Genomic DNA, 72,089 nt, shown 5'->3' with positions numbered 1-72,089 from the left:
CACTGGTCCTTTCTGCTTGGTCTTTTCTAGCACTGGTGTTTGCTGGAGTCTGCTCTACTTGCTGGCTGGTCCCAACAGTAATCCTTGCTGGGGGTTGTTCTTCAAGTGTTGCTGAAGCCTGACCTCCTAAAAGTTTTGCAGTAGGTAAAGACTTACCTTGACTTTCTAATTGCTTCAAGAAAGCACTGCTCTTGGCCAATGTAGTTTTTGGTCTCTTTGAACTACCAGCTTCCACCTGCATGGCCTTCCTCTTCTGTCCAATGAGAGCCAACTGAGTACTTGGGGCTTCTTCATCTGAAGATAAGTCAACATTGTTAGATTTTGGAATGGATTTCTGACTCCAAGCCATCTGTACCTGGTCATGAGCATCAGGAGAAGTTGCCCAGTAAAGAAATTTCCAGACATACAAGGCTTTAAAGAAATTGCCCAGTACCTGGTCATGAGCATCAGGAGAAGTTGCCCAGTAAAGAAATTGCCAGACATACAAGGCTTTAAAAACAGTCTGAGACTTTAACTTGGCAGTCTGCTGAAGCACATTAAGAGATAAAATCTGACATAAGTTGATTGAAGTTGTGGCATCTAGTCTCTTTGCAAGCAACATAGCAAACAGTTTTTATGAGATATATGTGGGATTATTTTTCAGACTAACAGCTTCAGCCACAAACCGGTAAGCAGCGGGTACGTCCAAACCTGCTCTACTGCAGCCCCTTGTGCAGTGGTGTTGCGTTTTTTCTTGGCTGTGTCATCTTCCTTAAGAGCTACACTTATCTGTTCTGCAGTTGTAATGGTCGACTTCGGCTCATTTGGCACCTTGAAAGCATAAGCAACGTAGTCCGAAGTTGCTGACACTTTCCTATCATATACTACAGTGCTGCCTTCATCAACATTGAAGGAATCAAGAACCTGCTTGATTATAGCTATGTCAAACTCGATTCTTGTGGCTTGCACTACCACATGCAAATCCCACAATCGTAGCAATGCTTTTTCTTGCTCGGTAAACACATACCATTGTATCTTACTATGGGGAATAAGTGGTAGAGAAGCTTTGATAGAGGTGATAAGTGCCGAAGTTTCGTCTATAGTGCCCTGCATCTTCTCCGACATTTTTCTTCTGCCCATACACTGTGAAGACGATGAATCTGTAGAAAAAGAAGACTTACTTGAATATTCAAATCCGTATCCAGGTGTGTTTGGTAAAGACAAGACAGCAATCGACAGATGCTTTGGATGAAGAAGTTTGTCGTTGTAGTGAAGAAGCTTCAGAGCTTGGCGATGGTGAATGTGTAACAGCAGGCACACATTGCGCAGGAGATTTATGAGGAAAAATGCCCACTCGCCTTACTGTTATACGCGTTTGCACCATAAAAGCTCCACTACTTACCGTTCCTAGAGTTTTGTGCACCGCCAATGATGTGGCATACATGCATTGGCTAATACTCTCCATGTTCCTTGAAATGATTATCACAAACAATCTCACTCGCCCTTTTCCCCATAAAAACTAATACTGGCTCTGACACTTTACTGATTCTGCTACTGACATGATTTTGTCGTGCTGAGACTTTTTTGACCCTTTGACTGGCTCTGGTACTGGTTGTACATGGAAAAGGCTTAAAATAGCTGATTCTGAATTTTCCTTGCCTTGAGTTCTCAGAATACTAGTATCATCTTCCTTGGAAGTCTCTTTGTCATTCGAATAATATAGCTTGATTTTGGCCCCATTATAAACACCTGGCAGCAATGATCTAGATAAATCTTTCAACCTTACTGTGCCATTGAAAAACACCCAATCAACTTCATATGGACCAACCCAAGCTATCTTTAAGTTTGGTTTCTTAGGACCCAATTTAGATTGATAGAGCAGAACCAATTCTCCTTTCTGAAATCCCTAACTTTGATTCGTCTATCATGCCAGTGTTTCCTTCTTTGCTGAACAATTTCCTGTTCCAGCATAGCCCTCTGTCTTAACTCATCCAACTGTGTTAATTCCTCCAATCTCTGTTTAAGATTGTGATTAAAATTCAACCCATACTCCACTGCCATCCTGAGACTGGAAATTACAAATTCATAGGCACGACAACTTCAATGGCATACACCATTCTAAATGGTGTTAGTCCATTGGTGATCTTATAAGCTATTTTATATGCCCAGAGAGCAGTCTCGAGCTTCAGATCCCACTGGTGTGGCTCCTTCTACACAATCTTAGTGAGAATAGTCTTGACAATTTTGTTATTGCTCTCTGCTTGCCAATTGCATCTAGGATAATATGGTGTTGATTTCCGATGCTTTACTAAGAGCATTTCCATTAGAATGTCCATAATATCATTTATATAGTGTGTTCCTTGATCAGACACAATCTCCATAGGACATCCATATCGGCAGATAATATTTTCAAATAGGAAAACAGCAATGGACTTCGCGGTATTGTCGAGAAGAACCTTGGCCTCCACCCATTCGGTAACATAACAAGTGGCCATCAATATATGCCGATTCTTCATCGGACTAATTTCTTAAATGGACCTATGAAATCTAGACCCCATTTCATAAATACTCCCAGTGTGGCTAAACTAGAGTTAGAGGAGTCATATTTGTTGTTGTGGGTCTACCCATCCTCTGGCATATATCACATGTTATCAGATATTAAAGTTTGTCACCACAATCCAGCATGCAAAATCTTCTTGTAAGTAATATAAGTGGAGAAATGTCCTCTAGAATCCCCATCATGTGCCTCTAAAATAACTTGCATTCTCCCTTCCATAGGCACACATCTACTCCCAGTTTGTAAAGTGATCCACCAATGATGGTGAGCTTCAGACTCTTAATAATCAGAGCCTTCTTCTAATTCTGAGTCCAATTTTCTAAATATCCTCCCTTAGAAAGGAACTGATATACATCGTACAACTCTGGATAAGTTTTGTCCTCAGCTGTCAACTGAAACAGTTCTGCATCCACTGGCTCATCTCTCAAGGATGTCTCAGAGTAGCCATCCGTACTCCTGGACAGGAAATCAACACCACAATGGGTTTTACCGGGCTTATGAAAAATGCAAAATTCAAACTCCATCAGGAACATCATCCATCTTATCAGTCTACCTTGAATAATGAATTTGTTAATAAAAAATAATAATACCTGATGATCCACATAAAAATGAAATAGCTTGCCCAGTAAATAGTATCAAAATTTAGTAGCACTAAAAACCATTCCGAGGGCGTCTCTTTCAGTAGTCATATATCCTTATTCAGCCTGACTGAATCTCCGACTGGCAAAATACACTGGATAATCAGTCCTTCCTTCTGGCTGAGCTAATATTGCTCCCATCACCAGTCTTGAAGCGTGTACATGTACATGAAAAATAACATCCCAATTCAGTTGTCGAAGTACTGGCTTACTAATAATAGCATTCTTCAAACTTTGAAAGCTCTCCTCACATTCAGCAGTCCAAATGAACTTGCTGTTCTTCTTTGTGAGCTCATACAAAGGTAATGCCTGGGAAGAAAACTTGTGCACAAATCTTCTATAGAAATTGATATATCCCAAGAAAGAACATAGTCTGATGCTTTGTGGGGCGCCTTGGCCTATTGGAATCTTATCGTTGGCCATTTCTATACCATTTCTGGACACTATATGTCCCAATAGTTGTCCTTTCCAGACCAAGCAAATAGAATTGAATGGATTTAAACAGATCTGCTTTTCCTGATAACGTTGGAAACCCATTTCCAAAAAAAGTAAATGCTTATGCCCTCAGCTGAATATACAATGAAGTCGTCCATAAATATGGCAAGGAATAGGTGGAGAAATTCAATGAATATTTCCATCATACATCGTTGGAAAGTCGCTAGAGCATTACAAAGACCAAATGGCATAAAGATACATGAATGCTCTCACTCAGTAATCAAAGTAGTTTCACTCCGATCACATGAGCAATCTGTAACTGGTTATAACCAACTATAACCATCCATAAAGCTATACATCTCATAACCAGCAATTTCATCAAGCAGCATGTCCGTAAAGGGTAATGGAAAGGGGTCCTTGACGGTCTGAGCATTCACCTTCCGATAATCCACATAGACTCTAAGCTTTCCATTCTTCTTGGGTACCACCACAATGGAAAATAACCAGTCACTACTGGCTACTTCAGTAATGAACCCAGCCTTCAGAAGGTTATCGATCTCTTCCTTGACCTTCTTAGCATAATTTGGATTCGTTCTGTACCGTTGCAGCCACACTGGTCTGGCATCCGGTTTCAATGGTATTCGATGTTGACATACCTCTGGATCTACTCCCTTGAGATCAGTATGTTCCCTTGCGAACACATCTTTGTACTGCTGGAACATGTGTCGGGCCTTCTCTTTCATTACTGGATTCAGATGTTTGTTTACTTTGATCAATCTAAGATTTTTGTTAGAACCCAGATTCCATTCCTCTATTTTAATCATCTGGAAGCAACCAGTTAGGCCCACCACCCTTTCTTTTGGTTGACTCCTCAACATAATCCCAAGACGGACCTATGAGCTTTGAACTGCTATTCTGATTTTCAGTAACTTCTCCAAAGTGTGCTTGTTCAGAGGCCGCTGGGATACTGGAATCAGCTGGTTCTTTTGGCCTTCCAGTTAGCTGAACTGGTCGTTCTGCAGAATTCAGTTCAATGAACTGACTTGGGAATTGCTTCCTTTGCTTTTCAGCATGATCTTTGTCAGTTAATACAACATTTAGGTCTATTTCTGCCAATGGAAAGATATTCATTGCTGCCAACATCCTCTCAATTTTCTTTAACCCCCCATACTTCTGGCAAAGCTCTTCTGGTCTCGTAGTACTTTTCTCTAGCTCCTCCTGTTGTTCGTCTAAATATGAATTCTTCTATTGGCGCCTTGTATTGTCAGAGTCTAATTGGCATAGTCGTGAACAGCCTGTGCCATTCGCAACCATGTGCGCCCCAGTAGCATCCCATATGCACCTTGTACATCTAGTACTAAGAAGCTGGTTTTAAACTTTTATTTGTCTACCCTTATCTACATACTCGATCATCATCCCAGTTGCGAGCACAACTCGATGATACACCATTCGAACTTTGAAAGGTGCTCGTTTCAGGTTTGTGATACCCATTCTTTGCTGAAGATGTGACCCCAGGATGTTTACTCCTGCCCCTCCATCCAGTATGACACCGGATAGTGGCTCCCACTGTTTTCTAACCTTATAGTCTACCTGGATCACCGACACTTCATCATCTCTGACAGCAGCCAAGTCAACTGCTCTGGCTTCCGCTTTAACCTTCCTTCGCTGTTTGATGAATTTCGCTACTTCAGGCAAAGTTTTTCTAATGTCATCTAGTTCAACTGTGAGTTTCTGAATTCTGTCACAAATCTTGACATGAATTCTTCTCTCTCTTTATCAGAGTTATTATCAAAACTTGAAGAGTCGGGACTATCTGCACAGTGTCATTCCTCTGTTTTGGTACCTACGGTGCCTCTTTCAATGACTCCTAGTGCAGTTGTATTTGATTTAACGTTCCCTAGTTCCTCCACCAGTCCCTGAACTGCAGCCAACATAGTCTCAAGAATCCCAGACCCTGACTGACCTGGTTGTGCTTTCTCAAAAGACTAGGATGATATCTTCTGAATGACCCGCACATCAGAACTTTTTGGATACTCTAGCAGCTTCTTGGCTAAATCTTATGTGATCTTAGCCGCCAATTCTCTCTGCTCCTACCATTCATCGACTACCTTTTTTTTACCCTTTGCCTTCCACACCTCTCTCTACTGATCCCATTTGCTACCTTCAGAACTGACTGATTTTACCGGCTCTTCTGGGATTTCCTCAATGACTACCCCTTTGCTACGTGTAACTGCTCATACAGGAACTGTCTCTGGGGCCTTCGCCTCAATAGCCGCAATAGTAGGTGTTTATGAACACTAAGCCGCAAAATGCCTATACTTGCCACAAGTATAACAGTTTAGGCTTCGGTTCTAAAAATTACCACGGCCCCGGCCCCGGCCCTGGCCAATACCTCCCTGGTCTATTCACACCCAGTACCAGTGCCAATGGTACCCGATTTCTCCTCTTGGGGTACACTTGTTGTCTCCACTCTGGCTGGTTCAGCATTGGTAAATGCCACTACAGATAAATATTTTCCCTTCTTGAAGTGATGAATGCGAAAGCCACAATTGTTCCATAAATGACCATCTGCTTTGCAATAGATACACTATGGACACTCATTGGAAACATGATCTTTAGATTTACACTTTGAACACCAGGTTTCCATTCTCCTAACTGCTTGTTTTGTATGGCTGATTTCAACAATCTGTCGGGCCATCTCATCGATCTTTCTAGACTAGGACCCCTTCTTGGCCTTGTCTTTGCTTTTTCCATCTGAACTGCTCTTAAAGGTGCTAGAGGTCTCACTAGAATCAGAATTTTTAGTGGACAAACTGCTGCTGCTTGACTTCCTCTTCTTGTGACTTCTCTCCTTCTTAGCCTGTTGTTCAAGCTTCAGGGCTCGCTGCACCAAATCAATGAATTTCTTTGTTGGTGCGGGCACCTCCTGTTCCGTAAGCTTTTTACTACGAAACCCATTTAAAAACCATGCTCGCAACCTTTTTTCTGATGGTGGCTCCTGCAGCTGCCTGGTTAGCTCCTTTATTTTCTCAACATAACTTCTGATTGATAATTTCCCTTGCTTTATCTTATCCAGTTTGCAAAGGATGTCTTCATCACCTTTGTTGTCTGAATATTCCAATCTGAAAGCCTTGAACAATTTGTTGTATGATCTGATTTGACAAGCTGGGTAATGGTAGTACCATTTCCTTGCTGCATACTTTAGTGTCTGAGGAAAGTATTCACCCCATTAATCTTCATCAATATTCTTCAACTCAGCATACTATTCAAAAGCTTGGACATGAACATCTGGATCATCTTTCTTCCCACCTTTGAACACTGGGAAATAAATTTTCAATGAAGAGGTATAATCATGCCGGTCAGCATCGTCTCTGCCTCTTCTGACCTTAGGAACCTGAGTCCGTCTTGAAGACTTCTTGTAGTGGTATGTATCAGCATCCCAATCAATTTCTTCGTCAGTCTCAGTTTCTATCTCTTCTCTGGCTTTTCTACTAGAACTTTGACGACTACCCTTGCTGCCTTTGGCCCCAACATACCTATGTGTGGTGCGAGAACTCCTGGCCTTGCGTTCTTCCCACTCAGCCCTTCTCCTTCTAGACTGACTAGAGTGCTGAGAGTCCTTGGCCTCATCATCATGAATGTGCTCCTCCTGAGCCTCAGTCTCAATCATTGGGTCCTTCTTAGGATCAAAGGCTCTTCCTGATTCCTCAGGAACAGGTCGACACGGTGTGATGGTTTACGACCACGACTGGTTTTGGGGTGCCATCACTACTACAACAGAAAGTTCTAACTAGGAGATAAGAGTTTTTCTAGTCAATGAGCAAACAGTTCTAACCACCGTGATTGCCAACATGGAATTGGAGCTGATCTCTTCAAATAGTTGATTCGAGTGTTGAAATTTAAAGCTATTGGTAAGTCGTCAGTTCGGTTAGTGAAATTGGAATAGAGAACTGAGACTCGACTGAAATAATTATCTGAATTGAAATAGTATACTAAAATGAGAGACATACTGGACAACTGGAAAAGTGTTTGCAGTTTCAAATTCATAGTTCATGGATAAACAGTACAAGGTGTAACGGATTGAAGCTCAAATGAATTGAATTTCTTTGTTGGTGCGGGCACCTCTTGTTCCCTAAGCTTTTTACTGGGGAACCCGTTTAAAAACCATGCTCGCAACCTCTTTTCTGATGGTGGCTCTTGCAGCTCCCTGGTTAGCTCCTTGATTTTCTCAACATAACTTCTAACTGATAATTTCCCTTGCTTTATCTTATCCAGTTCGCAGAGGATGTCCTCATCACCTCTGTTGTCTCAATATTCCAGTCTGAAAGCCTTGAGCAATGTGTTGTATGATCTGAGTTGACAAGTTGGGTAATGGTAGTACCATTTCCTTGCTGCATCCTTTAGTGTCTAAGGAAAGTATTCACCCCAGTCATCTTCATCAATATTCTTCAACTCATCATATTGTTCAAAAGATTGGATATGAACGTCTGGATCATCTTTCTTTCCACCTTTGAACACTGGGAAAGAAATTTTCAATGAAGAGGTATAATCATGTCGGTCAACATCGTCTATGCCTCTTCTGACCTTAGGAACCTGACTCCGTCTTGAAGACTTCTTGTAGTGGTCTGTATCAGCATGCCAATCAATTTCTTCGTCAATCTCAGTTTCTGTCTCTTCTTAGGCTTTTCTACTGGAACTTTGACGACTACCCTTGCTGCCTTTGGCCCCAACATCCCTATGTGTGGTCTGAGAACTCATGGCCTAGCATTCTTCCCGCTCAATCCTTCTCCTTCTGGACTGACTGTAGTGCTGAGAGTCCTTGGCCTCATCAGCATGATTGTGCTCCTCCTGAGCCTCAGTCTCAGTCATCGGGTCCTTCCTAGGATCAGAGTCTCTTCCTGATTCCTCAGGAACAGGGTCGACACGGTGTGACAGTTTATGACCACGACTGGTTTTGGGCGCCATCACTACAACAAAAAATTCTAACTGTGAGATAAGAGTTTTCTGGTCAACGAGCAAACAACTCTAACCACCATGATCGCCAAAATGGAATTGGAGATGATCTCTTCAGATAGCTGATTGCAGTGTTAGAATTTAAAGCTACTACTAGTAAGTCGTCAGTTCAGTTTGTGAAACTGGAATAGAGAACTGAGGCTGGACTAAAATAGTTATCTGAACTAAAATAGTATACTGAAATGAGAGACATACTCGACAACTGAAAAAGTGTTTGCAGTTTTAGATTCATTGTTCAGGGATAACCAGTACAAGGTGTGACGGATTGAAGCTCAAATGATTACAACAGTAATGATTACAAGGTAAAGTTAAAGGCGAAGAGATTGTAACTCGAAAATACTTGGAAGCTAAAGCCAAAAAGACAAGTGCTAAGCCAAGAGAACTAAGAAGCAAGAATCCTGATCACAATGTAATGGGTCCTATTTCTAGCTCTCGGCTCTGCAGTAACTACCCATGGTAATTACTGCTGGTGTTACTGACCCATTGTTCCGTCCTTCTAAGGGACAATTCCTACCAGTTGAGACTGTCCTCGCCTTCTACAGAGTGTAATATGTTCAAACAAGAGATTGAGAACCTCTTGGCATGCCTCGATGCCTAAGTCGAGTCACTTGCTTCCCATGATTGACATTTTAGTCTTGGTTCAGTCTCTCTCTATGTGATAGGTGTTGACCATTTGGTCAACACCTATCACGAGACCATTTAGTCTCGTGATAGTCTGCACACCAATTGTCCTTGCCTTTCTGCACAAACTCTTCAAGCTACTGCATACAAATCTACTCATCAAGATCACCATGCCAAGTACTCTGTAGCAACTAATTCAAGCAACAATCTCATTTTTGCCATTTTGACCACTGGAGAAAAGATTTCATCAAAATCTATGCCATATTCTTGCTTGAATCCCATAGCTACTAATTGAACTTCCTTGAGTTTGCCATACGACAACTTATGTCCTGACGATAACTCCTTAGGCACACAAAATTGCAATGATGCATGTGGTGATCTATTGCACTTCTACCCAAAACCTTGTGTTAGACTTGCTTGTGATAGCATAGATATGAATTTGTCTTGAATTGTCATGTTCATTCTCTCAGAAACACCATTTTTAGCTAGGGTATAAGAAGCAGTGAACTCACATTTAATTCCCCTTCCTTTGCAAAAAATAGAAAATTCTTTGGAGATGTATTCTCCACCATTATCTAAACATAAAGCCTTTAACTTCTTACCAGAATGAGTTTCAACACTTGACAAGAATCTCTTAAAGCAGAAGAATGTCTCATCCTTCGACTTCAATGCATAAGCTCAAAATTTGTGTGTTGCATCATCTATGAACGTCAAAGATAAGATGCGCCACCAAGAGACTGAGTGGGCATGGGGCTGCATAGATCACTATGTACAAGCTCTAATGGCAGTTTCTCTTTCTCAAACAGAGCATTATGAGAAGCACGTGTTTGCTTCCCATGATTACAATGCTCATAGAAGGGAAATTTAGAAAAAAGATAAAGCAGACAAATAACCCAAACGAGGGATATTTTCCATTCCTATCTTGGACACATATCACAATCGGCTATGCCACAAAGCCATAGGATAAAAGAGCCAACTTTAGAACCATTAACAAGCAACAAGTTGCCTTTGGATATATATTTTCCATTCCTATCTGGGACACATATCACAATCGGCTATGCCACAAATCCATAGGATAAAAAGAGCCAACTTTAGAACCATTAACAAGCAACAAGTTGCCTTTGGATATATACCACAATTGTTGATAGAGAGTGACTTTATAACCCAACTCACCAAGTCTACCAACTAGAATCAAATTGTGAGTCAAACATGGCATGTGATGAAACATTGTGAATGAAAAATCTGACGCCATTCAACAAAACCACAATAATGTCCCCAATGCCAACTATGTCACAAGCATAATTGTCACCCAATGTGATGGAGACAATAGTATCCTCATAATGTGTAAACCACTCCTTGTGTGGGATCATACACTTGAATCTAGGATACACGTATGTGACACTTCACCATTGACTAGCAATTTGGATGGCAATGAACTCTATAAACATAGAGTCTCTTGTGCATCATAGACCACATCCATGTACTTTGTCAGCAAATTAATGTTCATGCTCATCATCATAATCAATGAGTGTATTGTCTCTTAGATCTTCATTGGAATTTTACTCATTTCTACTTTCACATTATTGTTAGTGCTTTTGATTTTGTCTTTCTTACGTCTCCATGCATGACACTCTTTCTTTATATGCCCATACTTCTCACAAAAATGACAATGAATGCCCTTTTTGATGCGAGACTTTGATCTATCACGAGATGTATCTCTCTTGACATCTTTGTCAAATTTACGTTGTCAGGAATGACCCTTTCCTTTGTTTGCTTTCTTTCTACACATAGTGAGCTTCACCATGATGTGAGCTACCCCATATTCTTATGCCGCGCTTCTTTTGAAAGAACATAATTAGTGGTTTTATTGTATACTAGCATACCATTTGGTGCAAAAGTGTTAACAACAGTACAAAAATGTATCCTATGATGGTGGCAATGAGCAAAGCAAGTGAATAGATTTCATCTCATCATCTAGTTTCATTTACTGAGCACGAATGTGAGCAAACAAAGAGTTGAACTCATTGATATGGCTAGCAACACTACCTGACCCTTTCATATAACGATTATACAACTTTCACATCAAGAACACCTTCTTGCTAGCAGGGTTTCTCTCATACATGCTACATAACTTTGGGCATACTTGATGCACTGTACCACACTCCGATACAATGAAATAAATAAAGTCTTCAGGATGCAATCTAATTATAGATTTGCAAAGCTCATCCAACTCCTCCCATTGAAACTGAGTCATGTCCATTTCCTAAGTCCTTCTAGCATATAAAATGGGAAGTTTTTGCTTCTTTTGCACTAAGACATCCTAAATGTGCTCTTTCCAAAGCGTAAAGCTTGTCCCATTAAACTTCTTGATGTCATAAACATGGATGTCCTTAGAATATACCATACGACAAGATTTCTAGCACAAAAAATTGTGTGTTTTTTTTTGCAGAGTCCTATTTGAATTTGGGAGAAGTGGGTGTCAAACTGCAATACGCATAGACCAAAATCGCATAGAAATGCTCTCTGAGCAATACACATAAATTGGAGAGTAGCAAATTTTATGTGTACACTGTCAAAATGACAAATGCGTGCATACACGTGTCAAAGCACCTAGTCCCCTCTATACATGGCCTACGATGAGTATTCGATAGTGGGGATCTCCAACAATCTAATCCACCTTGCACTGGGTAACCCAGTCCGTAGTGTTCAACTTCAAAAAACCTCATGCACGACCTCATAAAAGGCTAAGCAATGACATGACTATAGTCAAGTTTCAAAAATGACTATCTTCTGGACCAAGTCTCAGAAATGGCCATGACTATCGGACTAGCCAAGATGGCTCCACAAATGCATACAAAGGCAATATTTGCAACAAACGTACATATGATAATCTTTGCAATAAGCAAAATATGCGCTAAAACAAGCCCCAATCAGAGTGCAAGCAATAATTGCAATTCCCACCAAAAATGCAATCCAGGACTAGGCCAAAAGCTGGTCAACACATGTCGATCAACGATAGAGCTAACCACAGTGCCAAACATAGATGCCAAATGTATATGGCATATCACAACTAGATTTCGAGGAAAATGAGCGAGTAGCACCTGTATATGTAACCTGCTATGTCTTAGTCTACAACCACACCACTCTCACATAGAGCATGTATAACCCACATAAGCAAACATTGAGCCAATGCTAAAAAACACTTGTGTTCTATCTCGATCTGTGTGCACAAAACCTGTGTCAATGTGTGAGGATGCTGATGCCGTGTACGTTGCTATAAAAAATTCTTCAGAATTAGGTCAATGGACATCACCATTGTCTTTAAAATGTGCTAAAACCCCTTGAAAAGACTCCTGGGTTGCACAAATCTGAGTCTGTATGAGGGAGTTATGGCCAAAAAATGCACCAACAAAAACATGCTTCTGCTAATTTGTCACACTGTCGATTGATTAATAACAGTAAAATTGTCCTAAATCTCAAAAAAATTAGCTCCTAAATGAGCTAAACACAAGTTGAAGATCTCAGCTCCACAATCCCATACATGGCTACAATTTTATTGCTCCAAATCTTGTTGCAAGCACACCCCAATGCACTTCAATGTGTGATCAAAGGATAACACTCTGGCTGAATAATCTCCTCTGTAAGCACTCAAGAGGGGCTACAAATAAGCTTTGAGTAGTGCACAAAGCACTCATGACAATGAATCTCTCTCGTCGACAACTAATCGGCTCTAATATCAAAATGAAGGGAAGCGAAAGAGAAGAGTTGGATACGTGCAAGCCAGAGAGAGAGAGAGAGAGAGAGAGAGAGAGAGAGAGAGAGAGAGAGAGAGAGAGAGAGAGAGAGAGAGAGAGAGAGAGCACACGATACACATATATGGTGAGAGAGAGCCAACCCTCTTCTTCATAGTAGCACATGACAGTGCATTAGTTCGTAGATGACTCATGACTTGTATATCTATATAATTAAAAGTCAACGGACATAAGTTAGTGATGGATGACAGGCACCCAACATACATGGTCAACAACCCAACAACATTTACACAAAGAAATTCATTGAGTATTTTCATGCATGACAATATGAGAGAGATATAAAATTTAATCATCTTGACTATATCTTTGTATTAAAGACATCCCAAAACCTTAAAAGTAAATATCCATACATCTCATTATGAGCTTATAGACGAAGTTTTGGATTCAAAATGAAGTGAAAAGCTTTAGATAAGTTTTCAATTTGTCTAAACTTTTATAGATTTTTTTAAAAAAAATCACATCATGGCATCTGAAACGGCCAACAACCTTAGAAACGGCTACCCATATTGACACCTAGAGACGCGATTTTGGACCAAAAAAGGTTTCGAGGAATTTCATGATTTTGACCATACGATCGCGTAAAGGAATGGCCTAAAACTTTTCAAACAATTATCCATATGCAAAGATGGTCAACATTGTCGAATTCTAACAACTATAAAAAATTTCAATGGTCCAAAGCCTTTTTGAAGCTTTTCACTTCATAATATATTTACTTTCAAGGTTTTTAGGATATCTCAATGCAATGCCCACCATGGTCAATTCAAGATTTATGAGCATTTCAAAAGCAACGATGGATCAAATTATCAATATTTTTCTCTTACATAGTATCATGATAATGGAGACTCTATGATTTTACACAAAATACCTTGCGAGGTTTTAAGTCAAGTTCACATTTCTTTCATTAAATGTTAGAACCAAGTGTATCCATGGAGTGTAACAGTGAGATCAATGTCGTAGTTTTGAAATGTTCACTTATATTTCACAAAAAAATTGAATTAGAACATTTTTAAAACATACTTTATTATAAAATAAATTTTATATCAAATGTATTTATTGCAGTTTTTATTGTCTTTAGAAAGACAGCTTCCAAGTCATTATGCAAGGGATTCTCTTCAATATTAGCATGTACATTAGTTAGTACGAGTAGGTTTTACTCTCCTCAAAGCAAGTTAGATAATTGGGTTTCATGTCATGAACCTGCCACATCTTTTCAATGGCAGTATGAACATCTTTTCATTGATTAAATGGCTCACTCGGTATTTTGTTTGCGTGAAAAAGTTCGCTCAAAGTTTGATGAAACTCTCTACATGGTAGATAGTATCCTATGCGACTATAAGTAAATAAGAAGATAGGCTTAAAATGACACTTCCAGCTGTTACCTTAATAATTTCACTTATGGAGAAGATAATTTCAATTCGAGGCGCCTCAGCATGTTGTGAATACACAAAGAGGGCAGCAATTGAAGCTTCCTCCATTTCCCTCCACCGCGTCTGAACCCGCCCTGAGAATTGACCAAGGTTCAGTGCTACCCACTTTGAATCTTCCTCCATTTCCCTCCACCGCGTCTGAACCCGCCCAAGGTTCAGTGCTACCCACTTTGTGTGTGGCGAAAAGTGCACAACAAGTATATGACGGTGGAGCGCACCACCTCCCGAGAGTTGGTGAGGTAGTGGACTGTGGAGGCAATCACTTGCAGATGCGCTTTCATTCCGCTCGCTTCGCTGCCATAGCGAAGGGAGAACAACAGGGTTTCGCAGTGGGCAGGTTGCATTGCGTTTACCTGTTAAGCTGAGTGCCCGTCCGTCCGTGTGCGGTGATTTGGGGTTTATGGACCTTCGAGCTAGCAAGTGCTCCCCTCTGGTTCGCTCATCCGACTTGGGCTCAAATCATTCCTTACCTTTGAAAGACAGGTTTCGTTGCGACTGGAGGAGCTCTCAGCTCAAGGATTGCGCTGTTCAGTGCTGTTTGCGTTCATACAGCAGATCTAAAGGGAGCAAGGCAGCCTCCGGCCTGAGCGCCTCATTTGGAACGTCACAGATTGAAGAGATTTCATGGAAAGAGAGACCCATCAGAACCCTCTTGATCGACAATTATGACAGCTACACTTACAACCTCTATCAGCTTCTTTGTGTAATCAACCAAGGTACAACTGTACCCTACACTTTCCAAACATGTGTGTGTCATGTAAATTGCATGTTGGCATGATCTAGGTTAGAATCTAGGGGGGAAAGGACTGATCGTGCATGCGAGAGGAGCTTCTTGGCCGAGTTTTAAAGGCTTTATATTTTTTATGTTGGCAGAAACAAACCTGTTGCCTATCAAGGCTCCACCACTTAACAATACCTAGTTAAAACTCTTAGAGGAAAGGACTGATCTTGCATGGGAGGAGCTCCTTGGCTGAGTTTGAAAGGCTTTAGATTGTTTATGTAGGCTAGAAACAAGTCACTTGCCCCTCAAGGCTCCACTTCATGGCGTTCAGAGTTTAGTTCTTGCACTGATGAGTTGCAGAACACTAGACAATGTTGTTGATGTGTTTTGTTCCAAGGGTGCATTGCAGCATTCAACAATTTTATGGGAGGATTAACTCAGATCAAAGAGCATGTGTTTTTTTTGAACTTAGAAGAGGCCTCGTAGGTGGCTGCAAATGTGATAAAAGAGTAATGGATTCTAAAAATTGACATTGCATTTACAAATTGCTGCTAGCTTTTATGCCCCATGCTTGCAATTTTTACTAAGTTGTGCCTACTTTCTTGAAAGGAACGAGGCTAGCGGAAGGTCTTGGGATCTTATAATTTGCTCAGTAGCAAGTGTCCAATACTCCCAGTGATGGTTTTTAGGGTTAGGACTTTTGTTTCTAGGTCAAAGATGCAGCCGATTCTTGCGCAGGGTGTTTGTCTGACCAATCACAAACACTCTGTCCCTAGGAAGGTGGTCCATGCTAATCTCTGAGACATAGCAAGAATCCTTTTAGCCATGCATTGACTTTATGTCTCTAGATTTTTCCTTCTCTCTCTAGTGTTGAAGTAGATCTTTGTGTGTCAATCCTTCAACCCAATCAGAATCACTCTATCCAACAAGATTTTTACCCCGAGAGTAGAGGATACCGTAGTTAGTATTGTTGCGAAGATACCAAGGTACCCGATCAGCTCTTTGCCAAGAAGAGAGATGAGTCTGAAAGGAAAACCTGTAAGCTGTTTATAGTCTCGAGCATTCATCAAAGGATTGTTATCATCCTTGAACAATTTAGAATTTGGATCCATAGGAGTGTTTACCCCTATCGAGGACTTAATGTGGGTTGTTGTGGAATTTCAACTTAGCTTTGTATTTTATTGTCAGATGTCGAGTTTTGGCCCAATTTTGTACTCTCAGAAGGCTGTAAGGAGGGGTAGCAAGTTGACGACTTTGCTACGCCTTTGTACTTGGTTGCGGATTTTGGCGACGGAGGGGATTCCCTTCCTTCTAGAGCAGAGGATGGGAATGAATTTGTTTTGTTTTCCATTTGAGGACGGAGGCTCTTAGTTTAGGCTTTAGCTGCTCCTGTCTATGATCTATCCCACATTAAGTCTAGTACATCTGTTCGAGTGGGCTTTGGACGACAGAGGGGGATTCTTATCTCTCAGATAGCACTTTTTGTACGTATTCAATTCCAAAGGATGAGGTCCATGGGTGGAGCATTTTGTGGTGGTTGATTAGCTGATTATGGCAACAATTTGATGAGGTATTGTTAGTATCAGTTGGGAGACAAATTGTAATTTTGGGTGGTACTCTTGTTGTGTGAAACATTGTTGGTAGTTGGTAGGGACATCTAGTTCTTGCTTACGCCGCTAGCAATACATGGAGGCTTCCCCTCCCGGGCATCTCTTTGGAGAGTTTCTACCTTTGGGTAGTCCAATTTAATTTTTGTGGACATGATGCAGTTGCCCATAGGCAATTCCTTTACTCTCAATCAAGTACTGACATTACTTTGTGAATTGGATGCTGATTTGTCACGGTTGTTTTGGTGTATTTTTGAAGCACAAGTGTATAGGCCAAGATTTAAACTGAGGTTACATGGAAGCAGGTTACCTTAGGGGGACGCTGTGTGTTTTTCCAAGTTGTATTGGATTGTACATACAGGTTTGATCTTGACAAAGGTCGAGGAGTGGATGATAGATGGTTTGATCTTAGAGTGTTCAATGACCCGATGGCTGCTTGGCAAACATGATCCTTAGGTGAAGACCTTGGTAGTCTTTAAACAATGTATAATGATCATATATGGGTCTTTTGTGCCATGGGACTCATATTATACTAGTCAATTATGAAGGAAGCATTTTTACTCCAAGTTGTCTCTAATTTCTGTTTGAGTTGAGCGAAAGCAAGAAGGAGAAGGGGGGAGAGAGAGAGACACGGAGATGAAAGAAGGAGATCTACAAGGACACGAAGGCTGAAGTCTGTCCATAGACCATAGATCTCCCCCCGCTACAGATACAGACCGAGAGAGGGAGGTGCGTTGTCAAGAGCGGAATTGAAATGGTTGACAAGATCTAGACTTTACACTTCCACAAATCTTTACTTCTTTTCTTGCTTGAATGTGTGCTCCTTAGCACCAATGATGGTTCCTTTTAGAGAATGAGTGTCATGTCCACATCTAACCCTATGTGCATGTGGACAAGCTGTTCCTACTTCTAGGGTTTAGGTACCCCATAAGTGTTCTGGCACCCTTGTAAGCCTGTACCTAGGCTATGCATGCCCAGGCACTTAGAGTAGCTGCATATCCTTTGATTGCACAACCCAGGATCATTAGCATCAGTACCCAGCATCATGCATGAGCACCTTTCCACCGCATGACCCGATTTTGCAACAGCATGTGAACCACCTCTTATAAAGTCATTTAATCAATAAGTGACTTTATTATTTCAAGAATCGTGTGTCATAGACTTGGGCACCCCAAGTTGGGAATGTGGCACGACAAACGAGAGAATTACTTAAAAATACTCAACAACTTTAAAATTTTGACATGGCTCGGCGTAGATCCGTGCCCAAAGGTATTGGCTCCAAAATTTGGCGCCCCTTTCGGTATTTATTTTTATATTAATGCTTGAGCAGTACAACACCCATGGGACCTCTGCTTTCAGACTCTACGTCTAGATGCTCTCCATAGTGAGGCCCCAAAGGGTCTATTTATTCTTACAAGGGATGCCCCAAAAGCAGAGCCCCAAAAGTAGCAAACTCAAAAGAAACTTGTTCCAATAGCATCTGGTTTCAAAAACTGCCAAAAAACAGCCAACGCAAGTTACGGAATTCTGTACAGCCTGCCACGTCATCAGCTGTCAGTGCATAACGTGGAAATCCTTATTGTTTGCCACGTCAGCCTGTCAGCACAAATCTCGGGCCTGTCCGTACAGCCTGCTGCCGTGTTAGCTTTCTTTTCTCCCGAATAGTACTGCCTTGTCATCATTTTGTGACATACCTCCCTCTTGAAAGAATTGTAATCGCCCTCGAATACGCCTGCAAAATCAGACGCAAGCCATAACCCAGTTCAGTAGACATTGACTCTAAGTATTGACCCACTAGACGACACAAATCCAGCACTTGTACAAAGACGATAGTCACATCACAGGGCCTTGTGCGTAGATTCCTACAAAATAGAGACTTTTAAGATTGTGACCAACGTACCTAGTGATCCGAAGCCTGAACGTTTGATCCACACCGGACCGCACTAATGTCAAATTAACTAATCCCATATTGTGATCATGTATGTCACAAGGACGTGGCAATTGCTAACTCGAGTTATTGGTTTCTTTCCGATGATTTTTGTTTAATTTTTGGAACCCTCTTTTTGAAGTTGTAAATGGTCGGACATTGTATGGCTAGTGTGAAATAATAGTTTTACCCGCATATAGGAAGTTGGTCGGCACTAGAATTCCAGTAGTAAAAGGGTGTCTAGGCTCAGTTCAAAGTCATCTAGGTCCCCTTGCCGCACTTAATAAGTTCGTGGATACTAGGAAATTAACTCCATAGAGGCACAGTGACAAGGTGGGGTTACCTAGAGAAAATTACCCGAGAATTGGGTTACATTGCATTTTTGGACGTGGTCCCAGTGGTGAAAGATGGTCAGATGACTAGTGAGAGTCCAATGGAAGCATTTCCTAAAATTAGGGAACTGCTATTTTGGGCCACGAAATCTGTTCGCGTCATTAGCTTTAGAATGACAAGGGAACATTTTATTACTCTGTTGCAAAGTCAACTGATGCACCAGTTGAGAGATTTTTAAGCGTGAAGCCCAATGCGGGGAAATTGCATGCATGAGTGCCAAGTGGCACTTTTTGGCCAATTTACCAAGTCTGGGAGAACAGAACTCGTAACTAACTTTTTGGAGCAGTTTGGGAGGCTGATAACTATGATTTTCAGCCATTTCTGTGCATTTTTGAGCTTCCCATGATTTTACCTAGGACCAAGGAGCTCATTTTCAGCATTGGAAGACATCAGACGCATGTTTACAGGGTTGTTTTGCTGTGTTTTCAACGATACGCAGGTCATGGTAGCCATGGAACTCTTCCCCTTTTGCATCGTTTTGTTCACAGATGCATTATAGGTCAAGCACAGAAGAGGGGGCGTTCGATTTGTGTTGGGAGGATGCTTCATTGAGAACCTCTCAATTGTGTGCAAGCTTTCCCTCTCATGTACAGTGTAGTGCAAGAAGTGGTCCTGCACACTCTACATTGCTCTGTAAGGTGCAACGGAATGAATGTTTGAACTTTGCTCAAGATGAGTGCTCTGAACTGTGCTCAAGGGAGAGCCTTCCGTTCTTAATGAGAGTGCAATGATCACTAACAAAGTGAATGGACACTGTGCGTGAAAGTGTATGAGACTGAGAGATAGAGAGAGAAGAGAAATACGACACCAGAGATGTAAAACCCTCCTCCGAAAGTCCCATTCTTGTCGGCGAGAGTGGTCTACTATTGATTGCACAAACTGGTACAAGGTGGATGCATGTGACTGATGCAAGTCTAGGGCTAGATCGGTGACGACGACGGGGATGGCGAGACCGATGCTATGGCTGAAATCTGCTACTCCTTATCTGCTGTCCAAAAACGCTAGTGGCTGAATTCTGCTGCGGCTGAAAAACGCTAGGAAAAACGCTGGTATTTGCTGATCTTTGTCGCTGAAAATCTTCTGCTATGAGGGCTGAAAACAGCAGGTCTTTAGGGTTGAAACTGATGGTCTTTTAGGGCTGAAACTGCAGGTCTTCATCTGCTGAAAATTGCAGGTCTTAGGGCTGAAAATCGCCATGCACAAGGGAGGGCGATCTGGCTCCAAAAACGCTAGGGTTGCGATCTTTGCTTTAAGGAAAAACGCTAGGGGTGTTGATCTGCTTGCGGTGGAGACTTGCTGAAAAACGCGAAGTACTTTGAGTTATGGCGATGATGAAGAAAACGCCCAAGGTGGGAAGTCTTGCTTGAGAAGTTGCCTGTTGAGCGGTGGAGCTCGTGCTACTTCTTCTGCCTGCCTGTTAGTGCTAGTCTAGGTTTGCTTATATACAAACTTACTCGATTTGCCCTACCTACTTTCCAATAAAAGTCACTTAAAAATAATAAGTGAAAAATGTCAAAAATAGGTAAAATAAGCTAAATGCATTGGAAAATTCCCCTGAAGGATTCTGATGGGAATGCTTATGATCATGCTGTGTGCAACCAGAGGATATGCATCTACACTAAGTGACTGGTCATGCACGGTCTGCGAGACTCACGAAAGTGCTAGATCACTTCTACTCTAGACTGATTGGATTGTCTGAACCCTTGTCGTGCTGTAGCTTGTCCATGGACACATAGGGTTGGATGTGTCCCGTGACATCCCCTCCTTTTTAAAATGAGGTACTGGTACCGAACTGTATGGTGTCGAGGGAGATCGCCAATAGCATCTGAAGTCTTGGAAGGGACTCTTCGCCAGCTCACTCTGATGTGTGGGTCGTGCGATACTTGAACTTCATAAAGGTCTGCAACGCTCGCTTCTTTGGGCCGCGTCGAAAGCGACACAAAGTCTTCTGTGGCTCCTTCAATGCTTCAACTTCGTTTAGAGTCACGCGTCTTTCTTCTTCAAGAATCTTCATGGTTGAAAATTCTTGAAACCATTTCCAACACAAAACCATGAACATACCTATTCCATGTAAAGTGACTGGAAAAAATCTTGTCTTCCTAAAAGACTGTGCATGCAATGTAGATGAACAAACACACGGAGTGCTAAACCGTTCACCACATACACGCAAACAATGAGATCGAATCTCTCTTATGATGTGAAGCATTCAACTTTGGCAATTTACAACGGAAATGCCCATGCTTGGTGCTCGTACTTTCATGTGCTCGTTCTACGAATGTGTCATGCCAAGGAAGAGACATGGAATGTGACTTCCTTACATACATAGTTTTCAGCTTTTTATGAAAAATCCGCATACATTTGTGCTCATTTATGAGTGAAATGTGCTCAACGTACAATATGGCATGCCTAGGAAAAGGGATCACGTAAAGACGCTGACTAAAATACAGGAAACAATCACGAATGAAACACTCGTACAATGCGTACGTATGAATCATGCGAACACATAATACTTCCTGTGAGGGTTCTTTGGACCGAGGCTCGAGAGCCAAGATCGGTTCTTCTTGAAGGGGATCTTTGGACCTAAGCTCGAGAGCCAAGATCGTTACTTCGACTGATCGAACCTACAATGAGGTTAGCTTCACTAGAGAAAGTATCAACTAACACATCATCCTTGTGACCAATCACATCATCTTCATGCAACATCATGCTTGTGAGAAATCACATCTTGATCATGCAAATCATCATGGTCATCATTATCATCCAAATCATCATGCTTATCATTATCATTCAATTCATCATGTTTCTCATAATCATACAAATCGTGTGTCATGCTTTGGAGAAGAAGAGACTAAGAGAGTCTCCTTCTCCTGAATCCGTTCAATCTTGTCCTGCACATTAGCAATGAGAGAGGAAGAATGAACAACTTCCTCTCCACGAATGACAATGGGAGAGTCACTCTTGGCATTGAGAGTGAAAGTGTTAGCCTCCCAATCAATGAGAGGGTTAAGCTCACGAAACCATCGAATGCCCAAAATAATATTACATCCTGAGAGAGGAGAGAAAAAATTTTCTATGGAAAGCAATTTGTTGAATTGTAAACAACACACCAAGACACTCTTGCGTGATGAGAGAGTCCATACCGGGAACAAAGCCAGAGACCTCGAGAAGAGATTTTTGACTAACCTCTAGGCGGGCTCTCTCAACAAAAGAGGGACTGATCACATCATGCATACTACTTGGGTCAAACAATATGACAAAACGGTGCCCCATCATATGACCATAACTTTTAATGAGAGAATCATCAATGGGAGGGTCAGGAGAAACTTGGGGCACACTCGTGTTGTCAGTGATTGCATTGACAGAGGAAGTGGGTTCTTTAGATTCATTAGAGTCAAGCTTAGGACATGTTCTTTTTATGTGACCCTTAATGTGACAATGAAAACAACGACCTTCCTTAGAATAAGTGCTTTGCTCTTCCGACGTGATGTATCCTCCTAAAATTCCTTGTGCTACCTTTTCATCTGGAGTGAGCTTAGGTTTAGCAATTGTGTTAGCCTTACCCTTAGGTTCATTGGAAGAATACTTTTCTGAGAGACTATTGGAAGATTGGTTAGAAGAGTTACCGTTCTTACCATTCTTACTGGTCTGAGAAGTCTGCGAGGTCTTGTTCTCCTTAGGCTTTCCCTTGTTGTGCTTCATCTCCTGTGCGAGAGCAATCGTTACTGCCTTGTTGAGATCGATTGGATCGAGTACCTCAACATCGTACTTGATATACTCGTCCAATCCATAAAGGAATGCCTCCTTGCGCTCATCATCCGACTTGCGTAATTGGATACCTAGCTGCAAGACACGATTAGAAAAATACATAACTGGCATACCATTTTGCTTGAGAGCGCGCCAATTGTCCTTTAATCGTGTGAGGTACTGAGGTGACATGAATCGTGCCTTGAGCTTGTCTTGGAAATCAGCCCAATTGAAGGAAAGGGGCGTGAATTCGTCGGCTTCCTCTAGGTGCGCGGCTAACTGTGCCTCTTGCCATCCGTGGTACCAATTGATGGCATCACCGGCAAGGTACATAGTTGTCGTCAAGACCTTGCTATTTCCTGTCTTCTTAGTTGTCGCAAAATATGCAACCAAGAATGAATAACCGTAGCATCCATCTTACCATCATACTTACTGAAAGTCAACTTCTTTGTGACTGGGTTGTTGGAATCCGCATCGTGGCTTGCGCCACTTGAGGAACTCTCACGATCTTTGGTTGGTTCGGACTTCGAGGCAAGTACTTGTCGAACCAATTCTTGAGTGCGGAGGTCTCTTTGAGCCTCACGCTCGGCCTCCAAGGCCGCTCTTTGAGCCTCCCGTTCCTCCTTTCTTTGTGCTTTTCTTTCGTTTCGTTCATCGCGCTCGCGTTCTAAAGCAATGCGAGCCGCTTCTTGTTGTATTGCATTTCTTTCATTCCGTTCTTCGCGCTCATGTTCCAAAGCAATGCGAGTCGCTTCTTGTTGTGCCAACGCAATTCGATTCGCTTCTTGCTGTGCAAGCGCAAGGCGAGTCGCTTCTTGTTGTTGGGCCATCATGTCCAACATCGACTTGACCATCGCCTCCATAGGATTTGGTACAATTTGTGGCGTAGATGGCGAAGGGGGAGGGTCGGAAAAAAATCTCTTGTTGGGGAGAACTCGTCGTCGCCTCTCTCATGCTCATCACCTGTATGCGAAGTATCCATTCCGCTTCGGGTGATGACCATGCACTATGATCTTTGGTTCTTAAGTTCACGAGGAACTTGGGTTCTTGAGGGTCTTGAGGTTCTTGAGGGTTTTCTTTCTCTTGCAATCTGTGTTTGAGAAGGATCTTCTCTTCACCCGAGTTCTACTCTTTTCCGCGAGTGCACCCCTTGGGGGCCTTGCGCTCACACCAAGGTTGCTTTTTCCCACCTCACGTCGATTGGTTGGCCTCTAAGTGCACGGTCCGCTCTCAATGAGTGAAAAGAGGCACAAGGGGAGGTTGGACAAGCCCTTCTTTCTTGGATTCCCGTCACTCTTCAAAAACACGATTAGGAATTGACACGCCCAAGCGAACTTGGGTTCGTGCGACCGCAACAAGCAAAATTTTTTTCTTGTGATTCTTGTGGTTCTTTCCTTGAGTGATACAGAACACTGCCAAAGCTCTGTTACCAATGTAAGGTGGTGCGGAATGAATGTTTGAACTTTGCTCAAGATGAGTGCTTCGAATTGTGCCAAGGTTCCTTTTATTCTTATGGAAGGGAGAGCCTTCCGTTCTTAATGAGAGAGTGCAATGATCACTAACAAAGTGAATGGACACTGTGCGTGAAAGTGTATGAGACTGAGAGATAGAGAGAGAAGAGAAATACGACACCAGAGATGTTGTAAAACCCTCCTCCGAAGGCCGCACTCTCGTCGGCGAGAGTGGTCTACTATTGATTGCACAAACTGGTACAAGGTGGATGCATGTGATTGATGCAAGTCTAGGGCTAGATCGGTGACGATGTCGGTGATGGCGAGACCGATGCTATGGCTGAAATCTGCTACTCCTTATCTGCTGTCCAAAAACGCTAGTGGCTGAATTGTGTTGCGGCTGAAAAAAGCTAGGAAAAACGCTGGTATCTATTGATCTTTGTCGCTGAAAATCTGCTGCTATGAGGGCTGAAAATAACAGGTCTTTAGGGCGTCGTCGTCGTCGCATCGTCGTCATTTAGCCTATTTTCGCTATTTTTGACATTTTTCACTTATTATTTTTAAATGACTTTCGTTGGAAAGTAGGTAGGGCAAATTGAGTAAGTTTGTATATAAGCAAACCTAGGCTAGCACTATTTGGCAGAAGAGGCAGCAGGAGCACCTTGCTCAACAGGCAACTTCTCAGCAAGACCAACCCTCGTGACTACTTTGGTGTTTTCTCCACAGAAGACCTAGCAATTTTGCATCAGATCAGCCTTGGCGATTTGTGCACAGCAGATCAGCCCCGGCGTCAACACGACACAACAGATCAGCCTAGTGTTTTGCATTTGCAGAACCACCGGCGACAGTAGGACAAATCTCAGACCTAGCGTTTTTGGTTTGTAGCCCAACCTCAACGTTTTTGCAGATCATCGCGACAGAACATCAAGAACCATCAGCGTTTTCAGTTTTCAGCCCTTAAGACACCGCAGATCAACCCCCGAACCTCGCAGATCTCACCTTCCCGCAACAGTTCCTCGCTGCACGGTCAGTTTTCGCAAGGTTTACAGTTTCAGTCCGGAAAACTCAGATTTCAGCATCTGCGTTTTCAGCGCGTCGTCGTCATTGACATCGTCATCGACATAGAGTCAGAATTTAGCAAATAAAGATTTGCAGATTTCAGCCCTTAGCGTTTTCAGATTTCAGCCCGTCTCGTCGTCGACATCGTCGGCAAGTCCAAGCATTGTAGAGATTTGTGCAATCAGTAGTAGACTGCTCTCGCCATAGACAGTGGGGCCTTCGGAGGAGGGTTTTACAACGTCTCTGGTGTCTTAATCTCTTCTCTCTTTATCTCTCAGTCTCATGCACTTCCATTCACAGTGTCCATTCACTTTGTTTGTGTCCATTGCACTCTTTCACTAAAGGAACGGAAGGCTCTCCTTTCCGTAAGTAAAAGGAACCTTGAGCACAGTTCGGAGCACTCATCTTGAGCAAAGTTCAAACATTCATTCTGCTGCACCTTACACAGATGACACTAGTTCTCATTATAGTGCAGACCTAGAGCCAGATATACGAGTAGCTCCTCCCTCGGGGAGCAAGTTAGACAAGTTATCGAAGTGGCTATTGGAGACTTTGCGAGATTCAACAACGTCAGATTTGCTACCTGATGGCGTGAAGCTGATACTACACGACGATCTCAACGACTTAGAGTTGCTGAGGTAGATGGGACTTTATTACAGGTGAACTATGGTCACGAGGGCGTGGCAACTGTTAACTATGTCACGACGACGTGGCAACTATTAGCTATGTCACGAGGACGTGGCAATTGCTAACCTTAGTTGTTGGTTTCTTTCCAATGATTTTTGTTTAATTTTTGAGACACTCTTTTTAAAGTTGCAAATGGTCGAACATTGTATGGCCAATGTGAACGGTAGTTTCTGTCACGAGGACATGGCAGCTGTTAACTATGTCACGAGGACGTGGCAACTGCTAACCTTAGTTGGTTTCTTTCCAATGATTTTTGTTTTATTTTTGAGACCCTCTTTTTAAAGTAGCAAACGGTTAGACATTGTATGACCAATGTGAACTCGACTTTCACCCGCAGACGGAAAGTGGTCGGCATTGGAATTTGTATAGTAAGACGATGTCTAGGCTCAGAGCAAGATCATGTAGATCCCCCCGTCGCACTTAGCAAGTTTGGTGGATATTAGGAAGTGAACTCAATAAAGGCACAAAGTCAAGGTGGAACTACCAACAGAAAGTATCCGACAGTTGGGCCACATTGCACTTTTGGATGCGGTCCCAATGAGGATAGATGGTCAGATGATCAGTGGGAGCCCAACGGAATCATTCCCTAAAATTTAGGGAACTGCTATTTGGGCCGTGAAATGTGTTCGCGTCATTACCTCCGGTATGACTAGGGGAACATTTTACAACTCTGCCGCAAAGTCAACTGAGCAACCAGTCGAGAAATTTTTAGGCGGCAAACCCGAAACGGAAAAATGCGCCAAGTGGCACATTTCTATGAACTTGCCTCACGAAGGAAGAGGTAGCGCTGAATTATAAGCTGGGAGGCCTCATTTTTGAAGAACTGCCACAGGTTAAGAGCTATGGAGTGCTTCCTTTCCTTCTATGTATAGTGTGGTGCCAGGAGTGAGGCCCTGCATGCTACACACCGCTCTCTCTCTCCCTTACGTGCAGTTATGTGATGCCCCACAAGAGGGATTTTCATTTGACTGATGTACAGTTGTGTGGGTTCATGCACGATTTCCGAGGCAAGAGCCTCTTGCACAGGTATTGGGTTAGTTAGTGGCTAATCCCCCGCAGGTACAGGTGAATTCGGAGAGGTTTCACGTGAGAAATCTCGTCCGATTCAAAGGGCAAGTAGCCCTACAGGTGCAAGAGCTCGAGGACTTGCTACAGATGCGACCGGCACGCGAAACGGAGCCCAAAACTTGGAATTACAGCCTGCTGTGTATTTTTGCAGGTTTAGGGTTTCGGCCCTAAACGGTCCCTAATGCCCCCAGGAGGTTCGGGGACGCGAGGGGTCCGTTGTAGAGGTGATCTGGCGCATTTTCGAGGCAGAAAACAGAGAATTCAGCGTGTTGCAGATTCTCGCCAGGTTTTGCAATGTGTCCGTATGCGTCGGGAAAGTCATCTATTGCGTGGGCATACTAGTACAGTTATGTTGCTGAAATCGGGCCAAAACAGGTGTTTCTCACCTTGATTATGCGGGGCAGCTCGTAGGAGATCACAGGTTTTATTCCCTCTGTTAAAGAATAAAGAAATACCGAAAGGGGTGCCAATTTTGGGGCCTACAGGTTGTCTGCGTTTGCTCGGAGCATTCTAGCTTCCGAGCCGTGTGTGCGCTTAAGTGTTAATTACCGTCACAGGTTTCCTTTGCACGTTCTCTCTGTGTGTGTCTAAAGTAAAGAATTTTGGGTGAAAGCCAACGCCTACGGCCCCACGGGCCGATTTCAAGGTTCAGCAAGCAGGCCCATTTTATCCCTGTCAGGAAGAAGATAAAATTTGATCAGATGGCACGCTTGTTCATGTACAATGTTTTTAAGTACCATGGTATGCCACAATCGATTATCAGTGATCGTGATCCTCGCATGACGAGTTTGTTCTGAAGAGGATTGTTTGAGAACATGGGCACTACGGTCAAGTTCTCGTCTTCGTTTCATCCACAAACCGATGGACAGTCAAAAGAGGCTAATTCTACTGTCTTAGATCTGCTGAAATGATATGTGTCAGATAATAAGGGCAAGTGGGAACAATATTTGCCTATGCTTGAGTATGTGTGCAACAATAGGATGCATTCGTCCACAGGCAAGGCACCTTTTGAGGTTGTTGAAGGCGGCAAAAAAGTTCCTCCCATTTTGTATACAAAGGACAAGATCTTTGAGGCAGATCGATATGTTGAGAACATGGATTAGATGTATAAGAAAATTAAAGTTGCTTTGGAGAAGACTCAGGCAAAGTAGAAAAAGACTGCTGGTCGTCACTGTCGTGAATTGCTGTTATCACCTGGTGATTGGGTATTGTTAAGGTTCGAAAAGGCAAGGTTAAAGAAGATGAAGGGCAAGGAACGGTTGTTTCCTAAGCTCAGCGTGCGCCGTGCGTTCCTATGGGCCTTTTCAAGTGCTTGACAAGGTCAGCGATGTGGCTTACATGTTGAAATTGCCTGATGCGCGGAAGATTCATAATGCGTTTCACGTGAGTCTTCTGAGACCCTTCGTTGGTGATGTGCTAGAAGATATGCCAGATGAGGATCAGCCAGAAGTTGAGGAACTTGATGAGATCTTGGTACCTGAGCAAGTTTTGGCGCATAAGGATAGAAAAGTTAAAGGACAAGTTGCAAGACGTTAATTGGTGAAGTTCAAGAACTATCCGCCTATGGATGCAAAGTGGATGGAAGAGCATGAATTGTCAGAGTCACCAAATGTATTGCAGCTTTACCTTGAAGCCTTTGGGTTACAACCTACCTATGCCCCAACCTAACGTGTGCAAAGGAGGGGTAATGATAGAGCTAGTACATCAAATGTACATATGAATTCACTGTAATAGATGGAAATGACAGAAGTATGAAGGTCTCATTAAGTCATTTGTATTTATGTGTTACGACCTTTCTTGCGGATACATGCTATGATAAAAGAGTGTTAATAGCACAAGATCATCAGTGGTGTGTATTTATGGTATGCAATCGAGGACGTTTGCGATTTCAAGAGGGGGGTATGTCACGAGGACTTGGCAGCTGTTAACTATGTCACGAGGACGTGGCAACTGCTAACCTTAGTTGTTGGTTTCTTTCCAACGATTTTTGTTTTATTTTTGAGACCCTCTTTTTAAAGTAGCAAATGGTCAGACATTGTATGACCAATGTGAACGGTAGTTTCACCCGCAGACGGAAAGTGGTCTGCATTGGAATTCGTATAGTAAGAGGATGTCTAGGCTCAGAGCAAGATCATGTAGGTCCCCGCGTCGCACTTAGCAAGTTTGGTGGATACTAGGAAGTGAACTCAATAAAGGCACAAAGTCAAGGTGGAATTACCAACAGAAAGTATCCGACAGTTGGGCCACATTGCACTTTTGGATGCGGTCCCAATGACGATAGATGGTCAGATGACCAGTGGGAGCCCAACGGAATCATTTCCTAAAATTTAGGGAACTGCTACTTGGGCCGTGAAATGTGTTCACGTCATTACCTCCGGTATGATTAGGAGAACATTTTACAACTCTGCTGCAAAGTCAACTGAGCAACTAGTCGGGAGATTTTTAGGCGGCAAACCCGAAACGGGAAAATGCTTGTAGTGGCACATTTCTATGAACTTGCCTCACAAAGGAAGAGGTAGCGCTGAATTATAAGCTGGGAGGCCTCATTTTTGAAGAACTGCCATATGTTAAGAGCTATGGAGTACTTCCTTTCCTTCTATGTACAGTGTGGTGCCAGGAGTGATGCCCTGCACGCTACACACTGCTCTCTCTCTCTCCCTTACGTTCAATTATGTGATGCCCCACAAGAGGGTTTTTCATTTGAATGATGTACAAAATCATATCATGCCATTGGAAGGGTGCGATGTGCTACTTGGAATTTCGTGGATGTTCAGAGTACATGGCGTGTTGGATGCCTTTGGCATGACGATCACCCTTCAACATAGGGGCAAAACTCATGTTTTGGATGTAAAGCTCAAAGGGGAGTCTGTCCTTATTGTATCTGCTTCGGCTATCACTTCTGTAATAAAAAATCATCTTTTTGTGTACTTGATTTTTGCACATGATGTCTCAGATAATTGTCAATCTAATTTATCTGTGTTAGATAAAGAAAGGTCAGCATTTGCGAGAGTTTAGTGACTGTTTTTCTGATTCATTACCGTCGTAATTGGTGCCAGAGAGACCTGAAGACCATCGGATAGATTTGGTGCCAGGGTGTAGCTCTCCAAATAGACCTCCCTACAAGGTTAGCGCGGCGTAGCAGAAAGACATTATGGGCCAGGTTGAGGAGTTATTAGAGAAGGGGCTGATTCAGCCTAGTTCTTCACCTTGTTGCTCCCCAGTGCTCCTAGTACAGAAAAAGGATGGCTCATGGCGCATGTGTATTGATTACGGTGCGTTGAATAAGAATACCATCAAGAGGTTTCCTATTCCTAGGATTGATGATATTCTCGATCGTTTAGAGGGTGCTGCAATTTTCAGTAGGATAGACCTTAAGAGTGGGTATCGTATAAGGCCAGAGGATGTGCACAAGACTGCGTTCAGAACGACATTTGGTCTCTATGAGTTTCTAGTGATGCCGTTTGGTCTAACAAATGGCCCTGTCACGTTCAACAGAATGATGGACCGGATTTTTCTGCTCGCATCAACAGTTTGTTGGGACATTCTTCGATGAAGTTTGATAGGCAAAAGGCACCAGGGTTGTTATAACCACTGCCGATTCCGAATAAACCATGGGAAAGCATTGCTATGGATTTTTTCTTTGATCTTCCCAGAACGCCAACATGGAATGATGATATATGGACCATTATTTGCAGGTTCATCAAGCATGCCCATTTTATCCCTGTTAGGAAGAAGATAAAATCTGATCAGATAACGTTTATTCATGTACAATGTGTTTATGTACCATGGTATGCCACACTCGATTGTCAGTGATCGTGATCCTCGCATGACAAGTTTGTTTTGGAGAGGATTGTTTGAGAACATGGGCACTACGCTCAAGTTCTCGTCTTCGTTTCATCCACAAACTGATGGACAGTCAGAAGAGGCTAATTCTACTGTCTTGGATCTGTTGAAATGTTCTCTGTCAGATAATAAGGGCAAGTGGGAACAGTATTTGCCTATGCTTGAGTATGCGTATTCCAATACGGTGCATTCCCGACTGGCAAGGCACCTTTTGAGATTGTGGAAGGCAGCAAAATGGTTCCTCTCATTTTGGATACAAAGGACAAGATCTTTGAGGCAGACCGATATGTTGAGAACATGGATGAAATGTACAAGAAAATTAAAGTTGCCTTGGAGAAGACTCAGGCAAAGCAGAAAAAGGCTGCTGATCGTCACCGTCGTGAATTGCTACTATCACCTGGTGATTGGGTTCTGTTAAGGTTCGAGAAGGCAAGGTTAAAGAAGATGAAGGGCAAGGAACGGCTCTTTCCTAAGCTCAACATGCCTTAATGTGGGCCTTTTCAAGTGCTTGACAAGACCAACGATGTGGCTTACAGGCTGAAATTGCCTGATGCGTGGAAGATTCATAATGCGTTTCGCGTGAGTCTTCTAAGACCCTTCCTGGGTGATGTGCTCGAAGATATGCCAGATGAGGATCAGCCATAAGTTGAGGAACTCGATGAGATCCTGGTACCTGAGCAAGTTTTGGCACATAAGGACAGAAAAGTTAAAGGACAGGTTGCAAGACGCTACTTGGTGAAGTTCAAGAACTATCCACCTATGGATGCAATGTGGATGGAAGAGCATGAACTGTCAGAGTCACCAAATGTATTGCAGCTTTATCTTGAAGCCTTTGGGTTACAGCCTACTTATGCCCCAACCCAACGTGTGCAAAGGAGGGGTATTTGTAGAGCTAGCTCATCAAATGTATATATGAATTCAGTGTAATAGATGGAAATGACAAAAGTATGAAGGTTTCATTAAGTCATTTGTATCTATGTGTTACGACCTTTCTTGCGGATACATGCGATGATAAAAGAGTGCTAACAACACAAGATCATTAGTGGCGTGTATTTATGGTATGCAATCGAGTACGTTTGCGATTTCAAGAGGGGGGTATGTCACGAGGACGTGGCAACTGCTAACCTTAGTTGTTGGGTTCCTTCCAATGATTTTTGTTTAATTTTTGAGACCCTCTTTTTGAAGTTGCAAATGGTCGGACATTGTATGGCCAATGTGAACGGTAATTTCACCCGCAGACGGGAAGTTGGTCGGCACTGGAACTCGTATAGTAAGAGGATGTCTAGGCTCAGTTCAAGATCATGTAGGTCCCCCTGTCGCACCTAGCAGGTTGGTGGATACTAGTAAGTGAACTCAATAAAGGCATAGTGCCAAGGTGGGGTCACCGAGGGAAAGTACCCGACAGCTGGGCCACATTGCATTTTTGGATGCGCTCCCGGTGGGGATAGATGGTCAGATGACAAGTGGGAGTCTAACGGAAGCATCCCCTAAAATTTAGGGAACCGCTATTTTGGACCATAAAATCTGTTCGCGTCAATACCTCCGGAATGACAAAGGGAACATTTTAGAACTCTACTGCAAAGTCAACTGGGCAACCAGTCGGGAGATTTTTAAGCGGCAACCCCGAAACGGAATATTGCCTGTAAATGTGCCAAGTAGCACCTTTTGGTGGACTTTCCTCATGCAGCAAAAGGGGGCACTCGATTTGTAGCTGGGGAAGCCTCATTTGCAAGTTGTCACAGGTTAAGAGCTATTTGACTGCAAGCTTTCCCTCTCATGAACAATGTGGTGCAAGAAGTCATATCCTGCACACCTCACATTGCTCTCTCTTCTCTACGTGTAGTAATGTGATGCCCCACAAGAGGGCTCTTCATTTGACTCATGTACAACTTTTTCCGAGAAAAAGATCCTTCTATTAGTTAATGAAACTACCCATAGGGCTACAACCACCTCTACAAGAGAGGGCCACAACAATCATGATGGGGAGACTCTCCCAATAAAAAAACAACATATGTACAGTGAGGCTAAATCAAGAGATGGGAGGAGGGAAAAGCCACACAAGTGGGCGGTAGTGCCATCTGAGCACACCTTGGACCATGGTGAAAAAAGGCCCAGGACGCTAGAGTCGTAGGAAAGCCTCTCTGCTCTCCCGCATGCGGTCGGAGCTGCCCTGGAGTCTCTTGAACTGTCTTGTGAGAGTATGGATCAGCTCTAGCCAAAGATCCCGAACAATCTCTGCTGGTGGTATAGGGCGAGCCTCGAAGATGCGGAAGCAGCGGGCCTGCCAGATGAACCAGAGTGTCAAGCCGCTGATGAGCTCCCAACACTACTCTCTCTCACTGCACCACTCCTGTGGAGTAAGCTGAAACCTGCCCGTGGTGCGGTGGACTTTAGCTTTCACCCGATCTTTAACACTTGACTTTAATGACACAAAGCAGAGACTTTAAAAGGAACCTGTAATTGGGAATGAAGCTAACTCCTTGATCAAAAGAGCAGAAAGGAGAAGCTAATTCCTTAGTAAAAAGAGCAAACTGATTGTCCCTCGGAAATTTTTGAGCTAACTTGAGTTGTTTTGCAGATATGCTGTAATCGCGGATGATTACTCTCTTTCAAGAAGGGGAGATGTAACAAACTGCTGACGTGTCAAAGCCTAAAGAATGGAGCCAACTTACAGATGCCGGTCGAGATGCCTAAACCCTAAGAAGAACAAGTAACAGAAGAAGTGTCACAAAGTGATGACGTGGTTGCCCGAGAGCAGAAAACCCTAACCCTAATTTCTGCCAAAAACCCTAACTGTTGAAACCCTAATTTTGGAAACCCTAACCCTAAAACTGATGAAACCCTAATTCTGAAAACCCTAACACTAAAACTTGTAAATCCTAATTCTGAAAACCCTAACCCTAAAACTTCAACAGTGTGGCTGATTTTCGAAAATTGCGCTGGCATGATGACGTAGCAGGTTGTACGGATTTCCGTGATTTACGTTGGCAGCTTTTTGGCTTTGCTTTTGGACCAGAAGCTTTTGAGTTTTAAAAGCTTTTCACTATTATTGCTTTTCAGGCCAAGGGCCTTTAAATATGAGGCTAGGGCTCATTCTCTGGCATGTTTCTTGGAGAAGGTGCAGAGTCTGGAGTATCGGCTTGTACTGTCTTGATGCAATATAAAGAAATACCGAAAGGGGCGCCAAGGTTTGGGGCCAATACTCTCTGGGGTGGAATTCTGCCACTCCGTGTCGCGTGTCGTCTCTCTCTCTCTCTCTCTCTCTCTCTCTCTCTCTCTCTCTATTTCAGTTCAGTTGTTATTTGAAGTGCTAAAAGGTGTTCAGTCTGTTCTTTTCTATTGGCACGTGATGCCCGTCTTGTGACAGTATCTAGCTGGATACAAGTAAAGAATTCCGAGGACTCTTCTTGTAAGCTACCCTCTTAAAGAATAAAGAAATACTGAAAGGGGCACCAATTTTGGGGCCTACAGGTTGTCAGTGTCTACTCGGAGCATTCTAGCTTCCAAGCCGTGTGTGTGTTTTAAGTGTTAATCCCCATTGCAGGTTACCTTTGCAAGTTCTCTGTGTGTGTGTCTAAAGTGAAGAATTTCGGGTGAAAGCCAAAGCCTTCCGCCCTACGGGCCGGTTTCAACTATCCTTTGATCAAGGACAGAGATCTTCTGACAGTTGAGGAGACACTTTCACAAGCGAAGTGGAAATTGGCCATGCAGATAGAATTTGATTCCATCAAGAAGAACAACGCTTGGGAGTTGGTTCCGCGGCCTGCCAAGCAGAAAGTGATCGGTGTCAAATGTTTCTAAAAGGACCAAGTACAAATCTGAGCACAAGGCAAGACTAGTTACCAAGGGCTTCTCTCAAAAACCTGGTGTAGACTATGATGAGACCTTTGCACCGACTGCAAGGATGGCGACCATTCGGATATTTTTTGCCCTTGCTGCCTTTTTTAGGTGCCCGATTTTCCAGATGGATGTTGTTTCGACATTTCTCAATGGTGACTTAGAGGAGGAGGTGTCTGTGGAGCAACCGCTAGGTTTCAAGGATCCAGACTTTGCAGACATGGTTTGTAGGTTGCTAAAGGCTCTCTATGGCCTAAAGCAAGCCCCTCGAGCGTGGTACAAAAGATAGACCGCTTTCTTCCTACGACACTCCTTTCGACGATCTTTTGTAGACCCAGATTTATACACCATGAGGGAGGATTGGTGACACTTGTTATCCTTTGTGTGGACGATCTTGTGATTGAAGGTAGCCATGCTGAGCATATCCGCAGTACTATGGAGACTTTGGCTAAGGAGTTTGAGATGACAGATCGTGGCTTGCTTCACTACATTCTTGGATTGGAGATATGGTAGACAGAGGGGGGCATCTTTCTCTCCTAGGAGCGCTATATCCAAGAATTGTTGGAAGCATTTGGTATGACTGAGTGCAAACCTATCTCAACCCCTATGGATCCGAATCAGAAGTTGTCACAGTATGACTCCCCGGTTCTCTTATTTGGGTTCTCAACACCCGGTTTGATGTCAGTTTTCCAGTGGGACTTCTCAATCCTTTCATGCAGAAACCCGCCAAGTCACATTTGGAGCACGTTCTTCGGACTCTGCGGTATTTAAAAGCGACCAAGTCATTAGGCATTCACTATGTGACTGGAGGTACAGACTCCCAGATCCTTCTACGAGGATGGAGTGATTCGGATTGGGGTGGAGATCCAGATGGACGGCGGTAGACTACAGGTTACACCTTTTTTTTTGTCTCATCCTTTTTAGTTTAAAGTCGAGTACTTGTTTCAAGTTTTAGCCGAGTAAGCTGCTCAACTTATTTTACGTCTTTTTCAAAAATTATAAAAAGTAAATATTGGTTTGTTTTATCTAGTTTTGTTTAACAACAAATCAAGTGTTTTCCCCCCCTTTGTGCCCCTTGCTTTTGTAGTTTTATGAATGTTTTATCCCCTCTTATAATTCGTGAATTTAGACTATTTTGAACTTATGAAGGTATATAGTTTACATATTTATTAGCATTTTAGGGCCATTTATTAGGATTGTGGGTTTTCTACAAGAGGTAGGGCAAATTTCCTATTTGCCTATATATGCAACCCACCTCCTTGTACTTTTGGCATGTTGTGACGACTGCAGAGCTTCAGCGTTTGGGCACACTCTCTCTCTAGAGTTTTCTACTGCTAGCGTTTTATGTGTATGTGGCTTCACCCTCTCTAGTGTTTTTGCTCACCAACTCTCTCTCTCTCTCTCTCTCTCTCTCTCTCTCTCTCTCTCTCTCTAGCGCTACCCTTCCCTTGCCGTGTACACGCCCACCCTCTCGGTGTGGCATTGCTTGCAGTGAGTTCTTGTGTCCGTACGGTGGGCAGTTCGTGCTAGGAGCTTGAGTTCGAGGAGATCCATCACGATAGATCCGATCTATTGGCTGCCTGGTCCGGAGATTAGGCTTGCTCGCGGTTGAAGACAAGTTCATCGTCTGATTCACCCTCTTCTGTTGCACCTTTGACACCACCATGATGTATCAAGTACTACACCTAGATGTATCAATAGAGTCTAGGAGTACATTTATGATGATGATTATACCAAGTTTGGCTGAAGGGGGCGATTATTAGGGTCAGCCCAACTTGGACGGACACACCAGTGTGTGAACATGTTGTAATGCTTATATAAAAGGCCTAAAACCTAAATGATAACCCCTCTTTTTGATTGTGTCCATTCGAGCACCTTATTCCCTTAGCTTCTCTCTTTCTCACTTCTCTGCTCGCTCTCCTCTTTACGCCATGTCTATCAAAGAGGCTATTGGCTTCCGTGCATGCTCATCAGCACGGTGCCTCTATGATTCATGTAGGCAATTCGTCATTCACGTCTTCCCAAGAGATCGGAAGTTTCCTTATTTGAGAATTTGTTAACTTAGTTTCGCCTTCTCAACCTCGAGAATAATAATCTCCCTAGAAATCAATCTAGGTATCTATGATTACGCTAATCTTACGTAGATAATCTTGAAGATATTAAAACTCTTGTGTCCTCCCCCATAGGGGATGCCCAAATCATAGAGCATTCATCTCGTGCGAGCATGTCTTTCTTTGGCAAACAAAGTCTGGCATCTTACCAAAACTGGCTAAAAGACATGAAGTATTGTCACCTCGCAAGCATCAATGATGGCTTGCAAAATCTTAGGCAGATAAAATTCTAGCCATAACATTGTTGGAACGCATGTTAAAACCCGGATCACGTAATAGTGAAATGTTTTGTATCTTAAGGAGAGAAATCCTAATCCTTCTAATTCCTTCCTCAAAGCATAGTGGAAAAAAAATCTTGAAAAACTTAGCCTTGAATTGAATGCAGGTCTTTTCTTGACTTCCTTGTGGAGCTTTGGTATACCACCAAGTACTCGCAGTCCCCTTGAGGTGCTTGGTCACATGCCTTATCTTTGACTTTTTTAAGAAATTGCCGTTCGCAAAGGCAACCTCAAGCTATCAAATGAAAGCTTCGAATGAAAGACGAAGCTTTCGGGACATCTTCGCTTCTGTCAAAAGTATCAAACTTGATTGGATTGTTCTAAGGCCAAGTGACCTTTTTTATATCCTTCTCGAAATGATGGGATTTCTTGGCTATTGTTCTGGTCGGGATGTTCAAGGGTATTTTGAAAGACGGATGAGGTGAAACTGTTGATGATACGGAAAGTTCTTTCAAACTTCTTTGAATTGTAAGAGAAGAATTTGGCTCACTTTTGGGTTTTGACGGTTCTTGAGCATTCCGCTCCTCGGATTCTCTAGGTTCCTGAGTGTATCTCTTGTGCTGCCTTCTCAAAGAATCCAGTGTCCCGTTGACTTCTTGAAGAGAGTTTTTTTCCAACTTTGCGAGCTTTTCTTGCAGGTCTTGAAGTTCCGCTTGCTTTCTTCTCTCTTGACTTGTCTTGGCTTCTTCTTGTATCTTCCTTGAGTCATCCTCCTATACAAAGAAAGAGAGGAGACCATGCTTTGATACCATTGTCACAATTGGGAGCACATAACAAAATCAAACATACCCTGATAAAAAGACTTTATTATTTAATACTGAAGCCAATTGATATAGAGAGAAAGAGAGAGAGGAAAAGAAGATCGGCACAATACTTGGGACCAGAAGATGGGCTGGTCCCCCCGTAAGGGTATCTCCATTAGTGGGGAGAAGTCTTTATGGAAGCACTTGAACCGAGCGTATTACCACGCTCATTCTAGATCTGACTTGATGGTACTTGAAAGCCTTGGCTCCCTATGGGAAAAAACCCTAGTCCCAAGAACCTCTGTTCCTTACTCAGGATCCTCAAGAATCAAGGTTCTCGCTTGTGGATTTTATCGTCCAGACTCAAGGCATGGCATTCCTTTATCTCTTTTCTGACTCTATTCCTAGAGTCCTTTTCCTTGGAAATCTTAGCAGCAACTCTGCTTTCTTGGACGTGAAGTCTCTCCTCGGGAATCTCGACTTCCTTATCCCAATCTCGAGAGTCTTATCACTCTCAGATTCGTGGATCTACTCCCAAACTCTGGGTGCAAAACCCTCGGGCTGATTTGGCTCTATTTCCTCCGAACGTTTTTTCCAGCAGAGGCTCATGCCTTCCTCTGCTCCTACTCCCTCGTGAAGAGGAATTCAGAACGCAACTCGGTTCTCGAAAAGCAATTCCGCTGAAGAGATCTCTATGTAGGGAAGCCTCTCTTCCAATCCTACACACAGAAGAGGTGTGTTCTTGGGTTCCTTCTCGTAAATCAGTCCTATCTACGACGTTTGTAGGTTGAAAACAGAGAAAAACAGCAACTTATCGTGATGGAAACAATCTCCGTAGGGCTGGCTCTTCTGGCCCTTGAGAGTGACAGAGAGACCGCCTTGATAGCTTTTGGCAAGCCGCAGGAATAGTGTGGGTCTTCCCAGCAAAAATCGTGCATAGAGGGGGGCACCCAGGGCTAGAGAGAGGGAAATTGCTTTTTCTTCTACTAATAAGAGAGAGAGAGAGAGAGAGAGAGAGAGAGAGAGAGAGAGAGAGAGAGAGAGAGAGAGAGAGAGAGGGCGCTGCGTTTTTTATGCTTTTTTTAATCTGTTAGCTGCCCACTTATTAAGTGGGCGGCCAACCACTTAATTTTTTTTTTTTTTTTTTTTTTGAAGCTGCTCAAAACTCAATAAAAACTTATAAGCTGAAAACAATGCTTACGCGATCGCAACAACCCTGGCATCCCTATAGATGCAATGCGAACATAGACTCCTTTATGGGAAAGCATCTGCTTTCCCAAAAAGCAACTCGCTTTCTCAGAAAGAAACTGCATTTCCTAAAACTTTCTTGTGAACCCATCTTCATTCAAGTGCTTGCCTCATTTTTTGCGCACAATTCTAACTCAGTTCAAAATACCTCCTTACTATGGAATATTCCCTTTCCGATGCTTCCGTCACCCACCTTGCGACGCATTAGAAATACCCATCACCTAGTCCTTTCTCACCGAACTTACGCACAATCTCCTTCGCGATGCTCTATGTCACCCATCCCATGACACATGAGAGATGTCTGTTTTGGACGGTCGACACGATGCTCTATGTCACCCATCCGATGTGACACATTAGAAGTACCCGTTCTTGGTGGCCTTACAATATTCCCGTTCATAGTGCTCCCTTCATTACTCTGAATGATGCACTTGAAATATTTGTACTTGGATGTCTCAAGCAAAAAAACCTTCACTTATAAATTCAATAATTCTTTTAGAATTATTTTTCCTATGTCGCAAGTGAGAAAAATCCTAATTCAATAATTCTTTCATTTAGAATTATATTTCATTTAGATAAAGCTAATTTAGTGACAGGAGCCCAGTAAGGGGATTACCAAAGAAGGATTGACAGCTAGGTGAGTCAGTGTGTTGGTGCACACTGCATGCGTGTGACACTTAGCTTTGACATTTTTCGAGCGATAATAACACGTGTATGTACTATTGATCATGTATGTGTCTAAACATGGGGGATGTGTGTGTTTTGTTTTAGCTTCTATGCCACAAAGGACTCAAGGCCCTCAAGGCTCAAATGTGGAGGAGGAAGCACTTGTTTCTTTTGCTGTGAAATCTTTTTCTTTGTTTTGTTGTGTGTGTGTGTGTGGGGGGGGGGGGTATGGATGATGAGAGGAGATTGTTTGGCTTGAAATCTTGGATTCCCTTCATGAATTATAACTTGATAAATTTTGCAGCCCCTCCTCGAGTAATAAAAAATGACGAATTTTCTTGGGAATATCTTCACAAGCTGTTGTGTGAAGAAAGTGCTTTCGACAATATTGTGATCTCCCCAGGGCCTGGGTCTCCAATGTGTGCAAAAGACATAGGTATGTTGTGATTTGTCTGTTTAGTTTTAAAAGCATCAGGCTTGCTTTATTTCTCTGTGGTCTGATTTTTATGAAAGAAGTTTGGTAGGGGTATGTCTGCAGGTATTGCAAGAGTGTGTAAAAATTCCAATTCTGGGAGTGTGCTTGGGTCACCAGGTATTCTATCAAGACATCTGGCTGAAGGCGTGGGAAAAATAATGACATGCTTGAATGCTTTTTTGGCAGTCCTAAAAGCGGTTAAACTTGTTTTTTTGAAAAATGAGTTGCTTGCAGGCTTTAGGTTATGTGAATGGTGCAAGAGTTGTGCATGCACCTGAGCCAGTTCACGGGCGTCTTAGGTAACTAGACCTCATTTTTTGAGAAAACTAACAAAGCTGAGATCATATTGCTAGTTTTTTATTTAAAGGACATGTCAGTAGTCCGTAGTTATCTAGTAAATAATGGTTTGTTTTTATCTATTTTTGGTTTAGAAACAAATAAGGTGATTTAGTGTTTCTCTTTATCCGTTTTCTGTGAGTGTTTTAGTGCCTCTTATAATTCGTAAGTTCAAACTTTTCTGACCCTTATGGAGGTATATGTACATAGTTATGGAGATACTCTTGAAGGCGAGAAAGGGAAACCTTCAAGGGGAACGGAAACTCCACATCAGTGAAGGGTTAGCTGGGTAGAAATCATAATTCAATTTCTCATCTAGTTATCATAACATTACATATCGATATCTCCAGCTTAAGTCTTTTGCCATTAAGAAAAGGTAAGAGTTTCTATATTCGATGTAAAAAGGTTAAGGAAATGTCATAGACAGTCAAAGTCTACAAATGGCGAAAAACATTTCCAATGTCCCTCCATTAAGTTTCAATGCCATCTTGCCTACACATGAATGTTTGGGTCTCAGAAAGCGCCTTGGTCCGGTCTTCCACAATTTTCCAAGGATTACGTCACCTTATTTATGTTTGCCTACTTCCATGGTGATCTTTTATCTCTAACTGTTCCTATTGTGGTCAGTGAAGTTGAGCACACCAGCTGCCCACTGTTTAAAGACATACCTTCAGGAAAAGGCTCTGGTTTTCAGGTCAACAATCTTGATGCCTCCTTTTCATCTGCAAAAGCTGTTATTAGGGTGCTGACCCTTGCCTTTGTCATCTTAGGTTGTCAGATACCATTCCTTGATGCTCGATACCAGGTCATTGCCAGAAGATCTGGTCCCAACAGCATGGACTCTTAGTTCATTCCCGACCCCATCACTTGAAGATCCATTGATAGAGCATGGAAGAGCTCCACTTGATGGAAATCTGCGTATTGGTTCTGGTAAATCCAATAAGACAGGTCTTCTTGCAAATCAGGACTCTAGATTTCATTGCGGAAGGCCAGATATCTGGGTGTGTGAGCCAACCAGACTGCGGACTGCTGTCGAAATTCATATTGCTCCCGAGACTGGTTCCACTGTTCATACTAATTTCGGTACACTTCTTGCCAAAGAGGGCAATATACCTTTTGGTGTCGATTCTTGTTCAAGTGACAATTTTTCTGATCATAAGTCAAAATCAGAAGTTATCATGGCCATTTCACACAGGAAGAGGCCACATTATGGAGTGCAGGTAAGTCAATGGTTTCACCTGTTTTTGGTCCTCGGGATTTCTTGCCGTTCCTGTGTGAGCTGAAAAATTTATGAGTTTATACTCAGTTTGTTTAAACACAGTTCCACCCCGAAAGTGTGGCGACATCCTTTGGAAGGAAGATATTGGAAAATTTCTCTGACATAACCAAAGAGTATTGGAAGGAAAAGAAGGCAAAGGTATCGTTCGCATCTTAAGTTCTTTTTTGCCCTTCTACTCTAAGCTTTTGCAATCCCAAATCTTAGAAGTTTCTTTCATCTTTCAAAGGATATTGCTAAGACGCATGCATCAAGGCAGACGGTTCCAAAAGACTTGCAGTGTTCTGGTGGTTCAAGGAGTTCTCCTTTAAGAATGTACTGGGAAAAAGTTGACGGGATAGCAAATGAAGCTGGAGGATCCGAAGGAATTTTTTGTGGCTTGTTTGGTGAGGGAACAGCAAAGGACACGTTCTGGTTGGACAGTGCTCTACAGCCTGTATGACTTCTGTTCCTGCATGGATGCATGGCTTCTAGTCATGAATGGTTGGGAGGGCTTGCAAAGCATGTACAGTCTTGCAGATTTGCACGCGTGCATGATCTGCACACACACATACAGCATATCAATGGCATAAGAGTGGTGTGCAAATAAATGATTTGCAAAAATTGTTGCTGGTTTTACCTTCTTTAAGGACTGCTGGAAAGACATTGAAAAAATCCTACACATTCCCAACTTTGCTATTGTGCCTAGTTGTGATGTCAATAGCATTGCTGGTGAACATTTGCTATGGGTGCATCCAAATGGCCTTGACACCATTCTTTGTCCTGCTATTGTCTTGCAATGCAGGGTGAAGCACGCTTCTCATTCATGGGAGGGAAAGGTGGGAGACTTTGGAAGCGCCTGACATATTCTTTGTGTGGCAAGTATGTCATCTCTTCCTGCTTTTGGTGTTTGACTCTCAAAAAAATTAACTATATTGCTGGCATAACCTTTTCCTTGGCTACATGTTGATTTGATGTTGGATCTGAAGGCATGGTTCAGGTGGAGTTTTGAGAATAGAAAATGATACTGATGTGGAAGAACTGCGGCTAGAAAAAGGCTTTTTGAATTTTCTTAGCAGCGTAATGTGTTCATTAGCTTTCCCTATATATGTGTCTCCAGATCACAGTGATGTAGGATGTGCTAATAGTAAGCTGGACTGCAGGAACTGGAGTCATACACAACATCAAAAGTAGATAGTGAAGGTTTGCCATTTGATTTTTGGGGTGGCTATGTTGGGTATCTTGGGTAAGTTATGTCACAATTTTCTTCTGCATATTGTATGATTTCAAGTGTCACACAAAGGGAGGTAATTATTGTCTTACATGATATTGTTTCCTGTCGAAGGTATGAATTGAAAGCGGAGTGTGGAGCAAGTTTCAATCAACACAAATCCAAGCTTCCAGATGCTTGTTACTTTTTTGTAGATCAGTTTATTGCTGTTGACCATTTGACCAATGATGTGTATGCGGTGGTCCTGTACACAGAAACTCCTAGTGGGAGAGATGATATACGAGTTAATGGTGGCAATGCTTCTGATGAGACGTATAAGATATTCAATTCTACAACGAGTGCTTTGGTGTCTTCAGTCTTGGCATCTGATAACCCTACTATCAAAACCTCTAATACATTGTCAGCAAAAGTGTGGGTAAAGGAGATAATGCAAAGAATTCGTGGATTAGTTGAAGGTGGACGAGACATGGCCATAGAACGAAGGTATTCGTCACAGCTAGCTTCGTCGTCTTTGGGCAGTATCAAAACAGCGACCCATTTTGTGATTGCAAAATCTAGGAAGCAGTACATGGAGGATGTCAAATCATGCCTCAAGTACATAAGAGACGGTGAGAGCTATGAACTGTGCTTGACTACACAGCTGCAGAAAAGAGTGGACTCTCTTGATGCACTGGGTTTATATTTGACGCTTCGTAAAATGAATCCTGCTCCATATGCTGCCTGGCTAAATTTTGGGCCGGAGGAAGTGTGTGTGTGCTGCTCGTCACCTGAACGCTTTTTGAGGCTGGATCAAAATGGCATGATAGAAGCAAAGCCTATCAAAGGAACCATACCACGTGGACAGTCTCAAGCGGAGGATGAGGCTCTGCGAGCAAAGCTTCAATACAGGTACTTATATGAACGTGTCTGTGCAATTTTTCAGTTAAATTGTCAATGAAGGTGCAAGCTCTTTGATTGCAGTGAGAAGGATCGGGCAGAAAACTTGATGATTGTGGATCTTTTGCGGAATGACCTTGGCCGTGTGTGCAAACCAGGAAGTGTACATGTGCCTAGTTTGATGGCTGTAGAGTCATATGCAACAGTCCACACCATGGTAAGCACAGTGAGAGGTATGAAGAGGCAGGATGTTACTACGTTAGATTGCGTCCGTGCCTCATTTCCAGGAGGTTCCATGACTGGCGCTCCAAAATTGCGATCTATGGAGCTTTTGGACTCTCTGGAGTGCAGCCCCAGAGGAGTGTACTCTGGGAGCATAGGATTTTTCTCAGTGAATTCTTCCTTTGATCTCAATATTGTAATTAGAACCCTAGTCATACATCAAGGTATTGCCTTCTTAGGAGCAGGAGGGGCCATAGTGTCTCTGTCAGACCCTGGTGATGAGTATGAAGAAATGCTGTTAAAGACCAAAGCTCCCGTAAGGGCTGTTTCTCAACATGAAGCTCTGACAAGTCTGTCAAGCCAAGAAATGGAAAGCGGACCTTTGCCCCACGTGCTCTTAGGGTTGCATTGAGTCTGTCATGTGTTGTTCATTCTTTAATCCAAATCTGTGATTGTAATGTTATCTTTCTTTTATCACCATCTTTTTATTCACTTTGCTCCAAAGAATGTATTGGGTTTTTATATAATTACTCACCAAGCATCTATCCATAAAGTATATATGTTGCTAAGTGTTAAACTTGCATACGTCTGTCTAGAGTCTTCTCTTTTGTACTTTTTCAGGTTACTTATATGGTGTCATGAACTGTAATTGTCGTAAGAAATCAGCCATGGGAATTTGGTTGATGGTAATAGCTGCTGCTGCTGAGATAACCAGCTGATGCACCCTTGTCTTTCTCCCTGAGGTTTAGACAAGGGTAAGGGTGATGGTGAGTTTGTAGAGATTTGGGTGTGGATAAGTTGCTACCCTCAGCTTTACTAGTTTGGAGTGGGGTGCTAAAAGCGATTTGCCAGGCGTAAGCGTGATAGATGTGTTGCTTACAGAAGTCTTCGTGGCTGTTTCCTTTTAGAGCAATGCCTATATGCGAATACATTATTTCAGCCATAAATATAGATCTTTTATGGGGCTGCAGGCTCCAAGAGAAATGGGGTGAAGGTCAAGAGGTCTGGCAATAGCGTTGTTTCTACACACACACACACACACACACACACACACACACATATACATATACATATACATATACATATACATATACATATATATGTATAGAGAGAGAGAGAGAGAGAGAGTCTCTATCCAAAGCACCTAGGAGCGAACTTAATTCCCTGTGACTCCTAGAGCCAGTACTGGCTCTACTGGCTCTATGTTTCAAAAAACCCCTCAATAGTCAGAGGATTCCCTTCGCTATCGAAGGCTGCTGCCTTCTTACCCAGCTTATTGGCGCTGCTCTTCTGCCAAACCCCCCAAACCCCCACCCACCCCTCCCTCCCTCCCTCCCTCTCCCCCCTCCACCAGCCGCTGCTTCCTATCTCTTCCTGTTGAAGACAAAGGAGGTCATAACCTCCCGCCCTCAGCCCTCTTTCGTCTATTTTGTTGCCATGGTCCAATCGTGCATAAAACCCAATCGCGCACAGAGACTCAAGACTCTACTACTCTCTTTCCTCGTCGCCTTTGCTTGTCTCTGAGCAAACCCAATTGAACTCAAGGAGAGCGTGGAGGGTTAGTACCATGAGGAAGGGCATTACAACAGCCGGTGCTTGCAAGCCAATATGGTCTGCGCATTCCCGACCTCATTAATCTATGTTTATAGCATTAATGCCTCCATCCTAAGCAGGCTCTGATGCACGACTCATATTGTGATGCAAGACTCGTATCGAACAGATGCAGTAAGAGAGAGTCCGATCACGCATGCATGAGTTAGACTGCAGTTCTGCTCCATGAGAGAGAGTGTACGCGCGCTCACTTTTGGATTCTCATAAAGTTTTTATTTTTGAAATGGGTACTACCTACTTGCATTTACAAAACCATGTGCACTTCCAATATTTTGAAGAATCGTGTCACATGCTCAATATTCTAGCGCGTCAAATAGAGAGGAGGTTGCCTCACCAAGCGTCGTGAGTGAGACTTCCAGTTTGACCCTCCATGTCCTCTCTAAAAATAGGGCAGCTAATTTAGCTTCTACTTAAGCTTACCTTTGTATTTTAATATTGCAATTAGCAATATTAACTTAATTTTTCTATGCTTTGGTCACGTCACACTAAAAGTGTTTCATTTTAGCAACGTGAAGGGAACACGATCCTCTTAATACTCATTTTTTCTTTTTTGTGAGTATTAGCTTCCCTTTACAAGTTCTAAAAGCATCTAGAGTTCCAAAAGCTAGTGCACCCCTATGAATTGTTTGTAGGACTTGCCATGTCATACGTAAGCACGATTTGTGATGCAAATCGTGGACGATCAAATAACTTGCCACATTATTAGCTGGCTACACAAATTTGATCTTTGCTTTTATTTTTAAGGTTTTAGGCCCCTTGGTTGGGGGTACCATAAGTTGGATAATTTTTGGGTTAGGTTTTTAAACCTAACCTCTTTTGGGCCTCTCAGAAGAGTCATGTAAGTTGGTAAACTTCTTTTGCCTTTTTTGCTAGGCTTCATGTCCCCTTTTTTCCTTTAGGCCATGCCACATTATCACTTTGTGACATACCCCCTTGTTGAAGGAATTGTAATCGCCTTCTGATTACGCCTGCAAAACTGACATATGACAAAAACTAGTTCAAGAGACATTGACTCTTAAGTATTGATGTACTAGACCACATATATCTAACACTTTCACGAAGACCATAGTCATTGAACATTCATATCACATTCACATAACTATCCTTGTAGAGATCTTTGATGAGAATCAAAGATCACATCTAGACCGTGCTTATCTTTTCATAGATGTCTTGATCTGCTACATCTCGTTATTGTCATATCCACATCACCCCTCATGTGAATAAGACAAAATTTTCCAATCATTTTGCCTTTCAAACATGCACTCAAACAATACACACGTGAGAGAGCACATGTAAGAGATTCGTTTTAGGAATTCCCATTCAAAGTCTTCACATAAATTCATCCAACACAATACTGTCAGTCCGTCAGTATCCCCGAGATCTCGAAAGAAGTCAATGACTTTATTCCATCAAGGTAATTTGTGACAAAGGAGCGGAGTAACTCCTCTCTTGTGCGGTATGCACCACATCAAATTCAACCTATTGATTCATTAATAGCTCTTGGAATAGTTAGTGCTAAACTTAAAGCTTCAAGATAAAGCTGTAATATATGAGGAGTATTTGCTAGGTTCTCTATCCACTTGGCATTGAGAGTCGGATAATTCTTGAACTTGACCAAATACCGACGTGTCAGCATACCTTTTAGTTTCCTTTCCTTGTGAGCGAGGACCTATTCATGAATGAGAATCTCCTCTATCTCTTCCACTTTGGATTGTTCATCTGGCTCTCTGTCCATTGGCACTTCACCTTTGAAAGGTCTTAATAGACTCACCTGAAATGCATTGTGAATCTTCTAAGTATCTGGTAACTTCAGTCTGAAGGATACATCATTTATCTTTTCTTGGATGTGGAAAGGTTCATAGTATTGCATACTTAGCTTTGAAAAAAGCCTCTCGTTACCCTTCTGTTTCTGTCGGTGCGCCTTCTCAATCGTAGTAGCACCCAATCATCTTCCTTGAGTTGCAAGTCACATCGATGCTTGTCTACTGCCTTCTTATGTAGTGCTTGAGAGTTCTCCAAAGCCTCCCATACCTTGGCAAAAGCAGTGTCTACATCTTGCGTATATTGATTTGCTTCAAAAATCTTATCTTTGGTGCTTAGATTAGGTGGAACCTTCTTGATACCCTCAATAATCTCAAATGATGCCTTCCTTGTAGACATATGAACTGTGTTATTGTAGGCAAACTCCACCAAGGGCAAATACTTCTCCCATTGAGTCTTCTGATTAGAGATGTACTACTTAAAGTCCGAGACCATTGAATTGGCTATCTTCGTTTTCCTATTTGTCCGTGGGTGAAACGAGGACAAGAATTTAAGCCGTGTGCCTATATTCTCCCAGATTTCCCTCCAAAACAAACTCGTGAACTGGAAATCTCTATCTGACACTATAGATTCGGACATACCATGCAATCTTAAAATCTATGAGACAAACAACTTAGCCAAATGGTCGACTTTAATTGTCTTCTTTATCGAAATAAAGTAGGCCTGCAATTACCTTTTGTCAGAGCATAGCCTAGAACTGTCTCCCCATGTTGCAACCCTTTGAAGATGTTTGCAACATTTGGATCTGTGGCATACTGATCAACCATATCCTCAAAGTTGTAATGGTGAATTGCCAAAATAGTTGATATCTATAGCTTGCGAGACAACGCATTCGCGATCAAGTTCTTCTTTCCCTTAACATGGACCATCTGAAGATGAAATTGCGAGTAAATATTTGCCCATCTCATATGTTTGTGCGAAAGATGTTTCTGGGACAAAAGGCATCTCAAATTTTGGTGATCGATGAACACTCTAATGTCTGGTCGGAGTAGAAAATGGCATCATTGAGTAAGAGAATGGATGACTGTCAAATTAATCCTTTTTGTAAATCTATGCAATCTACTCTGGTCGCGAGAACATTTTACTCTCGTAAGCTACAACATGGCCCTCTTGCATTAAGATCGCCCCCAGACTACGACCACACACATCATAGTAAATCTCAAACGACTTTTATAAATCTGGTAGTATCATTAGTGGACCAATCGTCAATTTTTCCTTAAGAGTGTTGAATGCAACAATCTCTGATGGTTCCAAGAAAAAGGAATCCCTTTTTTGGTGTCAAAATGTGTAATAGAGAAGCAATCTCCGCAAACTTTCAGATAAACTGCTTGTAATACGAGCATAAGCCCAAAAACCTGCAAAATTCATGTACATTCTCAAGTTTAGCCAATCTCTAATGGTTTCAACCTTGGTTGGGCCCATCTTTACGGCCTCTATAGAGATAATCCATCCCAAAAAATGTATCCTAGGCAAGAAAAACTCGCTCTTTTTTCCATTAACCACCAATTGATGTTGGCATAGTGCCTGTATATGTGCTCTACGTCACTCTTGGAGAATACAATGATGTCATAAAAAATGGTGCCCACAAATGACTGGTACTATCTAAAAATCATGTCCATCATCCTATTGAATGTTGTAGGAGCATTTGTGAGACCAAAAGGCATCACCAAATACTCGTACAATCCAAACGACCTCATGGAAGAGGTCTTGTATTCATCTCCAAGAGTGATCCCGATCTGATGATAGCCACTTTTTAGGTCAATTCTACTAAAGCATGTAGAACCGTGTAACTTGTCTAGCACATCATCTATCCTGGGTATTGGAAACCTATTCTTGACAGTGATTTTCTTGAGAGCTTTGTAGTCAATGCACATTTTTCGAGACCCATCTTTCTTCAATACCAACAACACTGGTGAACAGTTAGGTGATGTATTGGACTGAATTAGCCCCTTTTTAAGAAGTTCTTTCACTTAGTTCATAATTTCCTCGTTTTGGGGCTGTGATACCATTGTAATAGTCTTGGATGCTCCAAGCCAAAGATATAATGCAACACACCTGAGAGAAACTGATGAAGGACTAAATCACATTATTTGTTATTAGACAAGTCGTAAGTATAATACCAAAGGCCTTGAATAATCCGTTGAATAAAAGGTGACACGTCCCCAAATATATTGAGACCTGAATAAAATCTCATTGTAATTCTTACTGGTATGCTTTATTTGATTGAATTATATTCGATCAAATAATATAAATTTGAATAAAGCTGTCTATAAACTTGAGTCCACTTCTCTCATAAGTCATTCACATTGTCTTTAGATATTGTGTATGATAAAGTTTATGGATTTCAAATGAATGCAATGTGATCGATCCTATTATTTAACTTTAAGTATTTATTTTACTTATTTGACATGATACTATGTCAGATAAATTTTGAGGGGGGAACTTAAGGTCTCCGAGCCTAGTATATAAGAGACACTTTGCCCCCATTGTGCAATCAATTTAGTAAAGTTTGTTGGGTCAAAGCAACTCTTTCTCTCATTAATTCTCTCTTTAACCCTACTTTTTTGCATCATCGACTCCGACATGGTATCGCAGCATTACATTCGTTGATCGCAAGAGAATGGTGGTATGACGAGGAAATAAGGCTTGAGATTGGTTGTGCATAGAGTTTTTGCTCTGGAGGTAGCGTTTTTGAGACGATGGCAAGAAGGCCTTCAAGGGGCCCACAAGGAGTAAGCAGTTGGGAGGCTAGCATGCTGTCAAAATAGGAGTTGAAATATCTCTTTTAAGAGTTGAATGAATATTCGATAGATAAGTATTAAATAAATTGGTAAATTTTAAATGTCCATGAAGGAGTTAGATGTTCTACTTTGTATATTATTAGTGACATGAGTGTACATGCTATCACATGCGAAAGTTTACAAGTTTCGAGATAAATCATAGCATTTTCTAGGGCGAGCACATTATCATACTATCATGACCTAGTGAGAAAGGTGCCATGCTAAGATATATTAAGGATGATAGGGTGGGCACATATCATGACCTAGTGACAAAGGTGCCACGCTAAGATATATTAAGGATTGTATGTTAGTAGATTATCTTTTGTATGTAGTTGGGGTGTTCACACTACTAACAGGGTCGACATGGTCACTTATGCTTAAGATACAAGTTAGGTGAAGGATCCTTGATATACACTATGGTGGGAGCAGTGTCATTTTTGAATGGCAAGGGAAACTATGCTAGCATGTTCCATTGGTTCTAGTGTAGTCAAACAATCTTTGATATAAGTTAGGCTAAACATTCTGCCTCGATGAGATTGGCTAGGGTGACCACGTTAGCTTGTGTTTAACACAAACATCGGTTGTTAGAGAATTTCAGTTTACATTATGTTGGGCATGCTATTTTGCTAAGAGAAAAGGGTGCCTATGATTTTGTAGGTTGTAGCTCTTAGATCAATTAAGTCTCCTTGGTTAGCTTTAATTCCCTGACTTCTAGTTCTACCCTTTAAGATAATTGGGACTACCAATTAAATTGTTTGCAAAGAGAGTAGAGTTTTGACTAATTAGCTATTTGTTGATGCATATATATTGGGCTAAAATCCAATCTTCTCACAAGTTGTATATGAATAAACAAAAGAAGAAAATGTATTTTTGAATATTCGCTTAGTTTGTTTGGTGTAAACATTGTTGAACATTGTACACATTTTCATTCGTCAGATAGTTGTGATTACATTTCACTTCTCAAATTATTATCATTGCAATTTTTTTAATAAAAAAAGTGTTGCTATTTTTACTCTAATTGATGTATAAGTAAAACATGGTATTTTGGTGTTTGGAATAGAGTGGTCATTTATAAAAGAGTTGAAACCATATCCAATTAGTGATGCAAATTTTGTGTGCTTACAAGTTTGGGGGTGGTGCTATAAGGATCAAAGAGCATATTACGGGGGTAAAGGATAAATGTAGCATGGTGTGACAAACCGCCAATATCCATATCAAATTTTATAACAAAGCTTAAGAGGAATAGTGTATTTATTAGGAAGAAAGGTGTCCAGATATACAAAGCAACACAAGAGGAGACAAAAAAATCTAACAAACACGGGCTCGACAATTGGGTCATGCCTCGACGTCGATCTGTGCTTTGTTCACTACGACATTGTACTTCATCATCCTATGTCTTGCCTTCTCCTTTGAGGCATCAAATAGATCGTGTCATTTTAACTACAAGAAAATGTAACTTACAATATTTCCCTTCACTTCTTTAGTGTTCTTACATGGAATGGGTATTGATGCTTTTGTGATTTGAAGTGCAGTAAGTCTATTGATAAGTTGGCTATGTGATGTGGTTAACCACATCACATAGCCACAAACTTCACATGTCTAGAACTTTGGTCAAGTAGTTAAAGCACCTAGGGTAGGAATCAAAGACCTCCAACATCGCACAAAGGTATCTTCAAGAAGTCCAAATATCACAACCGAGTTTGGAACCTTCAACATAATTTTTATATACAACATTATAAAAAATAGTTTCTCAAATATACCAAAAGGTGAATATTTTGACATTAACACATCTACCTCAAAATTGCCTTAGAGAAATTGATGGCATATGTAGGAGATTTAATTTGAGTTTCCATATAACAAGAGTTCATTCTTCCAACCATATCATGAAGCGAAGTGCTAATAGAAGCAGATGCTGTAGAAGAAACTCTAGTTGAAGATTTTAGTTGAATACACATATGTACCGATTGGAGTGGGTACTTGTCTTGTAGTAGTAGTCAGTTGAATTCAAAAAATAGGAGTTTTTTCAATAATGCTAAGTGGGATAAATGGACGTTTAAATATCAATGATCATATATAGTGGACCTTATGATGCATCTGCTTGCAAACTATAGCATCGTAGTGGAGGACTAGATAGGATCAAATTTCGTAAGTAGATAGTAATATTTTGGTGTTGAGATTTTTGTCCCATATAGAGGTGAAAACACTATTTCATGCTACATTACCAATGGTTGCAATAGCTTGGCATAACATCCAAAAACAATGGGTGTAATTAAATAGTATGGCTTCCCATGTTTAAGCTAAGAGAACCATTCACTTTGTTGCAGGACACAACATAACACTCTTTTAGATGAAATGAGAAAATCCCACAACTTTGGGACTGATTTCAATGCCTATGGATTCCTATTTCCCATTTGATTTGGGAAAATTTCAGTTAATTTGGGAATGTTATAGATAAGTTTTTGCTGAGTACTTGTGTTACATTAGACAAAGAGATAGATTCTCAAGAATATGGTGGTGTTGAGAAACACCTTTTTTTGTCCCATCCAAATTTTTATTGTCGGTGTTAATTAATACCTTATAAAATCATACATAGACACGGATAACAAGAAAAACAATATATGAAAATGAAATTCTATTCAGTTTCTCCTATTAGCTAGCTTGTGCTTTCTCCACAACATTGGATGGGATTTTAATTGCTTCTGCAAGTCTTCCACCCCTTGGAGTCCATGACCACACAATTGCGACAACACACTCCCAATGCTTTGGGTCAGCAAGATTGCAACACCAAATCTTTTTCCAGCAATCCTCATATCGTTCTTGGATTGTGGGATTTTTTCCCCGATGTTTTGGTGCCTAATATTGAATAAAAACTTTCTTGTAGTTAGGAGATGAGCTTTCTACATCAACATTTGACTCTGCAACTCCTAGCCATATCGGATATTCTAGATCTGCGGGCCTCACAAGAACAAAATCCCCTTTTCTTACATCAATTTGAGGCCTAAAAGCTTCGTGCGACTTTGCACTTTGAGGACCAACATAGTGACCATTCAATTCTTCATATCCTTGAAACTCATCTGTGTCTTCCTCTTTCAGTTGCATTCGATGACTCCCTGTAGCCTTTGGCCAAAATGATGTATATTCACTAGTTTATTTATTGGTTGGTTGTTCAAGCTCACTAATTATGTTTTGCCATTAAATAATAATTGGCTCCATGTATTTTGTAGAATCATGGTCCTTTCCCTTTAGTAGATTCCCTTTAGTAGTGTGGCATATCGTCATGGCATAAATCTCCTAGTCCATGGTTATCTGTTCTTTCCAAATTTTGTAAGCATAATGCAAGGGAATCAATTGTAGCAATGGGATTTGAAGGCCATAGACCATTAAGCAAGAAATGACATGACCATGTCCATGTGGTATCATACCTGTTAATGATACGTGTAGTTGATATGCATTCACATAGTCTTTTGAGCTCACAACAATCTAGGTATTGCTGTCTTTTTTTGGTCCATTTTATCATGTATAATGCATAAAGTACTTATCCTTTTGCAATTGCAAGAACTTACGCCATGTGTTATACACATTCCTACAACTTTGTTTTTGCATCATGTGAATTCTACGTTCATCCTTCAAACGTGCAATCAACTATCATCCTTTGTTGACTCTAGTTGAGACTTTATTCAACTACACACAACACATTTGGAGAACTCACTTGTTTTTGACAAGGTCACATTAGCAAACTCTGTATTCCAAACCCTATTGAATGTAGTGCTAGACATTGGCTTGAGCATACTCTTGAGCGTTTTATTGGCATCATCTGAAATGTCTATTCTCTTGTACGTGTTCGGTATTGCAAGCAAGGTTTCCCTAGTACCATCTTCCATAGTTCTACTCTTATGTGGCATTCTCTCTGAGTTTTCCTCAAAAAAAGTGTGCATCAATGCCCTTCCCATTTCTATATGGTCTCTTCCTTTTCTTATAACACCATCATTTCCATGCACTGAGTGTCGAACCACATTCTCAAATTATTCACGACGGCAACAATAAAAAGAAGTTTTTGGAATGCCATGAATTTCGTACCAAGCTCTACTGCAAATGTCATCCTCATTAAAAGAAAATACATAGCAGCTCCTTGTAGTTGTTTTGTTCTCAAACCAAGCAGTCAACATTGTATCATACACATAGTTGGTTCTATTTTGCAAACTCTGTCCCCAAAATTCATTGCGCATAGACTTGACCTTATCTTGGTTGGCATATTGACAACACCTTCTGGAGAAACAATCTATGGTTGAAACGAGCTGGACAGATGGTAAGGATGCTTGATTAGATTTCTTCAAAGGTTTCATAGATATTTTTGGATTCCTGTTTATAAAGCAATACTTTCGCTTTTTTGAATTAGGCTCTACCAAACGAGATGATTCAATGCATGTATCTTGGAACTCATCCATAGCATGTAAATCCTCATACCGTAATTATTCTTTTCCATCCATAGTTGTCACTCTGTTGATAGGCCAACATACTAGATTGATGCTACATACATCAAATTCAACAGAAATAGTAGCCTCACCAGCATATGATGTTTCAATACCAATACCAATGTTAAGCAGCTCCTTGTAGTTGTTTTGTTCTCAAACCAAGCAGTCAACATTGTATCATACACATAGTTGGTTCTATTTTGCAAACTCTGTCCCCAAAATTCATTGCGCATAGACTTGACCTTATCTTGGTTGGCATATTGACAACACCTTCTGGAGAAACAATCTATGGTTGAAACGAGCTGGACAGATGGTAAGGATGCTTGATTAGATTTCTTCAAAGGTTTCATAGATATTTTTGGCTTCCTGTTTATAAAGCAATACTTTTGCTTTTTTGAATTAGGCTCTACCAAACGAGATGATTCAATGCATGTATCTTGGAACTCATCCATAGCATGTAAATCCTCATACCGTAATTATTCTTTTCCATCCATAGTTGTCACTCTGTTGATAGGCCAACAAACTAGATTGATGCTACATACATCAAATTCAACAGAAATAGTAGCCTCACCAGCATATGATGTTTCAATACCAATACCAATGTTAAGCACTCCTAGCTCGCCAAAGTTTATAGAGTCAAATGGATAGACATACATAACCCTTTGGCTACTACATGTGTTTTGCTTTCATCCCACCGTTGAACCCTCTTATCCTTTGAAACCTCCCTATAACTCATTCCATCATATTGTGCCTCCAATGCTCCCATTGGTTTGTCAGCATCATGCATAGGAACCCCTTGGTACTGCATCTCATTCATATGCTTCAACAACCCTATACTGCATTTCACAATACTGTGAAAAGCATCTTCCACTGTCAATGCATCCATTGTTGTGGAGATGGAATGAGCGCTTTCTTTTCAAAACACAAATCAACTGGCACTGGTACATCACCTTCCCCAATAAGCAATATGCATTTGGGTCTACTTCACATACACTCCCAATGGCAACCTTTTGTGTAGCTACAAACATGTACATTCTATCACCATTTTTGAAAACCATACCTGCAAGAAGGTTCACACAAATATTTAAACAAACCACCACAAGTATCTAAAAATTTACATGTAATTTTACATTGACCATCTTATTTATGGCCATAGGTTGCTTTGTTGTTTATGTCAATGAAGAACAAACTCAAAGAAACTTGTGTGCATTCTATGGCCCTAGGGACAAAGGGTTCTATATCTAGTTGTGAGAAGAGCCCCACGTAGCCAAAGAGGTCTATGTCGGTGCGTGGAAGGATACCTTTTAAGACCAAGAAGCATCACAAAGGAACAACTTATGGCCTAAGGGCCATAAGTTGACTTTTGTAGGTGTTTCATGAAGAGTACATATAGACTCCTCAAGGTCACCTCACGGTGAGTACACATGTATGGTTTTCATGATGAGTATATATACATCCTATGGACTTGGGGCCTTAGGGTACTATATGTAGGTGTTTTATGACACATCCTATGGCCTTAGGACCATATGGTACTATATGTAGGTGTTTCATGATACATCCTATGGCCGTAAGGCCATAGGGTACGATATGTAGGTGTTTCATGATACATCCTATGGCCTTAGGGCCACATGATGCTATGTAGGTATTTGGTGATGAATTTGTATACATCGTGTGGCGCTAGGGCCATAGGATGCTATATGTTGGTGTTTCATGATGATGGGTATGTATAGATCCTATGGATGTATGGCCTTAGGGTACTAAATGTGGATGTTTCGTAATGTGTATGCATACAACCTATGGCCATAGGATGCCGTATGTAGATATTTGTAATGAGTATATATGTACATCATATGGCCTTGGGGCCATAGGGTGCTAGAAACAGGTGTTTCGTGGTGGGTACATGTACATGCTATGGCCTTTGGGCCATACGGTGCTAGCTATAGGTGTTTTATGGCAAGGATATGTACATGCTATGGCCTTGGGGACATAGGGTGCTAGCAATAGGTGTTTTGTGGCGCGTATATGTACAACCTTGGGGCCACAGGGTGCTAGCTATAAGTGTTTCACAGTGGGTAGATGTACATCCTATGGCCTTGGGGCCACAGAGTGCTAGCTATAGGTGTTTCATGGCGGATATATGTACACCCTATGGCCTTGGGGCCATAGGGTGCTAGTTATAGGTGTTCTGTGGCGGGTATATGTACATCCTATGGTGTTTCGTGGCGGGTACATGTACATCCTATGGCCTTGGGGCCATAGGGTGCTAGCAATAGGTGTTTCGTGGTGGGTATATGTAAACCCTATGGACTTGGGGCCATACGGTGCTAGCAATAGGTGTTTCGTGGCGGGTACATGTACACCCTATGGCATTGGGACCATAGGGTGCTAGCAATAGGTGTTTCATGGCGGATAGATGTACATCCTATGGCCTTTGGACCATAGGGTGCTATATAGGTATTTCATGATGAGTATTTTCACCCTGTGGCCTTAGGTCCATAAGATGTTCTATGCAGGTGAAATATACCGTCCTATAACCATGACCCTAGGTTTACAGGAGGCCAAGGACTGAGACGAAATGCTCTTTGTCATGCTCTTAGGTCAATGTGTTTGTGGTGCATTCACAGTGTGATTCAAATCTAAATGAAATTCCAATAGATCAAAATTGCAAGAAGAAATTTAATTTATTTTTAAAAATGAATTTTAAAATTTTAATTTTTTTAAATTTAATTTTTTTAGGGCCACCCCAAACTTTGCTATAATGGATTCTAAAGCCCGTTGATCGATAACGAGGCAAAAAATAGCACACATTTTTAGAGCAAAAATTTATGAATTTTGGCATTTTCAATGTATTTTTTTCTATGCAGATTTTCGTCCCAGGGGTCCGAATTTGCTTCATGGGTGTGGTTCCACTGGTATCACTGAGATAAGAACACTGGCAAAACCTTCCCCCAACATTTTGAAAACCCAGATTCTTTTTTTTTCCCTGAAAAGCTCTCAAAGTTTCAGAGCCAATGAGCTATGTCCCACTGCGTGCGAAAGCCTAGATCTCTAATAATTTTAATTATACTAGACCGACGCCAAGCCTAAGCACCACTACTGAAAATTTGAAATGACCTAACCTAACCTAACCTAACCTTATCTCTCTCACTCTCTCTCTGCCACAACTTTTGGGTATTTTTCCTCTCTTTCTCTCTCCCGTTTTCTTGCACAGAACCTACTGCACACACAGAGCTCTGTCGTCCTCTCTCTCTCTTTTTGCACACACAACGCCATTGCCGTTGCCGCCTCCCTCTCTCGCTTCCTACAACATCGCTGTCGTCACCCATCTCCGTTGATATGTGCACAAATTTGCCGGTTTTAGCACCACCGCGATCGTCTTCGTTGTTGCACAAATTTCCGTGCACAGATCTGCTGCAACTATCATTGCGGCCGCCATCATTGTCTCCCTCGTTGTCGCCGCGCCGTCGTCTATTTCTCTCTTCTACTTCCACGAATCCCTCTCCCATGCTTCGCTGAGCCTCCTCTCCATCGTTCGGTTATTCCCAATCCGGCACTCAAGCTTACATTCTTGATTACATTCTAGTTACCGTCTAATTACATTTTGATTACTTTCTAATCAAGTATTCAGATCCTCCTCACTCTAAACACAAAAAAGAGAAAAAACAAAAAGCTCCACAACTAGAAAAATAAGAAAAATAGCTATGGGGTACCTGTAATCACTAGATGTTGAGGTTGTAGGAGGACGGTGAGGACGACATTACAGGAGGATAGGTAGAGGGTGCAACAATAGAGTTGGAAAGAAAGAAGGACAAAGTGGAAAAGGCAAAGAACTATAACTTAAAGAGTACATTTTAAATATTGATAAATTAAAAAATTTTAAAAATGATGATTTTGAAAAAATATAATAGCTACCATAGCCCCTCCCTATGGCCTTTGGGCCATAGGGTGCCAAGAAAGAATCCCCATAGGGGCACCTAAGCTCCCTATGGCCCAGAGGCCATAGGGTGCCAAGAAAGAAGCCCCATAGGGGTACCTAAGCTCCCAAGGAACCTACATAGCAAGAGAGACAAATTGGCTACACTGTGGCCCTAGGGCCATAGGGTGCCAAGAAAGGAGCCTCACATGGGCACATGGGCCCCAAAGGGACCTATAGACCATGAGAGACACATTGGCTACATTATGGTCCTAGGGCCATAGGGTGCCAAGAAAGGAGCCCCACAAGGGCACCTAAGCCCCCAAGGGACCTATAGACCATGAGAGACACATTGGCTGCATTGTGGCCCTAAGGCACCTACATATGCAGCACTACATCCCTATGGCCCTAGAGCCATATCATCTCTCATTGGAATAGAGGGAAAAAATTTAGTGTCCATGAGCTTATACATTGGTACCCTATGGTCCTAAAGCCATAGGATCTCACATCATACTAGAGAGAAACCTGTGGCCCTAGGGCCAGAAGACGGTCTTGGGGTTAATGCAGAGGCTCTCAAAGAGCATTTGAGCCATTCAAGAGCACCAAAATTTGCACTATGGTAGCCCTTTGGCCTTAAGGCCATAGGATCTCTAATCGGAATAGAGAGCAACCTATGGCCCTTGAGCTTATACACTGATACCCTGTGGCCCTAGGGTCATAGGGTCTCTCATTGAAATATAGGGAAACAACTTATGGCCATTGTCCATATGCATTGGCACCTTATGGCCCTAAGGCCATAGGATCTCACATTATACTAGAGCGCACCCTATGGCCCTAGGGCCATAGGGTGGCCTATGTGTCAATATAGCTCTCAAAGAGCATTTGTACCACTGAAGGATACGTACATATGCACCACTACAGTCCTATGGCCTGGCCCTAGGGCCATACGATCTCTGATTGGAATAGAGAGCAACCTTTGGCCCTAGAGATACATTGACACCCTATGGCCCTAGGGCCATAGGATCTCTCATTGAAATAGAGGGAAACAACTTATTGCCCTTGTCCTTATACATTGGCACCTTAAGGCCATAAAGGGTGGACTAGATGTCAATGTAGAATCTCTCAAAGAGCATTTGGGCCACTGAAGGGCACCTACATATGCAGCATTGGAGCGCTATGGCCATGGGACCATATAATCTCTCATTGAAATGGGGGGCAACAACCTGGTGCCCTCGAGCTTATACAGTGGCACCCTATGACCCTAGGGCCATAGGATCTCTCATTGGAATAGAAAGCAACAACCTAGTGCCCTTGAGCTTATACATTGGTACCCTATGGTCCTAAGGCCATAGGATTTCACATCATACTAGAGAGGAACCTATGACCTTAAGGCTAGAAGATGGCCTACGGGTCAATGTAGAAGCTCTCAAAGAGCATTTGGGTCATTCAAGTGCACCTACATATGCACTATGGTAGCTCTCAATAAGCATTTGGTACATTCAATGGCACCAAAATATGCACTACATTAGCCCTATGGACTTAGGGCCATAGGGTGCCCTTTAGTATGATGTGAGATCCTATGGACTTAGGGCCATAGGGTGCCCTTTAGTATGATGTGAGATCCTATGGACTTAGGGCCACAAAGTGCCAATGTATAAGGTCAAGGGCCATAGGTTGTTTTCCTCTATTCTTGTGAGAGATCCTATGGTCCTAGGGCCATGAGTGTCAATGCATAAGCTCAAGGGCCATAAGTTGCTCTCTAGTGAAAATAGAGATCATTTGCAATAGAGAGCAGCCTACGACCCTTGAGATTATGCATTGGCACCCTATTGTGGCCCTAGGTCCATAGAATCTCTCATTGTAATAGAGCGAAACAACCTATGTGTCAATGTAGAAGCTTCAAAGAGCCTTTGGGCCTTTGAGCTTATACATTGGTACCCTATGGCCCTAAGGCCATAGGGTCTCACATCATAATAGAGAGGAACCTATGGCCTTAGGGCTAGAAGATTTCCTAGGGTCAATGTAGAAGCTCTTAAAGAGCATTTGGGCCATTCAAGGACACCGACATATGCACGATGGTATCTCTATGGTCCTACCATAGGATCTCTATTTGCAATAGAGAGTGGTCTATGGCCCTTGACATTATGCATTGGCACCCTATTGTGGCCCTAGGTCCATAGGATATCTCATTGGGATAGAGGGAAACAATCTATGACCCTTGAACTCATACATTGGCACCTTATAGCCCTAAGTTCATAGGATCTCACATCATACTAAAGGGAACTCTATGGCCCTAGGGCTATAGGGTGGACTAGGTGTCAATGTAGAAGATCTCAAAGAGCCTTTGGGCCCTTGAGCTTATACATTGGTACCCTATGACCCTAAGGCCATAGCGTCTAACATCATATACTAGAGAGGAACCTATGGCCTTTAAGGCTTGAGGATAGGGGTCAATGTAGAAGCTCTCAAAGAGCATTTGGGCCATTCTAGTGCACCAAAATATGCACTATGGTAGCTTTCAATAATAATTTGGACCATTCAAGGGTACCTACATATGCACTATGGTAGCTCTATGGCCCTACAACCATATGATCTCTTTTTTCAATAGACAGTAGCCTATGGCCCTTGAGATTATGCATTGGTACCCTATTGTGGCCCTAGGTCCATAGGATCTCTCATTGGAATAGAGGGAAATAACTTATGTCCCTTGAACTTATACATTGGCACCTTATAGCCCTAAGTTCATAGGATCTCACATATACTAAAGGGAACTCTATTGCCCTAGGGCCATAGGGTGGACTATGTGTCAATGTAGAAGCTCTTAAAGAGCCTTTGGGCCCTTGAGCTTATACATTGGTACCCTATGGCCTTAGGGCCTTAGGGCCATAGGTCTAACATCATACTAGAGAGGAACCTATGGCCTTAAGGCTAGAGGATGGCCTAGGGGTCACTGAAGAAGCTCTCAAAGAGAATTTGGGCCATTCAAGTGCACCAAAATATGCACTATGGTAGCTCTCAATAATAATTTGGGCCATTCAAGGGCACCAACATATGCACTATGGTAGCTCTATGGCCTTAGGACCATAGGATCTCTTTTTGCAATAGAGAGAGAGCTATGGCCCTTGAGCTTATGCATTGGCACCCTATGGCCCTAGGTCCATAGGATCTCTCATTGGAATAGAGGGAAACAGCCTATGGCCCTTGACCTTATACATTGGAACCTTATGGCCCTTAGTCCATAGGATCTCACATCATACTAAAGAGAACTTTATAGCCCTAGGGCCATAGGGTGGACTATGTGTCAATGTAGAAGCTCTCAAAGAGCATTTGGGCCATTCAAGGACACCAACATATGCATTGTGGTAGCTCTGAACAATCATTTTGGCCATTCAAGGGCACCAATATATCCACTATGGTAGCCCTATGGCCCGAGGAACATAGGATACTTAGTTGCAATAGAGAGCAACCTATGGCCCTTGAGCTTATGCATCAGCACCGTGTGGCCCTAGGTCCATAGGATCTCTCACTGGAAAGAGGGAAACAACCTATGGCTCTTCACCATATACATTGACATCTTATGGCCCTAATTATATAGGATCTCACATCATACTAAAGGGCACACTACGTGTCAGTGTAGAAGCTCTCAAAGAGCCTTTGGGCCCTTGAGCTTATACATTGGTACCCTATGGAACTAAGGCCATAGGATCTCACATCATAATAGAGAGGAACCTATGGCCTTAAGGCTAGAGGATGGCCTAGGGGTCAATGTAGAAGCTCTCAATGGGCCATTTAAGGACACCAACATATGCATTATGGTACCCCTATGACCATAGGATCTCTATTTGCAATAGAGAGCAATCTATGGCCCTTAAGCTTATGCATTGGCACCCTGTGGCCCTAGGTCCATAGGATCTCTCATTCAAATAGAGAGACGTGTCAATGTAGGAGCTCTCAAAGAGCCTTTGGGCCCTTGAGCTTATACATTGGTACCCTATGTCTCTAAGGCCATAGGATATCAGCTCATACTAGAGAGGAACCTATGGCCTTAAGGCTAGAGGATGGCCTATGGGTCACTGTAGAAGCTCTCAAAGAGCATTTGGGCCATTCAAGTGCACCAAAATATACACTACGGTAGCTCTCAATAATAATTTGGGCCATTCAAGGGCACCAACATATGCATTATGATAGCCCTATGGCCCTAGGACCATAGGATCTCTATTTGCAATAGAGAGCAACCTATGGCCCTTGAGCTTATGCATTGGCACCCTGTGGCCCTAGGTCCATAGGATCTCTTAGTGGAATAGAGGGAAACAACCTATGGCCCTTGACCTTATACATTGCATGCAAAAAAAGTGACTACTGTAAATAATCATGGCTATTTACTTTTGTGTAATTTTGGCTTGAAATTCATCTTTTCACTTCACCTGTCACTTACACACATCTATTACATGGCACGTGTCAAGTATGAGACAAAATGATCAAGAAAAACTTTGATTTGTCAAAAAAACGCATTAAAGGCTCTTCAGTCCAATTTTTGGGTTAACTGTCACATTTTTTTATCCTAATCATCCCATATCTCACAAACAGACTCTACATCATGCCTACAACCAATTTGTAACAAATAATGTACAAGTTGATGAAAAAGTTAATAATCACGATAATTTACTTTTTTACCAAATTGAACCCAAATTGTAACTTTGATCTTATGGGACCAAAGTCATGATGTTCCAAGCCAACAAATCAAGTTTGATCAAATTTGGATCTCAAAAGCTCAAAATCTCTTTATATCTTCTGTTTCAGAGTCTAAACCCTAAATCTGACACTATTTTCACCCAGTGCACTCAAATGAGCCCACACTTCACTCAGAGTACCTAAATGCCACATGTTTCAAGTCTCTGATGTCAAGAATGCAAAAAGTTGGAAAAATTTCCCAATTGTTAATAATCGTGATTATTTACTTTAGTTGCAAATATTTCCTGGATTGCATGATTTTGATCTCTACATGTTCTTATGCATCTATGCATGCTACAAAAACTAATTTGAAGCAAAATGGACATCATTTGTTAGCAATTCATACCAAAAGAAAAAATGTCATTTAAGAAATAGCTTCAATAATCATTAAATTTTCCATTTATGAAGTGCATCCTACTTTAGGAGACATCTCTATCTTAAGTAGCATTGCTAATCTAATTGTTTGATGCTCCTATCATTTTCTTCTTAGTACTTGTTTTTTTGAGGTGATGAAAACTACCAAAATGATGTTGACAATTGATAGTGCTATAAAAATGGTGTTTGTTGAACACCCTCTGTCTTGAAGATACTATAATCCTAGCGCTTAGTACTTTGTTGTACATGAGATATAGACCATAAATTTTATAAAATGAGTTGTTGGTAATATTGGTGTACAACCCATACAGATTTGGTGTAATCAAATCATAGGCTTCTCATTAGTCACATCAATGGTGTTTTTAAACACCTCCTTTTTTGGGGACATCATCTCTAGTAGATCCATTGAAGTTTTAAAGCATGTATTGAAGTTTTGAGAGACCATATCTAGAAGCTTTATGAAGTTTTAAAGCATGTATTGATGAGAATGTGGCATGTTAATATACATTATTTGGCACAAACATATATTCTTTGATGCTAAATGGAACTATAGGTGCCATATATGACAAGTTATGGTCGTAGGGCCATAGGCTACTCCACAATATTTTTTAGGTTTTAAAATTATCAAATGTCAATTTGGGTGTTCTACATACTATAGCTTAATTGAAACTTGATATCGTTTCAAAATTGGTACTAGCTATTTTTACTCGTACTTGAGATTAAGTTGGCCAATTTTATGATAAGATTTGTTGGTGCTCCTTGTGTCTAGACATTATACTTTTGGTTGAAATAATCAATATACATGCTACTTAGTAGTCACATGATTTGGTGTGTACCTTAATTTTTTTAGAATCCATCTTTATGAGCTTTGATTGATGTTTTAAAGCATTTCTTTGATGTGAATCCTTTTGCAAAAATCTATTTTGAAATTTTCTTTTAAAGATTAATATTAAAATCCCAACTTTGGGTGCTAGAATTGTAATGAAATTGGCCTATTAACTTGAGAGTAGCAGAAGTTAATGAGAGTGCTTTTGAGAAATTACTTTGTGAGCATAGCGGGTGAACATAATTGACAGTAGCAACATTAACATAGCATTTAGTTAACTAGGCATTAACAATACTTTTGCAAGAGAGAGAATTTAGAGAACGTGACAACACTTGAGGATCAGATTTATGTGGAGCAGGTCCCCCCTCCAATAGGCATTTGTATCATGATTTCTCCCATTAAGAGAGACTTGTTACAATGCAATCTTTGTGTTCCTTGTGACCTAGGTGATGCAATGAAAATGGAAATCTTCATCCATCACAAGCATAACATAAACTTTGAAGAAAGCTTTAACTATCCCAAGCCTCAGTCCCAAGACCTCAAACACCTTCAAAGGTGGAAGAGCTAGCAGGGAATGAGGGTAGGGAAGAGGAAGAAGAAACATTTCATATGAGAAAGAAATAGTTCCTCACTTATCATCAGTCTTCTTGATAGTATACATAATAGCATAGTAATGAAGATGGAAAGCTTAAGCATTGAAGCATGGCTCTTTGTTGGATTTGCACTCCATAGCCAAGAGTGTTGGTGTAGGCTCTCAGCCTCTACTTGCTTGGAGAAGGAAGAGGAAGCTCTTGCACTTTGCACATTGCATAATGAGAGTGTTTCTGAGTATGTGTGCGAGAGTATACCCCTCAATCAACACCCTAGCTTGCTTTGGTCGAACCCCCCTTGTAGCTCATGCTTGAAGCTCATCGGACCCCTCCAGGCCTAGCCAATCATAAGCAGGAGGCATTACAAGCAACAAGGGCAGCCTTGGGACAAGTGTCCTCCTTTCCCCTTTATAAGAGAGGACTTGATAAATGCAAAGACAATTAATTAAATCTCCTAAATTATCACTGGACCCCTTGGGTTGCCAAGCAATAGGCTTCAGGCCCACCATGAGGGAAACATGAGGAGGAACTTGACAAGTGTCCCCTTTGCTTTCTTTGTACTAGGCATGCCTTGTGTGAGTGTGTGTGTGTGTTCTCTCTCATCCCCCCTCATGTAGGGCTCGCCCCTCCTTGTAGGGATTGGATCTTTGCTTTTGACCCCTCAAGCCCCTCAAGCTTAGGCCCAGTTCCCACCACAATCTTGGCCCTTAAGCACTTCGACCTTGGGATGGGTTCTGACCTCAAGTACAACCCTAGAATCTCAAGCATGGCAAGCACCTTAAGCATCTTGATCATCAAGCACCTCAAGAATCTCAAGCATCTCAATCATCAGGCACCTCAAGCACCTTAAGCTTAGGCTGGGTTCCCACCTCAAGCTTGGACTGGGTTCCCACCTCAAGCTCAACCCTGGCTTACCTAAGGTCAAAGGACTTTTACACTAACTATTGGAGGTCTTCAATGAAGCTAACCCTAAGGTCTTGTGCTCCATTGGTTAGCCTTGCTCTTTGATAGACCATCTCTTATTTGGGCCCCTTTACCATTGGCCCAGTGTTGAGATAGATCTTTAAGCACATGTCTATATCTTAACCCTTGTTCCCGTTTATTCTCCCACATTAAATGATTCGTTTAATATGAGAAAATCATTTGGGTTGGTTAGGTATGAGATTTTATGACATTACCCCTCTCTTGAAATCATACTCGTCCTCGACTATGAGGTAGAAGAGATAGATCATTAGTCATTAGTCAATCTTACTTAACGGTAGAGGATCCCTTTTTACCCTACGACATCTCCCCAAGACGGATGACTAATCCATTTGGTGCTTGGGAGACATAGCTGCCACAAGCATGTCTGCTCTTTAGTCCATTTCATTCTCCCAAAGTAGAGTGACAAATTCTACTTGGTGTTTGAGAGACTTCATCATCACAAACATGATTCTAAGCGTGCATACTATTTTATTTTGTGCACAATTAGAAAGAAAACTAGTCTCATAAGACAAAAACATGGGTCATGTAAAAGAAATTTGTACATTTGCTTACCATAATATAGCATTGTAAGCATTGACAAGGTTCATACTATCCTTAAGCTATATTCCTTGCATCCATCTAGCATCTTCAAAAGGATAATTTTTGAACTTAATAAGATATCAATAATCTTATCATGTCGTAGTACCTTGTCTTTATGCCGAAGGATAGCTTCGGGTTGTAGCACCTCTTCTTGGTCTTCGTTTTCGGGAGGGTCTTCAATAATTGGTTCACTTGGTGGCTCTCCTTTGTAGGGCTTAAGTAGGTTCACATGAAAAGCATTGTGTAGGAGCCAATGGTTGGGCAACTTGAGTTGGTAGGCCGTCTCATTGATAGGCTTCAAAATTTGGAAAGTACCATAGTATCTTTTTGCTAGCTTAGCATAATACTTTTGATGGCCCGTAGGATTTTGCCCGTTGTTTGCCTTAATCAAGCTTTAGGAAACTTGAGTAAGTCCCAACCATTTTCTTTGAATGTTAAGGCCCTTCTGTGCTTGTCAGCAGCAGCTTTTTGCCTTTGTTGAGAGATGGATATAGCCTCGGCTATACTCATCGGCAGCGAAGATCTTCCCATGTAGTTTGAGTAGGAAGGGACTTTTTGGTCTTCCCTCAATGATCTCAAAAGGTGCTTTTCTCATAGAAGTATGTGCAGTATTATTGTGGGGATACTCTACAAGAGGTAAGTACTTTTCCCATTGTGAGTGTTGATCTACTTCTGTGACATAAGTTTTGAGTAGATTGAGTATCGTAGATTGGCTATCTCACTTTGGCCATCCGTTTGTGGATGATAGACCGAAGAGAAATTAAATCTTGTTCCTAGATTTTCAAAGAGTCCTTCAAAAAAATTAATGGTCATTCTAGGATCTCTATCTGACACGATGGATGTTCGTAATCCATGGTGTTTGAAAATCTGAGATATGAAGAGAGTTGCCATTTGGTGTGCCTTAATAGTCTTTTCGACAGGAACAAAGTGTGCTTGCTTGCTAAACATGTCGACTATTGTCCATATTTCCGTATTCCCATGGATAGACTTGGGTAATCCAAAGATGAGATCCATGGATATACTCTCCCATGGCGAATTTGGAATAGGCAATGGCTAGAGTAATCCAGGTTGCTTCCCTCTATCATATTTGGTCTTTTGGCATACTGTGCATTTTGAAACATACTCTTGTATGTCCACTTTCATGGTAGGCCAATAGAAATACGTCTCTACTCCTGAAGAGTAGGTTGAATACCCCTATGCCCCCACATAGGGAGGATCATGGGATTCATACATAACTTTCTCACAAAGGGAATGGGTAACACATAGCCTATTGCCATGGAGAAGATAACCATCCTGCAAGGTGAATGGTTCCTCTGTCTTCCCCAAAGCAAGGGTTGACATTATGTCTCTAAATTCAAGGTCAGTAGCATACTCATCTATCATAGAGGATAGACCATTGTGAGTAGCTATAGACACCGCATTAACTTTTGGTCGTCGTGAAGGTGCATCGGCCACTTGATTGTGTTTACCAACAATGTGAGAAATATGGAAATTAAATTGAGAAAGAAAATTTGCCCACCTCATTTGTTTGTCGGAAAGCTTGGTTTGCGTCATGATATACTTGAGACTTTTGTGGTCGGTTTGTAGAATAAATGGAGTCCCCATAAATAGTGCTTCCATGTGTCTAGGACATGTAGAACAGCTAAAACTCTTTCTCATAAATGCCCAAGACTCGTTCATCCGTATTGAGCCTTCGGCTCTCATGTCCTATGGCATGCCCTTCTTGAAGCAAAACTGCTCCAAGGCAATCACCACAAGCATCACATTGGACCTCAAATGGCTTTGAGAGATCTGGAAGCATGAGGACTAGTTGGGAGGTAAGCTTCTCCTTGAGCTTATCAAAAGCACTTTGCTTCTTAGGAGTCCATACATACTTAACGTTCTTCTTAGTTAAGTCATGTAGTGGTCCTGCTACTTGAGAGAATTTTGCTATGAAACGTCTATAGTATGCACACATACCAATAAAGCTTCTTAGCTCATGTAGATTCCTTGGATTAGGCCATGCTTTATTACCTCTAACTTTGATGGATCCATACAGATACCATCTTGAGAGATAATATGACCTAGGTATTGAATCTCTTGGAGAAAAAAATTGCTTTTCTTTTGGTTGAGAAAAAGATTGTTCTCCCTCAATTCTTGAAAAATCACTTGGAGATGTTGCTTATGTTCCTCCAAAGACTTGAAGTAGATGATGATATCATCAAAGAACACTCCAGTGAATTTGTGGTAAGGTCTAAAATTTTTCTCCATTAGACAATTGAACGTAGTTGGTGCATTAGTCAAACCAAAAGGCATGACTAGATATTCACAAAGACCAAATGTAGTGCGAAACGCGGTATTTTAGGATATCTTCATCCACTATCCTTATTTGATGGTATCCGCTTTTAAGGTCAATCCTATTGAAGTAGGTAGAGCCTTGTAAGCTTATCAAACAGATCTTCTACTCGAGACATGGAAAATCTGTTTTTGATAGTGATATGGTTTAGTGCTCGATAGTCCACACACATATGGTATGTACCATCTTTCTTTTGCACTAAAAGGACTGGAGAACAAAAGAGAGAGGAACTAGGCCTCACCATCCCTTTTTCTACCAATTCCTGTACTTGCCTCATGATCTCCTCTTGTTGAGCTTGAGAGACACGATAAGGAGGCTTGTTAGGTGGTGAGCTTCTTGGAAGGAGCTCAATGCGATGGTCATCCCCTCGTTTTGGAGGTAAGTCCATAGGGATATCATTGATGAACACATCTTGGAATCCTTTTAGAAAATTAGACAATTCTAACTCTTCTTGATTCCTACCATTTATATTTTATGAAACATTAGGATCTTTTAGAGACTCTTTGATAAAAATCATGTACGTAGAAACTGAGCTCTTCATTGATTTATCAAAGCAGGAGGATTTACAAGTGGAATAGTGCGACCACGCTCACTAGCATCTATATACATGTTCTTTCCCCTGTAGGTGAAGTAGATTCTTCTTTCAGGGAACTTCATATTGGCATCAATGCGATCAAACCATGGCTCCCCTAGGATAGCATCCTCATGTTGGAGAGGAGAGAGGAAAAAGTTTTCTTTCTCGACATAGCTTTGGACATGAAGCCTCAACTTCCCTATCAAGGGAGTAAAAGAGGCCGGGGAGGTCACCTAATAAAAATTGTAACCCATCACGTGAGTTCAACAGAAGGGTATTTAAAGTTCTTGAAACTTACAGAAATATATATATGGAAGGGCATTATTTTTTCAAATTTGGGAAAAAATTACAGATTTTAAAAGAAAAGGGTACATTATATTCTTAACAAAATTCACAGATAAGGGGTTTTACAAACATGTCTTGAACTCACATGATATGGTAGTTTTACACATAGTGAACCCCCCGAGAACAAAGGCTTGCTATGCCTTGAAAGCTGTGTCAGCCATTACCATATCTCCCATCTCAAAAGCTTAAATGCCCAACGTGGTGGCCAACTCGATTGATATGAAGTTGTGAGTAGAGCTAGGGTCAAACAAGATGAAGGCATCATGCTCTCTTACCTTTCCCCAAGCATAGGAAAGTGATGATCCTTTGCAATGAGCATCCTCTTTTGGAGCTTCAATGGTGGAAGCCCTAGGAGTCTCATTGCAAGCATTCTTTTTGGGGCAAGAACGATAGCCATGTCCTTGCTCCCCACACTTGAAACGCTTATTGTCCTTGCGAAAAGCTTCAAGCTCTGTAGGAGAGAGTTTGTTTTTGCCTTTGTAAACTCCCTTCTCCTTGGACAGATTGTTGTTGTTGTTGTTGGAAGTGCCTTGGGAAGAGTTTTGAGCATTGGTTTTCCCCTTTGCATCATTTTTGTCTTTGTTTTCCATGGGCTTTACATTCTGTCTAGCCCCTTGATGGAAATTGATGCGTGAAGCAACCACGGTGGATGGATTACTTCGTTGATAGAACCAGGCCATTGAGAGTTGATGTATTCGGCCATCTCTTCATGTAATCCCGCACAGAATTGTTGCCTTTGCTCAGCAAGTCTATCTTTTGAAAGACAGTAGCCTTGAGATGTAAATCCCAAAACTTGCCTACATACTTGTGGATAGACGCATGAGAGAGACGCTTCAAGCTGCACCATTCGGTAAGCACTTTGTCCTTTGCATTGCTTGCAAGGAATTGCTTCATGATGGAAACTCGTAGATTTTTCCATGTCTTTGGGGCTTCACCGTTTCCACAAGGGTTAGCCCACCATTGACAAGCTGATTTTTGGAAGTGCATAGCTACATGGTGTAGCTTGGAGTACTCTAGGATGCACTCGTCTCCAAAGGCCGCATCAAATTGCTGGATAAAGTCCAACACTTTGTTGGTAGCACCAAAGGTGCCATCATAGGTGAGAAAAGAGATACTCTTTCCTCCCTCTTTGAACTTATTTAGTTTTTGTGACCTTTGCCATGCAGGGTATGATTTGCGATGTCCTCCCCTCTTGTATTCTCTAGGAGAATAGCCATAGCTTTCATCAAAAGAGCAGGAAGGTGAAGAAGAAGGAGAAGAGGGTGACCTCTTTCTAGCCCTTTTCTTCCTTTGTTTCCTCTCTTCCCGTTCGGAATGACAAGGAGAAGGACTGTGCTCTCAAGTTAGTAGGCCAGTTCCATTACAAGAATCATGAAAATCTTGTCTAAACTAAGGGCAAATTGAGCTTTAAAATAGTAGAATAGCATGATTCTAACATGCCAATCTAGCATTTGGGAAATGAGATTTTCCGATTGATCTAAAATGGTGTTATCTACGGTTCAAAAGGATGGATGGGAGACTCGTTCGAACATACTTGAAGAATGGGACAACTATGATCTGGTGATTGAAGGATGTCACAACGGCAACCATCAAGTACACTACGTTAGGATTATTAGAAAGTATTGATGACTCTTGAAAGGCAATGTATAAAGAGTATTTTTGAACACCAATTTTTTAAATATATTTTTGAGAGTGAAGCCTAAATGTAGCTCTTTGTCAATGGGGTTTTGGCTAAGGTTAAGCAATGTAGGCGATCCTAGTCTTGTAGTGACATAGACCATACAGGGTCTTTAGCATTACACGTCCACCATAATTGATCAAAAACCAATTCATAATCCATTCCAAAGAATCCAAACTATAATCAAGTCCCATCACACGGGTAAGCACTCCACCCTA

The 72,089-nt window shown here is 41.8% G+C and overlaps 1 protein-coding gene across 1 annotated transcript; it reads left to right on the top strand.

Annotated features, from left to right (window-relative positions):
• The first annotated feature begins 14,639 nt into the window (after positions 1-14,639).
• On the top strand, positions 14,640-44,720 carry EMB1997 (para-aminobenzoate (PABA) synthase family protein). Its single transcript, XM_086524787.1, has 13 exons — positions 14,640-15,198; positions 40,167-40,298; positions 40,387-40,454; positions 40,572-40,636; positions 41,301-41,367; positions 41,444-41,893; positions 41,995-42,090; positions 42,179-42,385; positions 42,734-42,810; positions 42,918-43,008; positions 43,092-43,174; positions 43,274-44,047; positions 44,120-44,720. The coding sequence occupies exons 1-13, from the start codon at positions 14,883-14,885 to the stop codon at positions 44,667-44,669; spliced, it is 2,976 nt and encodes a 991-aa protein (XP_086380913.1). The 5' UTR covers positions 14,640-14,882; the 3' UTR covers positions 44,670-44,720.
• The last annotated feature ends 27,369 nt before the right edge of the window (positions 44,721-72,089 follow it).

Source organism: Adiantum capillus-veneris, chromosome 12, assembly GCF_014529385.1.
Source record: "Adiantum capillus-veneris isolate H3 chromosome 12, ASM1452938v2, whole genome shotgun sequence".
Lineage (NCBI taxonomy): Eukaryota > Viridiplantae > Streptophyta > Polypodiopsida > Polypodiales > Pteridaceae > Adiantum > Adiantum capillus-veneris.
The sequence above is the reverse complement of the archived record's forward strand: the minus strand, read 5'-3'. Positions and strand labels throughout refer to the sequence as shown.

Excerpts from the sequence above, each read along its gene's own strand:
- EMB1997 (XM_086524787.1), top strand. The coding sequence starts at position 14,883 with ATGGACCTTCGAGCTAGCAAGTGCTCCCCTCTGGTTCGCTCATCCGAC. Across the intron at positions 40,299-40,386 it reads AATGTGTGCAAAAGACATAG|GGGTATGTCTGCAGGTATTG; the intron begins GTATGTTGTGAT and ends GAAGTTTGGTAG. Across the intron at positions 40,455-40,571 it reads GAGTGTGCTTGGGTCACCAG|GCTTTAGGTTATGTGAATGG; the intron begins GTATTCTATCAA and ends AGTTGCTTGCAG.